The sequence below is a fragment of the Neovison vison genome, chromosome 3 (genome assembly GCF_020171115.1).
Source record: "Neovison vison isolate M4711 chromosome 3, ASM_NN_V1, whole genome shotgun sequence".
Taxonomy (NCBI): Eukaryota; Metazoa; Chordata; class Mammalia; order Carnivora; family Mustelidae; genus Neogale; species Neogale vison.
Window position 1 is genome coordinate 49783877 of NC_058093.1, and position 72089 is coordinate 49855965.

Consider the following 72089-nt stretch of genomic DNA (forward strand, 5'->3'; position numbering starts at 1 on the left):
ATTTCTAATGGTAGGATGCCAACCAACTGCTCAGAATAGACAATAGCACCTTCCATAAATCAAAGGGATGCCGCAATATTGCATGAAAAGAAGCCACTCTAGGACAAAATACGCACTGTAACTTTTATCACAATGTTGAGAAACTCTGGTTATAAAGATTATAAATCAGAGGTGCCTGGGTGGCTCAGTAGGTTAAAGCCTCTGCCTTCGTCTCGGGTCATGATCCCAGGGTTCTGGGATTGAGCCCCATATCAGGCTCTCTGCTCGGCGGGGAGCCTGCTTCCTCCTCTCTCTCTGCCTGCCTCTCTGCCTACTTATAATCTCTCTCTCTGTGTGTCAAATAAATAAATCTTTTTTTTAAGAAAGATTATAAATCAGCTGAGGTCTGCTGGAATACATGGGGGTGGGAGGGATGGGGTGGCTGGGTGATGGACATTGGGGAGAGTATGCGCTGCGGTGAGATCTGTGAATTGTGAAAGACTGAAAAATCACAGACCTGTACCCCTGAAAAAAATAATACATTGTGTTGATAATTTAAAAAAAGATTTTAAGTCACAGGTCCTAAAATACAAATGAGGAAAGATGGTTTTACAGTGGATTATGGAATGAATCCATACAGACTCCTCCATTCTTTGTTCAGTTGATATCTATTTTATTACATTCTAAGTGGAACTTTTTAAAAGTCATGGACTAACAAAAGAAAACTCCAAATGAGGCAGTGAGAGAACATTTGACATTACCACATGCTTAGCACCACACTATGAGTTACTCAATGTGCGAAAAATATTTTTTCCTACTCTCAAATTGTTTATAATCAAAATGATGTACAGAAAACATAAGTGAAGTAACAGCGAAAGGCTGTGTACAAAATCCACAAATGCTTTAGAAGGTCATGAAGAAAAAAAGCAAAAACAAAAAGGCAGGGTCACTGAAGTTAGTTTCATATAAGAAGGAAAATGTGAGCATCAACCTTGAATAATTAGTAGGATTTAGATGGTTTGAAGAGCCGACATTCTCAGTAAGAGAACACAAACAAGGGCACGCTGGTTTAACTAAATACAGCAAAGTATAGCCTGCTCACAAAAGAGTATAAATGCAAGGAAGTAGTTAAAATTGGAAAGAAGGGATGATTCCAAATATAAAAGTCTTTAAACAACATTAAAATAAATATGGGTTTGATGTGGGAAGATGTAGGAAGCCACCAAAGATGGCTAGCTGGAGCCATCTAGCCATTAATTGGAAAGCTCAATATGAATGAGCATATGGTAGGTTAATAACTGCCCCTAAGAAGTCCATATCCCAATCCCTGGAACCTGTGAATATGATATCTCACACTGCAAAGGGAACTTTGCGTGTGTGATTACGTTAAGGGAACTGAAGTGGGAAAATTACCCTGCATTATCCAGCTGTACCTAATATAATCAGAGGGGTCCTTTTAAGAGAGAGGAAAGGGGGTCTGAGCCAGATAACTCTTTATCTGCATTAACCCAGTAATAACTGTCAGAGTGATATGACCCCATTGGCCAAGTGATGCAGGCAATCCCTAGAAGCTGGAAATGGCAAGGAGTGGATTCTCCCCTAGATCTCCAGAAAGAACTAGCTCTGCCAAGACCTTGGTTTTAGCTCAAACACATTTTGGGCTTCTTCTTACCTCCAGAGCTATAATAGATCTGTGTTGTATTAAGCCACTAAATTCCTGGTAATTTGTTATACCAGCAATATAAAACTAACACAGGGTAAACACAGTGAAAGCCTGAACCTGGGAAGGCTAGTTGCAATGCTTTTCCTATGTAATGTAGAATAGACCCACTAACTGAAAATTGTCAAGGTCCTGTCCCATTAAACACATGTATAACTATTTGTGCCCACCTTCTCTCTCAAGGACTGCATTCATGATTTACCAAGAGAATGATATTTCTGTAAGAAAGCTAGTTTCTCAAGTTACTTGTTGCCAGAAAACTCAAAATCTTCATAAAAACCAACAAAAAATCCATACACATTTAGAATTCAAAATCTTGTCCACATGATTATGCTTTAGGAAGTTACAGATTATTTCAGAGAATCAAAAGTGTCTAGCACTGAAGAGAAATTATGCATGCAGTCTATAATCATGCAAAAGACTTCAAACATGTGACCTTAAAATTTAAGTACAAAATTACAAATGAGAGGATTTAATTTGTCTTTCACAGATCTCTCCCATGGTCTAAAAAGAGTCTAAATTTTAGTTATACAAATCTACAAGAGTGGAACAGATTTTCATAGCTGAGCCCAGAACTTCAAAAAGACACTACATCACACATAAAATGTGAGCATGTTTGTAAATATCTTTATATATGATGTGACATATAATATGACTTGTTTTTCTGATCACCATAAATACTGAGCATAGGAAAAAACACACCAAAAAATTCATAGAGTCAGAGAAAATTATGAGGATTGCTTTGGCTATAGCTTCTAGACTAATGGTCTTAACCTTCACTTTCAGTGGGTAATGAGAATTTAATGATACAAATAGCATGACAAATCTCTCCTCCAATTTGGCCTCAACCCCACCAAAAATGAAGCCCTAATCTATTTTTAAAAAGAATGAGACTGGGCCCCTGGGTGGCTCAGTGGGTTAAGCCTCTACCTTTGGCCTAGGTCATGATCTCAGGGTCTTGGGATTGAGCCCTCCATCAGGCACTCTGCTCGGCAGGGAGCCTGCTTCTCTCTCTCTCTCTCTCTCTCTTTCTCTGTGCTTGTCTCTCTGCCTACTTGTGATCTCTCTGTCAAATAAATAAATAAAATCTTTTTAAAAAATTTAAAAAGACCATTTAGCACCTTCTAGAAAACAGTGGAACTTTTTAGGACAGAGTCAGCTGAAGGGCAAAGTTCAGTGTTCCAGAATTCAAACAACTGATCTCACTGACCCCCACCTCCATGTTGTAATATATTGTAGTTTCATGTCAAGACTTGGACAAAAGAAGATGGTGACCAGAGGTCTATTGTTGCTGAACTATGATAGAACATTCCAGGAGGTATCATTGGACCTAGAACTGAAATCTTTCATGCCCCTTTACTTAATACACATCTACTTCCTTAACTGCTCCCAGCCAAATTGAAATGATTAAGTGAGATGTCACATGCAAAATACTTATCACAGTGCTTGGTAAGAGCAAGTGTTCAATAAATAATAGCAATATGAAATTAGGTGATGACAATAATTACCGGCATGGAGACAAAGGCTATGTCTGGGTCTTCAATAAACTAGACTTTCCCCAACACCTACCTCCAGGAGGAATGATCTAAGTATAGAGGGAAAATACCATGATAGTCATTGGTCCCTGGAGTCCAGTTGTGCTCTTTCCTAAAGCAAATGGCTGCCCTAAATACTATGATAGTTGTACCACTACTGTCCCAGGACTTGAGAGCTAATCTAGGAGATGCTTTCAACTCCATACTCAAAGGTGGCAAGAACTACAGTCCCACCATCTAATTCCTTTCCCATTCACCATGACCCAATGGGGTGATAAACACCAAGATGCATGACCCAGTTTACCCTTCAATGAAGAGCTTCCCCTTGTGATCAGCAAACAGCCTCCAAGTATTGGCTCTTTCAGAGACTCTCTCAGCTGCAGAAAGCTACTTCAGTGAATGAACAAGTTTGGGATATAAAGTTTGACCTTTCTGGCTCAACACAGGATAACTTTGATGGCAACTGGCCTTGAGATGGCCAAGGTTTTATCAGACCTGCATCAAAGTTCGTTTTTTCTTTGCCCATTCTTGCTTCTTTCCTCAGGTGTTAATCCCTAAAATCTTTGCATCTCAACCTGATTCCCAGTGCCTGATTCCAAAGAACTCAACCTGAGACAGTTAACATGCTTTGATAAGCAAAATAATAGTCCCCCAGAGATGTCCACATTCTAGTCCTCAGAACTTTTGAATATGTTACCTTACATGGCAAAAGGGACTTTGCGGATGTGATTAAGTTAAGGATTTAAGGTGGCGATTATACAGCTGAGACCAGTGTGATCGTAAGGATCCTTATAAGTGAAAGGAGACGAGAGAGTCAGTCACAGAAGGAGATGTGACAATGGAAGCTGATAGGTTAAAGCAATGTGGTTGCTGGAAGGGAGGTAAAAGCTAAGGAATATGGGAAACCTTTAGGAGCTGGATAAATTAAGGAATAAATTATCTCCAAGAGCAAAGATGTGGGAAGAGGAGGTGGTACAATCTGCAGCCCTGCTGATTCTTCATTTCAGCCCCATGAGATAGATTTCATACTTAACTCCAGAACTATAATAAATTAGTGTTGCTTTAAGTCACTAGTTTTTTGGCAATTTGTTACAACAGGAAAGGGATGAAAACCTTGGTACCTAGAAGTAAGGTGCAGCTGTAAAAAACAAACAAACTACAAATGTGCAAGTAGCTTTGCAACAGGGCAAGTAACTTTGGACAGAAGCTAGCATACTTTTGAGGAGCACAGTAGAAAAGTCTAGGTTGCCTACAGACTGTTTATGGAAATATGGATGTTAATAATTCTGCTAATGAAGTCTCAAAAAGAAGAGGGCAGCCATGTACAGAAAACCTAAGTTGTCACAAAGAGACTGTTGGTAGAAATAAGGATGTTAAAGATACTGCTAATGAGAGCTCAGGCAGAAACACTGCCAGCTTGGACTAAATGGGATGGGGAGAAGATGAAATGAAATAAATTTGTCAGCTCCCCAAAATTCTACAAGGAAGAAACAGACTGATAACACTCGCTCTCCTTCATAAAAAAGGAAGGATGACCAAGGCCATTACAAATGAGAGGATTTAATTTGTCTTTCACAGATCTCAGGGGGTGAAGCTATGAACTACAGAGGTTTGTACCCAGGTCTTAAAACATAATGTTTACCCTGCTAGGTCTTGAAGTTGCTTGAGATTTTTGACTTCCTCACTCTTTCCATTTTCTCCCCTTTTGAATTAGAATAGCTATGTCTGTCATAGAATATCTATGTCCACAGGTTCACTGATAGAAATGAATCATGTCTCAGAATTATCCAGACCCTCACCCATACCTGATGAGATGTGGGACTTTTGAGTTGATGAGATTTGGGACTTTCAGTTAATGCTATAATTGGTTGGCACTTTTTGAAATGTTGGCATGTGGATGAACGTATTTTACATCTCGACAGAAGTAAATCATGAAACAGAGGGTAGACTATGTTACATAGAATAATGGACCCCAAAGACATCCATTTCCTCATAATATAAATGTGAATGTGCTTTCTTATGTGGCAAAAATGATTTTATAGATATGACTGTGTTCAAGATCTTCAGATGGAGGGCTTATGTGGATTATTGGGTGGACCTATTATAAGGCTTACAGGCACAACAAAAATGAATAGAAGTGCCCGCCAAGGATATTTAAAAAAAAAAAAAAAAAAAAAAACCCTGAGAGCCTTGTGTTAAATAGTACTGTAAGATTAACTGATTTCTAGAATATGAGTCCCATTTTTTCACTGAACTGACTTTACACAGTAAAGGATTAAAACTTAATGGGTGCATAAGATTGATTAATAGATCATATCTAGATGGAGACCCTGTGTATATCTGAGACTGTAGTTTCTTACTCCAAGTCAAATCTTGCCACCTCACCAGCAAGCACCATATTACCTCTAGAAGGAGGTTAATTACAAAGCTGAACATCTCTACCAAAGGGGTTGAAATCCAATGTCTAAGAGCAAAGAGGAATTAGAGGCCAACTCAACATGGAATCACTGTCAAGCCCTCCCAGGAAAACAGAGCAGCAATTTGTCTTCCTCTCCTATCCAGAATACCAAAGCCATAATGGAGGATAGAAAAAGAAAAGAAAATTTTAAAAAACTGAGTAAAGTAACTTTGCTTCCTCTTACACTGCAGGAGAGAGACATGGCATTTGTTTGCATTTTCTTTTTATTCTGAGCAGAAGGTCTTGGCAATAAACATCTGGAAGCTTGTCCACTATAAATTGTTTGGTTTCTTTCCCCCTGTTTCATGAGGCCATGGTGATATTATACTCTTGGAATTCCTCCTTTCGTCTGCTTCCTTTCCACTGACAGTTCATAAAGGATGGGTCACACTGGGAATGAAAGCTAAGCAGTTGTTTCTTAAAATACCACAAGACTTTAGGCTCTATATAGCTAAGAGTGAATACCAGAGAAAGAATCTGTTCTAGGTGGTAGTAGTTTCAGTTTCCTGGAGCTGCACCCAAATGCCCATGAGGTCCTGTGAGACCTGATATAATAACTTGGGAAGTCCTAGGGGAAGGATCTAATAACCAGATGAAAAAATTGCAAATGGTCCATTTTTTTGGTGGTTTTTTTTTTGCTTTTGTTATTCTTACTATAAATGGTTGCCATTTATTTTTTCTATACAAAAAGCCCAACTCTCTGTGCACTTTCACATACATAGATACATTTTAGATATTACTGCCTCTGCTTTATACATAAGAAAACTGAGGTTTAAGAACCTTAACAAATTTGTACTTGATCCCCACTTAAAGAACACAGAGGTAAAATTTGAATTTAAATTATTCAACCGGGATGGGGTTGGGAGAAGGGGGGCACCTGGATAGCTCAGTTGGTTAAGCCTCTGACTCTTGATTTTGGCTAAGGTCATGATCTCGGCTAAGGTCATGATCTCAAGGTCCTGGGATCAAGCTTTGAGCTCAGCAGGGAGTCTGCATGAGATTCCCTATCTCTCTCTCCCCCTCACCCTCCCCCTCTGCCCCTCTCTCAGCTCACACTCACTCTCTCTCTCAAGTAAATAAATAAATCTATTTTTTTTTTAAGATTTTATCTATTTATTTGAGAGAGAGAGAATGAACATGGGAGGGGGAGTGCCAGAGGGAGAAGCAGACTTCCCACTGAGCAGGGAACCAGATGCAGGACTCGATCCTGGGACTCCAGGATCATGACCTGAGTCGAAGGCAGTCACTTAACCAACTGAGCCACCCAGGTGACCTAAATAAATCTTTAAAAATATTAAAACTAGGGGCCTCTGGGTGGCTCAGTGGGTTAAAGCCTCTGCCTTTGGCTCAGGTCATGATCCCAGGGTCCTTGGATCGAGCCCCGCATCAGGCTCTCTGCTCAGCAGGGAGCCTGCTTCCTCTTCTCTCTCTTCCTGCTTCTCTGCCTATTTGCGATCTCTGTCTGTCAAATAAATAAATAAAATCTTTTTTTAAAATTAAAATTAAAATTAAATTATCTGATAACATTTTATTATATTAATTGATGAAAATGTTTCTTCAAAATTCCTGTTAACCCTGACCCTTCTCTGCAACCAGGGTTCAAAAGGACTTTGGGCATATTCATGCCATAAGCAATCATTAGAGAAGATTACCTACTGGGCCTACCCACCAGTTCAGACAGAGACAGAACAGGCTTCAGGAAGAGATGCTGGATATTCTGATATTTCCTTAAGAAGGTGGCTTATGTCCTATACCCCTGGGGATAAAAATATATTATATGTTTATAAAATTTTTTTAATTTAAATAAAAAATTTAAAAAAAAAAAAAACAAGGTGGCCTATTTATGTCCCTCTCTTCTGAGTATATCCCAAAGCCCCCAGATTTGTAAAGGAACTTGAAAGCAGAAGGTACTTATGCTTTTGTCACCAAATACAGTGTGAAGTGGCAAGTGTCCTAGAGAAGTGCTCCAGGGCTTTCCATAACAAATGTGGCATAGGAGTAGAGCAGAAATAGCTAAATAGGCAGGGCTGAAAAAGCCAGAGTGGGATAGGAAAACGTCTGGATGTTTCCCCTACTCCGAGAGGTTTCACAATACTGAACTGAAGCCTTGCAGGTGGGTGTTGGGCATCATGGCCGTCATTTGCAGGACAAACTGACAGGAAAGAAGACCAAGGCTGTCTTTCTAGACTTTTAGATGTCTGACTACAGAGGTGACAACCATGGCCAGTTCCCACTTCACCACCACACTTCTCACTCACGGGCTTTCACTACTAGGTTTAGACCTTGCTGTGCCAATGGGGATAGTAAAACCCAGAACTGACTGAGATTATCCTGACTTAAGTTTTTGCCTTAGTGCAAAATGAGATTACTCTAAATTAAATGATATTTAATTTCAGATATCTAGTAGAATTTAAACTCAAAATATAAATTAAATTATGGGTAGGGAGCATAGGAGAGGAAAATTAATTTTCCATCTACCCTTCTGATTTCTTAGCTGAGATTCCTGTAATAAAAGACAAATTAATAAGGGAAAAACAAACAGAAGTTTATTAACATGGGATCCATGCCCATACCAGGAAAAACAAGTAATTCCTCAAGTTGACTTAGAAACCAGGAATAAATACCGTATTAATAGGGAATGGGGAGGAGGAAAGGAGAAGCTTTAGGGGAAAATAAATTATTTTTAGGAGAGATAAATGAGTCCTTAGAAGAAAAGACAGGAGGTATGATGATAGTTTATGACAAAGTCTATCTGGATATGATGACAATTTCTAGTCCCCTCTCCTGTGACAAGAGTCAGTCTTCCCTGGCTGATGAAATTCCCAGGGAGGGGATTTATAATTGAATTCCTTTTGGAGAATGCGTCTTTAGGCAGCTAGGGGAGTTCAGAGAAAGCCTCTCCCTGCATTTGGTGCTTTTCAAGTGCCTTCAGCTCAAAATAATCAATATACAATAGCAGCATATTTGGGGTGGAATGTCCTGAACTCCAACAGTCACATTTCGGAGTGGCATAATTTGTTAACCTTCAGGGGAAAAGACGGTATTTTCTTGTATACTTGACTTTGTAATCTAAGAAATACACATTAACAGTACATGACCATAAACTAAGTCAAAAGTATAAAATTGTAAGTAAATACTGTCTGTGCTTTTTTTTTTTACTTTTTATGAGGAATTTCAAACACTCACAAAATTAGAATAGTATAATGAACCCCAGTTCCAGCAATTATCAAGATTTTATCAATCTTGTGTCATCTACTAACACACACATATATACATATTTTCTTTATTGTAGAATATTTTATAACGAATTACAGGTATCATATAATTTCATGCAAAATTCTTCCATATGCATTTAAAGAGTTTTTAGCATTACCAAGATACCATTATCACATCTAATAAAATTAACAGCAGTTATAATATTTAGTGCCTGTTCAGATTTCCTTAGATGTCCCAGAAACATCTTTTTTTTTCTTTTAAAGATTTTATTTATTTATTTGACAGGCAGAGATTACAAGTAGGCTGAGAGGCAGGCAGAGAGAGAGAGAGAGAGGAGGAAGCAGGCTCCCTGCTGAGCAGAGAGCCTGATGCGGAGCTCTATCCCAGGACCCTGGGATCATGACCTGAGCCAAAGGCAGAGGCTTCAACCCACTGAGCCACCCAAGTGCCCCCAGAAACATCTTTTTAAAGCTGGTTTGAGGGGCACCTGGGTGGCTCAGTGGGTTAAGCCTCTGCCTTCGACTCAGGCCATGATCTCAGGGTCCTGGGATCGAGCCCCGCATGGGGCTCTCTGCTCAGCAGGGAGCTTGCCTTCCCCCCTCTCTCTCTGCCTGCCTCTCTGCCTACTTGTAATCTCTCTCTGTCAAATAAATAAATAAAATCTTTTAAAAAAAAAAAAATAAAATAAAGCTGGTTTGATTCAATCAGGACCCAAACGAGGTCCACAGATTGTATTTAGATAATAGGTCTCTTAAGTCCCTTTTATGTTTAACAGTTGACTCCCTAAAATCTGTGGTTTTTAAATCTCAGGTACCTAGGTAATCACGTCTGTGGGCTGAGATGAGCACTAAATTCAAAAAGTTTATAAGCTGATCTAAATGTGGGCAAGGGCTTGTGCTCCATCGAGCTCCAGGACAAAGAATTCATCAGACAGGAGTCTGGCTCCCTCTAGTGCTTATTCAAATAGTAGCTGTCTCTGAACTCAAACCAACAACAGAAAGACAATCCTGATGTAAAGTTCCATGTCATACCCTTGTATCTGTGTATTTCTTATATCATACTTCTTAACAGTAAAGGGGGAATTGTTTTCTTCCTTTTAATAATGAAAGATAACACTTATTGAATGCCAAGTAGAAAGTCAGTTCCTCATGTTATTTTCTATCATGGAATGTGTCATAGACCATCATGCAAAGTAGCATTACCATCATTTATTCCAGAATATCTCGATGCTATTTCCAAGATACCCCTACTGTTTTAATAGCTCCTTTACTTCAAACTGCTACAGATACATCACATTCATTACTGTATTTGAGAGTAACCAGGGGTTTATCTAAAAGCAATTTGATGTCTTACATTTTGTCATTGCATAGGATGATGAACAATGGAATGGAAGAGATTAAATGAAAAACATATACACAGATAGCAAAAATTCTTAAGACTAGGATATAGCAGCAGGTAGCAAGAAAAGGGGGCATAGACACTATTATGTGTAATCTACATATATTAAATTAATATATTTTAAAATAAATGTTATGACTGGTATTTTAAAAAAGAAAGCAAAGGGAAGTAAAGATATACCTAATTAAGCAAGACTTGTTTGCCTTGAATAATTTTCATATCTATGAGTATAAAGATAAGCATGCATTTCCTATGAAAATGCTTTAAAGATATTTTTGTTACTTATGTTCAAAAATTCTTATTGTTATATCACAGACCATTTTTAAAAATGCATTCCTGGGGGCGCCTGGGTGGCTCAGTGGGTTAAGCAGCTGCCTTCGGCTCAGGTCATGATCTCAGGGTCCTGGGATCGAGTCCTGCATCGGGCTCTCTGCTCAGCAGGGAGCCTGCTTCCCTCTCTCTCTCTCTGCCTGCCTCTCCAACTACTTGTGATTTCTCTCTGTCAAATAAATAAATAAAATCTTTTAAAAAAATGCATTCCTGACATGGGAAGCCATCCTGAATTAAAGTGAAAAGGAGGCCGGGTATAAACTGAACCACATCTCTTAAATACAGAGTGAATACCCCTAAAGTCCCTCATACAGAAATTCCCAGCGTGGTGGTAATTTAGTCATTCAAGACTGGTCTCTCATACATGTGAGAAATCTTGACTGGTCAAAAGAATACCAAATTTAGGAAAACACTGCCACCTTTGAATTCTTCCCTAAAAACTAAGGTTCAACAACAAAATCCAATACACTTTTGATTAAACACGAATTCAATCTCCAGCCCAGCTCAAACCTGACTTGACTATGGGCAGTGTTGATTTACTCCTCACTCCCCAGTGAAGCCTTAGGTTTTATTCCAGGAATGATATAAACAGGACCCAGAGAGAACTGTTTTCACTGTTTATATCACTCTCTATCAGGGTGACCTTGGCTACAACCGGACAGCTCAGATCTTGGGAAATGTACCAGTGTCAGGTTGTTTTATTTTTGCAATTATATGTTGGAGGGATGAGGCCCAGACAGTAGATATTCCCAGTACAAATCATGCTGAAGCCAGAAGGGGAAATGTTCTGCATATCTGGGACCAAAGGAGACCCCACAGAGGTGGGGCTGGTGGAAGGCTGCCTGAGAGAGGCAAGGGAGATTCGCACCATCACATCCCCGAATTATCTCTCCCGTGCTGCACCCCACTGTTGGGTCTCCCAATAATGGGGCCATGGTCAAAGGAGTGAGACTGATACAAAGCCAAGGTCAAGCAAAGCTTTATTTCGCACCAAGCATCAAGAATCAAACCAGCCGTCAAACCAACTGGTCCAGGATGTGCGGTACAGAGAGGACGACCCCTCCCTGCCTCACAGACTAACTTTTACAGAGCAAAGGCCATGTGGTTGGGCCAGGCCACACACAGGGGGCCAATGAGATTGTAACACACAGAGAAAGCTGCACAGTCATACTAGGTCCCACATGGGTGGCCAAGTGAATTACAATTCACCCTATCATAGCTGTTTGAACTAGCCTATCACCTTGGTCAGAATTGGCACCCAAAAGGCGGGGCCTACAGTCCTTAGTAGCTAGGGAGACAGTAAACGGGCCTTACTGATTGGATGTCTCCACCTGACCCCACTCATCCCTGCACTTCGGCTGTTATCTCCACCTAACCAGCCTACCCTAGTATTTGGGCTTTGTTACCTGGGACTGGTTTCTGGGACTTGCTTTTAAGTAAGGTCCCCTGGGGGGGTGGGGGGGGCAGGGTCAATTTAAGTTTTACTGCATAAACAACAAAACGGCTGTTCAACGGGGGTGAGGCTGCTCTGGCTGAATAGGCCCTTACACCCACCACCCCACGCGGACTAGTGGCAGAGACAAGGAAGCCAGAGAGGACCCCCCCTCCCCCTCCATCGGTGCCAGCCCCCTGAAGAATAGCAGGAGGGTCAGGGCTTTGGAAACAAGGAAGAATGGTCCTTATAGGTCTCAAAGAAGGACAATTTCTGACTCATCCTTCCTGGCATTCTGGGCATATCCGAAGGAAACGGCTGTAGAGACAGTCCTTCTTACTCAGGGTGGTTAGTTAGGTCTTATAAAGTCATTGCCAACACCGGTTCTCAGTCCCAGGAAGGGGAAATGCAGGGTTGGATTCCCACAAGCCTCTGGTCCCCATATTTTCCTCAACCCATCAATACACAACCTTGCTTTATATGGGTTTCCGCTAAAAGATGCTTTACTTCATGTCTCCTGTTGATTCATGAACATGGAATTCATGTCCCGCAGCACCATAAGTCACTCCCGAGTGAAGGTGACCACCGCGGTATTTCCTCAGGAAAGCAGGCCGCTGCCTTCTCCCACTTACGCACATCAGACAGGACTCAAGCACTGCACTCGGGGCCACTTTCAACAGCAACATCACCCCCAAAATGAAGAGAAATGTGAAAAACATGGCACTGAACACCGCAAAAAGGACACTCGTTTACAGCAAAAGCGCTGAAATAAGATGCCTCACCTTGTTCCAGAACATGCTGAGAGTCAGGCTTGTCACGCAACTCAAAGTTTTTCGACCTTTGGCTGAGGTCCGGAAATGGGGTTACAAATAAATGTTATCAAGTAGGTGAATTCACAAACGCAGAACCCAACGAATACTGACACCCGACTGTGTTTGTGAGGAGAGAGCTCTGTCCCTCGGAGGCGCTTCCCGAGGGCTGACCTACCTTGACATAAGTTCAACACGGGGCACAGTCTTCTTTCTTCACGCGCAGAAACTGCTACCAGATCTGAGAGAGTCAAAGGGCTTGAGCACCGGGCCTCCGCCCACCCGGTTGGTGAAAGGGTTTCCATCTAAAATGGAACCGAGGGGCGCCTGGGTGGCTCAGTGGTTTAAGCCTCTGCCTTCCGCTCAGGTCATGATCTCAGGGTCCTGAAATCGGCCCCGCATCAGGCTCTCTGCTCTGCAGGGAGCCTGCTTCCTCCTCTCTGCCTGCCTCTCTGCCTACTTGTGATCTCTGTCTGTCAAATAAATAAATAAAAATCTTTTAAAAATAAAAATAAATAAAATGGAACCGAGAACACGGAAGAGTCTCACGCATGCGCCCTCGGGAAAACGGAACAGACCTGAAACTGATTTCCCGCCACCGACGCTTATCCCCTGACCAATGAACAGCCACGAAAAATCTCTCCCCATCTTCAAGCCAATTCCCGGGCTGTTCGGACTCTGGCTGGACATTTCTCCTCTTTGCACTCCCTGCTCCTAAATACAGCCCACCCCAAACCCACAAGGGACTGTCCTGCAGCTTCCTTCAGCATAGTTTTCCCAAATTGCGGTTCCTCCACTATTCCCAAGTAAAGTCAATCCCCGGAAACTTGAGCTTGCCTCAGTTTACCTCTTTATTTACGGTGAGGCACTGAAATGACAACTCTAGAGGCAACTTGTTAACCAGGATGGGTTGTCAAGGCAAACTGATCAGACTTCCCAGGTTTCTTTCCTTCCGCCCTGACCTTCCTGTTGAGTGAGTATCCCTGGGGCTTTGAGAATTAGACTTAAAAAAAAAGAAAGAAAGAAAGAAAGAAAGAAAGACCTTCTCACAATGGATAAAACTAAGGATAAGAGTCATTCAAGTATTTAAATAGAATGCCATCTTAACCTTATACTCCAAGGTGATAAAACATAATAGAGTACTTAAAAGGGTTCAGAGCAATTTCCTCTGTGGCATTGTTTACACAAACAGCTAACTATAGAAGTACGCCCCACCCCACCCTGCCATGCTGCCCCAGCAAAAAAAATCAAGGATCGAATTTGAAAACTACAAGAATCTAATCTAACCTGGTTCAAGTCATCCTGGAAGCTGAAAGCTACAGTCAAGTGTGTTCTTAACATGAACGCAGAACTTGGCCCTATGGGGATTAAGAGGTAGAGTCACCTATTGTCACAAAAGTCACTGAACAAAAATGACTCTCTCTTCCCCCAGAGATGAAAAACATCAAGACAAAATTCTGATATCCCATCCCAAAATGAGGCAGTGAAACAATGAACCCTATTTTAGTTCTACCTCTGTACAAATGGGGAAACCATTTCTGCAGCCATTCTCTTTTACAAGAGCTGTTTTGTAACATGAGGCAGTATCTTCCTTACCATGCTCTTCCTATTACTAAAAAAGGCCTGAAGCAAAAGCAAAGGTAGTGGCATAAAGAATGGAGAAGAGGAAACAAATAAATACAAGGAATGTTATGGAGACAGAATCCAAAATGCGTCGTCATTTATAGAATGAGAGAAGGAAATTTTGCTACCCTTTTTACATTTTATCTTTTTATTCCTTTCATGAAATCACTTATTAACTTAAACAGATTTCTCCCATAACAACAAAGCCTTTTTTATATTCTATATCCCTCTTCCCACCATCCCCTGAGAGATCGGGTTCTTTAAGTTAGTACTCTTGTAATATCTGAATACATAAAATATTTGTTAGATTAATTTCCTCCAATATTAAATTTCATAGAAAATCAAAAGCAGGCATATTCTACTCCTATTGTTTTTCTCGGTATTGCTAGAAATATGTTAACTGCTGGATAGTCTTGACACACATACATATGCTATTACATAGTATTTTCTACTGGTTAAATGTTTTACTATCTCAAGCATTAATGGATAAACTGCTTATAAACATTGAGAATTCCCCCCATTGACTTCTTAGTGCTGACAATAACAAGATACAAGAGTAGACAGACCCAACAAATCTTCATAACTATCTAATTAAATCACAAGGGACTTTTTGTCTCACTGGTGAAACCCAGTTAGGAACTAGGCAAATGGAAAGAACCATCCCAGGCATTTTTAGGGAATATGTTTAGTGCCTTCCTGCCTGCCAGGAGCAATTACTGACCAACCTGCATGAGAATATAAAAGAAAGGGATATCTTTTTTTTTTTTTTAAGATTTTATTTATTTATTTGACAGAGATCACAAGTAGGCAGAGAGACAGAGAGAGAGAGAGAGAGAGAGAGAGAGAGAGAGAGAGAAAGGAGGAAGCAGGCTCCCTACTGAGCAAAGAGCCCGATGTGGGACTGGGTCCCAGGACCCTGGTATCATGACCTGAGCCGAAGGCAGAGGCTTTAACCCACTGAGCCACCCAGGCGCTCCAAGAGAGGGATATCTTGCTGCTTGACTTTCTCTTGCCAGAATTTCTTACATTGAAGGAAACAATACAAGGAGGAACTGAGGACACATTCTAAAGGGGTAAGAGATTAATATCAGCATTTGGATGTTGGCAAGTGGGAAGACTATAAAAAGAAAATTCCTGGACCAATGAACACACATTTATGAGATGCTTATTTCAGTATGAAATCCTGTATAAATTATGTAGGGAGCACAAAAATTGTTCATATATTTTCATAGGTATTCGTGGAATGTCTATTATGTGCCAGGCACATAGTGTTATAAACAGAATAAAGTAGAAATAGACAACATTCCTGGCCTCAAGGAGACCACATACGCAGAAAGGAAAACAAAAAACCAACAGACAAAATGTACTGTGAAATGCTGTCACAAGAGGGACCCACACAAAACCAATTGCAAAGATCAGAGGCTCCCAGGAACTTTTTTAAAAGAAAGCCATGTGTATTGGTTTCCTAGAGCTGCCATAACAAATAACCACGAAGTGGCTATTTATTTTAAGTGGCTTAAAACAACAGAAATTTCTTCTTTCACAGTTCTCAGGCCAGAAGTCTAAAACCAAGCGGGTTGGCAAGATCAAGCTCCGTCTGAAGACTCTTGGGAAGAATTCTTCTTTGCCTTTTTCAGTTCCTGTTGGTTCCCAGTCATCCCTGGCCTTATAACTCATCAGTCCACCCTCTGCCTCCATTGTCACATGAGCCTTACCCCTCTCTCCTCTGAGTCTCAGTGTCCTCTCCCTCTCTTATAAGGACACCAGTCCCTGGGTTAAGGCCTCACTCCAGTCTAGATGATGTCATCTTAATGAATTACATCTGCAAAGACCCTATTTTCAAATAAGGTTACTTCTGAATTTTGAGGGAATACTATTCAACCCACTAACCCAGGTAAGAAATGACATAGGCCTGATCTAAAGTAATGAAAAGAAGAGGAAGAAGTCCAAAACAATGCTCAGTTTTTTAATTGGAGTAATATGTTGGTACCCACCTGAGATGAGGCATTCCAAGTAGACAGAGCTTTTCTTGGGGTGTTGGTTTAAATAAGTTCTTAAGAATAATGACTACTATTTTTGAACATTTATTACCTACCATTATTTCTAAAACTCACAATAAACCTGTGAAAATAGGTATAATTTTCAGGTTACAGCTAAGCACACTGAAGCTAGAAGGGTAAAGAACTCTCCCAGAATCAGTTTGGAAGAAGTGAAAGATGAAAGAGAAGGAGTGGATGGAGAATATGGAAGAGAGTCTACTGAAGTTGATAGAATTTTTATTTACACCAGGAAATGATCCTAGAGAAATGAAATCTAGGCACTGATAGTTAAGTTTCTTAAAATTACTGTCTTTGGGAAAATCCATACTTTGCCACCAACATGGTTTATATGGAGAGATTCACATCAGAAATTAGACATTTCGGGGCACCTGGATGTCTCAGTGGGTTAAAGCCTCTGCCTTCGGCTCGGGTCATGATTCCGGGATCCTGGGATCGAGCCCCACATCGGGCTCTCTGCTCTCTCTCTCTCTCTCTCTGCCTACTTGTGATTTCTATCTGTCAAATAAATAAATAAAATCTTAATTTAAAAAAAGAAATTAGACATTTCATTCCCTCCACACTTTTATATGTGTGGCTCTTTTGTTGGGACATCAAGGAATCTTGTCCATCAAATAAAATTTGTAAAAACAAGGCTGTCAAAATTCAGCCATCCCTAAACTTGGTGTTCATCTACCAAACCAAGGGCTGTTTTGTCCTCCCTCCTCATCTCTTACCTGGACTAACAACCACCCATCAGGTCTTACCTTCTGGGAGGCTTCTTCTGACCCTTGTTAAAGAAAATTACTCAAAACACAGAAATAAGGCAAAAAATAATTATGTGACCTTTTAATGCCTTGCTGGACATGCTCCAATTAGCCTACTAGTGGGTCATCTCTTTTGGAATCTAATTTCGTTTCACTTAATATCACAATTGACTGGGGCACTAACATTTTACAACTCAGTACAGTTAGAACTCTAACTTCTAAAAAACATGATAAAGTGTGATCATTTGTTTCTGTCTAGCAGAAAAAACAACCCCCAAATCACAGTTTTATAGCCTCATTGGACGTTGATCAGCTTTGTTTCTAGTTTAGCAATCTTTACAAACAGGCTTTTCCTTATTGATTTTTAAATTCCATTTCTCCTGGTCTTTTTCATCCAGTATTGTCATTCTGATAGTTCATTCCTCATTAAGGCAAACAAAATTTTGACACATGCTCACTATCTTTTTCTATGAAAATTATGCAAATAATTTGGAAAATGGTTAACATATCCTCAATAAGAATTGACAGTCCCTTCCACCTTACACCAACTATTTCTGTAGCAAGCACTAAGGTAATGACTTATTTGCCTTCTCTGCCAGACTAAGCAGTGACTTCTAGGAAATCGGTGAACATTTCTCTTATGTCCCATCATTGTCTCTAGAACCCTGCAGAACAGTTGTCCCAGAGGATGAGCTCAACAAGAATTTCTGAATACATTTCTTACCTAAATGCCTTGGAACCCTTTCTCCCACTCTACTCCTTTGTCTGTCTTGATCTGAAGCTCCTTTTTTTAGTGGATAATGGCCCTCTTCACTACCTGCAGCCTCTCTGAAAAGTATCAACATATTATCTAATTAAATGACAGGTTTTTCTCCCAGTGGCAGACATACAGTAGGGTTTGTACCTGACAAGAGGATGGAATTCCCATCATCTACCTGAGCATCAGTAAGCCTCAAAAATAAATTTAAATGAAAGTCACTACTGCTACTTTGGAAAAAATATCGGTTTTTATTAAAGATAGAAATTGATTGCACAACTAGCATATTATAAAGAAAGTGCTGTTAAACAAACTCTAAAATGCACAGCAACATGTAAAAACATCTGAAATACATAATGTCAAGCAGAAGATGGCTCTATCCATACTTGTAAATCAATGTCTTACAGAGCATGGAATGAGCATCATTTTTCTGATCCAACTCTTTGTTTAAAGACTATCCTGTTGGTGTTAAATTTGTGATAATAATGAAAGCCTTAGTAGGTATCAAATTAAACTCTTTCAGTCATCAATTTATTGACTCTGCTTTAAATTCATCCTATGTGCCTACTCTGTGAAAAGGAATCTGGGATTCTTAAAATTTTTCTTCTGTTTAGTTTTCTCAGTAGAGGGCGCTAGAGAGACACTGCAAGAGGAAAGTCGTTCCTACCTCAAATTGTTCAATTGGCCGTCAATTAGGGATCCGTTTTTCAGCAGAGAAAGCTTCTCCCAGTACCCAGCTTCTGCAACATGGGCAGCTTCTCCAGCATTAGGCTCATGCAGCAGGAGCAGTTGCTCACGTGTTCAGCCTCCAGCACACAAGGCCTCCCCAACACTCAGGGCCTATGCAAGCATAATGGCCTGCTACACCCAGCCACTAGTGGCTTCCCCCAGCAACTCCCCAGTGCATTGTGTAACAGAATGTCTCTGGTAAAACACTTCCTCTGAACAGTTTCCTCCAGCAAGCTAGAGGATGGATTTCCAGCAAGATCCCCTGGCACAAACCTTCCAGCAAATTCTCAGTCCTGGGATGGGAGGTAGGGGACTCTTCCACGGGTATCTAAACTGCTTCTTAGATCTGCTGTTCCTGTATTTTTTAGAGTTCTCTTTATTTACTAGCCAATCCCTCATTATTCCAATCCCCTATTATAGTTAACACTTCTTTATATTAAACTCTCCCTATTCAAATTGCCGTGGGCCTTCTCCCTCTTGATTGGACCCAGACTGAGACAAACTCCCAGGAACAAAATAGAAATGAAGCATCTTTTTGAGTATTTGATATAAAGAGCAGCTTGCCATGACAAAAAGAAAGTTTACTCAAACAACAATGAAATATCATATCTTAAAAGATGGAAATATTTGGGATTTAGATGGCTAAGAAAAATGAAAGCATATAGAGAAATTTGTCTTGTGCTCTTCTTTTGACTTAACAGTCCACATCATCATGATCACATTTATTTACTTTTTGTTTAATATTTTTTATTTATTTATTTGACAAAGAGAGAGAGATCACAAGTAGGCAGAGAGGCAGGCAGAGAGGGAATGGAAGCAGGCTCCCTGCTGAGCAGAGAGCCTGATGCGGGGCTCGATCCCAGGACCCTAAGACCTTGACCTGAGCTGAAGGCAGAGGCTTAACCCACTGAGCCACCCAGGTGCCCCCACATTTATTTACTTTGAGATGAGCAAGATGTATACATTTTATCATCCTAGGATAATGTGCCCCAGGCACTTGAAACTATCCCAAAGTTAAATTCAGGGGAGTCATAGACAACCAAATAACTTAAAAGCTCTTGTTTTCCCTTCTCCAGTAATGAATTTTCAAATCCTTCTGTCATCTTTAAGGAAACACCTATGTTTTTATTCCTCAAATGCTATTACTTTAGCCATGTAATTATAAAATAAAGGGGGAATAAAGAAAAAAGACACTATACTTTGTAATTCTTCACAATTCTAAGAGAACCAGCATTTTATGTATGTACTTAGGCTAAATAAGCAACAATAAAAATGTCCCACATGGTCCAGCAGCCTCGTACCAATCAGATTTAGTCAAGTAATGATTACCTGCTTCAGAAGTACTTTCAATCAAAGTAGATTCTCCAGTGAGTTTTGCCAGCGTTCTAATTCTGTTTGGAGTAAACAAACTATTTGGAGTAAATGCTATGAAATGGCCAAAGGCATAACAATCATCCAAACATCTTCTGTGTTAGATTTAAGGCTATTTCTCTTTCTGAGAATTTGGGGGTACAGAGAAAGTGAGATTTCTCCAAACTTAAAGAGATTTTTTTTTTCAAAGTTTTAAGCCTTAAATATTATTTTTGTATTCAGATCAGCCGAGTTTAACCCCAGCCCCATTCCTTGCCTACTGGATAACTCCAGACTAGAGTTTTAACCTCTCCAAATCCTAGGTTCTTCCCCTACAACATGAGAATAGCAATGTCTACACTGAAGGATGGTTGCAAGGATTAAATGAGATAATGTGTATAAAGCTAGTCAGACACTGCTCACTACTCTGTGAGGAAAAGCAACTGCCATTGTCATTACTACTGCTGAGATCTCATTGTCTAACTTTCTAACCTTATTAATTCCGTGACCTCTTTTTTAAACAAGTTTGTGTCAGAAGATGATCCTATAATTTCTATGTGTGTCTCATAAAAATTAATCTGAACCTGAGGGAACCTTGAACTGAGTTGTTCACATGCCAGTTTAATATTTCTTTTATCTTTACTTCCCTTTCCTTTCAAAGTGAGTGTCTCCTTTCTCAGTTCAAAGTGAAGAGCAAGTGAATATTCCTCAAAAAGTGCTTTTACAACCTTTTCATTATTTGGCTGAGAACATTCTTGAGCATTTTTTATACAAATTGTGGTAATTTCCCCATCCACTCTTTCCTCACAGAAAACACGACAGGTTTTCAATGTGTTTTTGTAAAATCTGCTCTTTTTGAGGTAGAGGAAAATATCTGTGTCGAGAACAAGCGTTTCTCCTCTCCTGGTGGCCTCGGGTACTGAGGACCTGAGCGACTCTGAGGAGCTTCTTCTCTGGAGATGCCTTCTGGGGTTCTGCCTATTCGGCCTTTTCCCCTCACTGATAAAATTCCTGTTTTTTTCTAAAAGAAAACTTGCTTTTAATAGCAAAGATTCTTTGAGCTTCTGGATAGCCAGAAATGATCCTTGGACGGAGATTCTTCCATTAGGTTCCAAAGGACTGAAGCGTAAAGTTGGGATTTTCCTTTTCAGATCCATTACCAGACTTTCTAGAGGGACTTGACTCCTAAAAACAGAAAGATCGAGGATAGCTTCCACAGAGCTGAAGACCTAAAATTAAAGAGAGAGAAATTAAAACAGCGCTGTCAGTTCAAGCAGACTACATAAACACGTTCTTTTTCTGCCACTCTCTCTGTCTCCACAGCAGTTACCCCAAACCAAGCCCAACGGCCCAGCGTAGACTGGTTTCTTGCGCCATAGTGATGAAGTTCTCGAACCTAGCAGCCCATCAAAGGGATCCCACAACCCCACCAAGTTCACAATTTGGGATTCATAGGCCCTCACTGCAGAGATAGTCAAATATTTTTTAGAGACAGAATGTTACTTGAAACAAAGCCATACACTGTTGTAAGTACAGATAGCACTCTGTTCTAGCTCTTCTTTGTGGACGGGATCCCCTTAGAAAGCCCTTCTAGCAAAGTTCATCAGAAGCTGTCCAGAACCCTGAGTTTCTTAGTGAATGGTTTTAAACCAGTGAATTTTAACTCTTTCCTCCTATATCTACTCTCCTGCCTCTTTAAAATCTTTTTAATGTTCATCTTAATTGGGTTTTTGTCCCCAAATAAGTCTTTAGGTAGATAACTGACATCCTCCTTATAAGCATAAAAGCGCTTGCTTGAAAGCATCAAGAGGAATACACAGAAACATAAAATAGGCCAGACAATAAGCAAAACATTTCAAGACACACGTTTGGCATTTAACAATGACTCAGGTTAGCAAGGGTGCATTTTCTTTGGTAGGAATCACGAGATGAGAGTGCTTTGTGTCTCCTGTGTAAGGCACACAGAGAACAAACATGATCCAGGGGGCAGCTCGGTGGCTCAGTTGGTAAAATGACTGCCTTCAGCTCAGGTTATGATCCCAGAGTCCTGGGATGAAGCCCTGCGTCGAACCCGGTGAATCCCAAGTCAGGCTCTTTGCTCAGTGGAGAGTTTGCTTGTCTCTCTGCACCTTCCCCTGCTCATGCTCTCTCTCTCACAGACTCTCTCTCTTTCTGATAATTAATTAATTAAAATCAGGAGGGAAGGAAGGGAGGGCGGAGGAGGGGAAGAAGGGAGGAACGAGGGAAGGGAGGGAGGGGATCCAGGACCACCAGTATCATACCTTACCTTTTCATTGAAATGAGGGTCTGTGAACTGAGTAGATCCAGACTTTTCTACCTGACAGCGTTCCTGTTTTCTGTTGACATTCTCTACACATAAGCAGAAACATTGCCATCAGAAGTGTTTGTGGGATGACACACTAATAATTACTTAAATTAGTAATAATAAAAATCTTCAACTCTGTTATTTCACATACCTTATTTTTTTCTACACTTTTCCTTTAAATTCAACATTTAAATAGTTTTCCCTTTTACTTTAAAATTCATTTTTTGTGTACCTATGATCCTAATCATATTTTTTATTTTTTTTAAAGATTTTATTTATTTATTTGACAGAGAGAGATCACAAGTAGGCAGAGAGGCAGGCAGAGAGAGGGGAAGGGAAGCAGGCCCCCTGCTGAGCAGAGAGCCCGATGCGGGACTCGATCCCAGGACCCTGAGATCATGACCCGAGCCGAAGACAGCGGCTTAACCCACTGAGCCACCCAGGCGCCCCTAATCATATTTTTTAAAACACATAAGTGTGTATACATATGTATATATGTATACATATATATGAATAGAACACAAAAACCTAACAGGAAATTCTCCCTTTGTTAATTATGGCCACAAGGAGACCAACTTCTAGAATCCGGCTACCACACTATCCTGGTTTTCTTCAAAATTCACTGTGCCCTTTGCTAATTCTTTTTCTCTTCCCATTTTCTATATGTTAGCATGCCTTAGGCCTCAGGCTTTGTATCTCTTAGCAAACGTACACCCAGTCAAGGGTTCATCTTGACAAACCCACAGCTTTAGATACTATCTCCAGATGTATCTTGCAAATTCTACCTTTGGCCTTGACTTTCTTTGCTTTTCCAAATATCTACTTCATTATGCAAATAAATGTCTCCTTGACCAGAGTTCGACTCTTGATAACCATCCCCCTCCCAAAAGTACTCTTCCGCCAGTGTTCCACATCTAAGAACATGACATCTAACCTGTCAGCAAATCATGAATGGCCACTGGGTCTCAATCACCAGCCCTGTTAACACCCTAATCAAAACCAGCAATGACTACTAGCTCCTGTTCTCCACACCACTGCCAGAGGGATCACCCAAGAAAAGGTAGTCACACTTTGACAGTCATCTGCTCAAAACCCTCCCTCTCCCCCAGAATAAAATCCAGACACCTTGCCTTGACTTACAGGCTGCTTAATATATACTGGTCCCCAGCCACTCATCTGATCCATCTCCTTTTACTCTCTCCTTACTGGCTCTGCTCCGGCCACTCGGGCCACCTTGCTATCTTCAAAATGCCCAGCATGCTACCCTTTCAGAGGTTTTCCCAGCCCTTCCCTTGCCTTAGAATGTTCTTGACCCTTATCGGCGTATTCCCTTACCTCATGCACATGTCTGCTCAAATGTCACCTAAAGGGAATATTTCCCTACCCATTCTATCTAATAAAATAGCCCTCTCCATCCCATTCCATCCCTTTATTGTTTTATATTTTTTCATAGTATTAACATTATATGTTAATATACACAAATTAATATATAAATGTAATAAATAAATATATAAACACAAATAAATATAAAATTATAAATAATATATACATGTGCAAATTAATAAAACACCCAATGCAATATATATTCATTTATTGCTTTTTTATTATCTATCCAGCATGGATGTATGCTTCAGGAAAGAAAACATTTTGCCTATTTCACTCACTGCTATATCCAGAAGGCTTAGAATGGGGCCTGGCAAATAATAAGCACTCACAAATATTTGTGAATAAATGAATGAATGAGACTTCTCTTTCTCTCTCTGGGTTATCAATTCAACATTTGAAAAACTAGCTTCCAAAAACACCATAATCCCGTAATAGCCATAAGAAGGAGCCCCTCCTACCATCCCTACCTGAACATTGCCAATGGGAAGGAAGGAAGGAATGAATGGTGACAGATAAAGGTACCCTGATAATCCACAGTCTCTTAGGTCTCTCTCTAGATCCTATCTTCCCTCAAGCAAAACAAGGTCTTTTCTTCTGCCCCCAATACCATGTGGTATTTTACCTCCAAGATGCTGGCATGGAGGCTCATCTTTTTCTGGCAATTTATTTTGCCAGTCACTGAACTGTTGAGAAGGCTGCCCCCTCCATGAGCCTGAAGGGATGAATATGTTCTGTAGACCCAACATCCTCACCTATGTCAGGGCTGGAGGTAAAGAACAGAATGGCTCCATCTGATATCAGATCCAAGCCATTACCAGTGATAAAGCCAACACTATGTTAAAATATCCTTTTGTTGGTTTGAACAGAGAGAAGCAAATGGTATGATGATATTGCTGAAGTCGCTTGAAAATTCCCAAAGCGGTCATCTAATTTGTGAGATTATAGATTATTTTTGTGGGGATTTCTTTTCTGTATTTTACAAGTTCTCTACAACAAAATGTATCACTTTTTTCCCCAAGATCTAGATAGATTCCAAATATAGAAGGAAAGAAGTTTTCAAGAATTTGGCAGTTACTACCAACTTTATCATGAACCATTTCACATATATTCTTGTTAATGCAATATTGTACCACTTTCATATTCAGAATAGAATAATATTTTCAAAAAGCTACTTTAAACTTTACCAATCCCATGAATCATTTTAATAAAATTCAGTTTTTAATTTCATTTCAGAAGTATTTCTAAGTTTATAAAATTTGATTTGGAAGTACCTTTTTTTCCTTTGAACCTCACATTTGCAACTCCCCTGGCTTTTGTTGGATTTATCACATTTCCAACAACCCCACTTTCATTCTTAATATCTTGAAAGTGAGTCTTCATTACTGTGGTCCGTAATTGATCATTAAAAAGGTCAGCCAAATGACCAACAACTGCAGCTGTTCTTTCAGAAGTTTTGGATTCCTTGCCTTCCAAAACGGATGCCTGTAAGAGAAAGAGTAGGATAGTTTTTAAATATAAAAATAAGATTCAACTTAATACAGGCATTTCACACTCCAGTGAGGGAGAGGCTATTTTATTCAATAAAGGAGTTAGTACAGTTGATCAGATACTTGAAAAAAAGAATTAAGGATAGATCTTTGCTTCACATCATATGCCACATGTATTTGAGAATTAAATGTAAAAAGTGAACTCTTCATTTGTTTTATAAATGGAAAGCATTTGTTAATATTTGTCTGATTTTAGAAAGGCCCAAAAGTAATGGCAGTCCCAAAGTTAGAAACCAGAGATACAAAATTTTAAAAATTAAGTTTAAAAGCAAATCAAGCTAACCACCAAATATGGTAGTTTGGAGATGGCTGTATGTTTTGTTGATTGAATAGTCCCACAGTACATAAGCCAATAATAAATACATCTCTACTTTTTTTTTTTTTTGCCAGAATTAGAAAAAAGATACCCTAAAAAAAAACAAAACCAACCAAACAAAAAAAAACAGCAATCATACTGGGGCTGCAGTAGAGTAAATCCTGCCCTCCTGTACATATTTGAGCTGGAATTCAACTATTGAGAGCATATGCTATTGCAGACCCCGCCATCATACTCAGCACAGAGTACCAGCTCCCAGTAGATACCTCCCTGAGCTCACGCTCTTTGAACTTCTTATTTTACCCAGGTAAGAGGCTTCTATTTCAATGTTTTGACTTGTTCCCCAGCCCATTTAGGAAAGTGGACCCATAAGCTGCTCCCAGTGCTTACATAGGTAGTCCAACCCGATTATACCAAAGCTCAGACTTAATCTATCCTAAATTACCCCCAGGGAGGACAGGATATCTTATGGGCTTGAGTAGGGGTTAACAGGTCACAAAGATGTTTTGGCCTCTGAGCTCAGAGGACTCTGTACGCAGAACAGGACTTCACCGAGGACAAGCAAGCTACTTTTGACGTCCCAAGTCAAGAAAATAGTCTAGGTACATAATATCCTGTCCATCCAAATGGCACCTTGAAATGAAAGCAAAAGAATAAAAAAGGCTGAGGTCAAATTTTAATTAATGGACAAATTTAATTAAAAATGCAAAAGAAGAGTTCACAACAACAGCAAAGGGACAGAGGGACAGGGGATGAAAATGGCTCATGTTGAGACATATAAAACAAAGGGAGTGCCTCCTGAAAATGAAACTTATAATGATCTATTAAATATTTGTTACAGAAAATACTTTTAATAGAGGAAAACAGAGTTTCTTAAAATATTCACAACTAGATCACATAGGAAACAGTAAAAATATATGTTTTCCTCCATCCTAGTCCCAATTGGTATAATGTAATAATCCCAAAATAGTTCTTCCTAGCAGAAGAAAAGAAATGACAAGAGATTTTTTTAGGTTTTTCAGGAATTCTACTTCACTGATTTGTCTCTATACAACACTGGCTGGCCCACACCAATCTCAATAGTTACACGGCTTGTCAATGAGCTTCCTGTTTGCCTTTCATCAATGTCAAAGAAAAACTTTCCATCAATTTAAATTCAGAAAATCTTACTCCACCTCTGCCCTCAACGATACTATTTCCATATTTCTTTATTTAAGTATCTGCATTTAATTTATCTTTGAAATCAAAGGAACTCTCCCTGACAACTACCAATCTCTTCTATCCAGCATTAAGAAAAGGGGTTCTTGGAAATAACCCCGCCAAGAACTACCACAGAGATATAGGATTTTGAAACAAGAGCAGCATTTTGGCCAAGAGTTATTAGGCGATGACATTTCCAGTATCCGTGATATACTTAAGACACTTTGACCATAGTGTCAGAAAGCTAAAAGCTATAAAGAAAAACTGTGTTTTTAAGGAAGGCACTGGAGAGAAATAATTAGATTCATGCCCTGCATTCGTATATATTTCCTTTTTAAAAAATTAGTTGTTTATTTTCATTGACGTTGCCGTTGCTGCTGCCAGTAAGCAAAATCGTACTGAGACCTCACGACGGCTTTGGCATCTCCGGGACCCGAGCATCTCCGGGACCCGAGCCGTGAAAGGCCCTGCCACTGCTCGCCAGCGCTCGATGGAAAGAACACGGAAGGCTCAGTCTTGAACTTGCTAACGGTTCTTGCTAGCCAGCACAGATGGTGAAAACACGGAGCCCTTTGTCCTTGGAGGCAGAGCTAAGGCCACAGAGAATTCCCCACTAGTGCAGACAAGACATCGGGATGCCTTCCCAGCTTGAATCCTTGGCTCGACTCCTTCTCGCCGGCCCTTCTCAAAAGGACACAGCGGCCTCCATTTCTGGGTACTTCTCTCCGCTCGGGTTCCCCCATGAAGTGGGAGGCCACAGTTAAGCCCAACCAGCCTGCGAAGCGACTTCTCGACGAGACAGCTGTGCCCCGGAGCAGGAGACTCCGGGTGCGGGCGCGGCAAGGCGTGCCCCGGCCTCTAGCCTCTCCCTCACCGCCTGCTGTGAGGGTACCGCGCGCGCCGCCCCGCCGTAGGAGCAGGTGCAGAGAGGTCGGGGCCGCGCCTGCGGGCGGGTGTGCCTCCCGGCCAGGGGACGCTCCGCCCGCACCCGGCTCCCGCGCGCGCCGCCCGAGACAGCTCCGCACCCGCGCCGGCCCCGCTCCGCGCCCGTCTGGGGGACCGGGGCGACGGGCGGGAACGACCCTGCCCCGCAAAATGCAAAACAAAAGCAACTTGCCATGGCGGAGGAGAGGCGCGCCTTCGGCCGCCGTCAGGGCCCACCCGACTCGAGCACCGCGCGGGCCGCAGGGAGGGCGCGGCAGGCAGGTTTTGCTTTCAGTTTCGGCTGCGGCTAGCTCGGAGACAAAGTGAGAAGAGACGGCCCCTCCGCGGCCTCCCCCTGCTCCGCGCCGTGCGGCCTCCGAGCGCGAGCGGAAGCCGCGACCTGGGCCGCCTGCTGCCTGGGTACTTTCACAGCGTTTGAAACTCGCGCCGGAGGGGCGCCGGCAGGAATCCCGGCAGTAATTCGGGGACTCCCCGGGTGCTGTGTCTGTCCCGTGCTCAGTGGAAATCCAGACCTCCTTCTTGCGCCCTGTCGCGGGACTTCCCACCACCCCACACCTGTTCCTCCTCTTCCTCACCTGCCAGCGCAGGGCCAGTCGCTCCGCGGCCAGGGACGCAGGGCACGGGCTGAAAAGCGTAGGGCCCCTGTCAACAGACAGCTCCCCGGCTTATCCACGCGGGTCTGACTCCAGTCTGGCACCTAGGGGGACACGAGTAATCTACCTACAGGGCTTCGCAGTCAAAGAGAGCACGAAGAAGAAAGGCAAATGGCTGGCAAGCGTGAAGAAGCCTGGCTCCACTCCTAAGAAATACAGACTGAAATCATCCCGAGATCCCTTTTCTCCACGATGAGGGGGGTAGAAATTAAAAAATATAGTGATACCCAGTGTGAGCCAGAGTGTGAGGAAGCGTCCGTGTTGCTGCAAGCGTAGATGGGTGCAACCATGTCTAAGGATTTGGGCCCCTTTCAAAATTTAAAGTGTGAAATTAGTGCGAAAATGCATAGACTGAGCAGTTCCACTCTCAGAACTGAAGTTCCAGCGCCCAAGTAGAAGATACTGTACACAAATGCCAACTGTGCGTTGCTTTAATATGTGTCATTTTGGTTAAGTTTTTCACTCAGTTCGTGAATAGAGCTAATCATTATATGGCTGATGGCACATCTATATGGCCCAAGACTATGATAATTTTAAACAGTTGGAGGTTATCTATAGGTAATTCCCCAACTCAGACTTTATCTTCAGATTCCTGTATCTAAGGGCCCAGTTGTATGTGTAATAAGCGTGTGAAATTTAACGAGACCAAGCAAAACTCTCTTTCCACCCTTTCTTCCCTCTCAGTAAATAATAACACTACCCACCCAGGAGCCCAAGCTCATGACTCACTGGTCTTCTGTGATTCCTCTTTTCCTTAGCTCTGTTTAGGACATTCCATAAACACACACTCTCTCCAACCCCACCTTCACCGGCCAGATCAAGTCCGCATCCAGCCTCGTTCCCCTTCAATTCATTCTGGATACCACACACCAAACAATTCTTTTTTAAGGTAAGTCAGGTTTGTTCCCTATTTAAACACTTTGATGTCTTCCCATGGCACTTAAATACTGCACATTGGTTTTATTTATTTATTTATTTATTCATCTGTTACTTTAAATTCCCATTGCACCTTAAAAAAAATTTACATTTCTCACCAGGAAAGAAAAATGGACTTGATCTACTTTCTATGGCTAGACCCCATAAACTGTCCTCACTCCCTCTGTTCTGACCACACAAGAAGCCATCTAACTGGAGACTTTTCTTGCCCTTGGTTATTGTTTGTTTTGTTTTGTCTTTTTAATTTATTTGACAGAAAGAGAGAGCACAAGCAGGGAGAAGCACAAAAGGGAGAAGCAGGATCCCCGCTGAGCAGGGCCCCTGATGTGGGGGCTTGGCTTGATCCCAGCGGAAGACAGACACTTAACTGACCCAGCCACCCAGGCGCCCCTTGCCCTTGGTTCTTTGTCCAGGCTGGATAGCTCCTCCCTGATCTTCACTTTTCTGACCCCTTGCTGTGACTAAAGTCTAGCTCAAATGACCCCTCTTCAAAGAGACTGCTTCTAATTACCCGGTCTGAATTTGTTCCCCCCTCCCCAGTTAATTGTTATACTATCACCCTGTCATTCTGTCTTAATAGCATCACCCCTTTCTAAAAATATCTTCATATATTTATTGTTTTTCTCACTTGTCTCCCCCAACATGGTAGACATTAATACTGCTCACCAGTGTTGCTTGATCTTCTCAATTCAGGCACCTGGAGGCATTGCCCTTCCTCAGCCTTTGATTTCGTCAAGGCCATATCATTCATTCAGCCTGTGAAAGTGAGGAGAACTGACATGTCTCCTATTTGGGTGAAGTGTTCCATTGGCAGCACAAGAGTCTCCAATGCTCTCTTCTTGTCCTCGGTGCTCAAAGAAGAATGCATTGAAGGGAACATGCACTACTGAGCCAATATGCAGAACACATTTGCACTAGAGAGCTGCCTGGACCCATAACAAAATATATATGAATGAAAAATAAAGTTCTGATGTTTTAAGCTACTGAATTTTTTTCAGCAATATCACCTAGCATACTCTAAGATAGTTCACTAGAATTAAAGAACACCATGAAAATATTTGCAAATTACACATCTAATAAAAGATCTGTATCTACAATATAAAAAGAACTATTACAACACAAAAATAAAAAGACAATCCAACTTAAAAATGGACAAAAAATTGAATAATAGACTTTTTTTTCAAAGATACATGAATGGATAATATGCACATGAAAATACACTCAGCATCATTAGTCATGAAAGAAATGCAAATTAAAACCACAATGACATACCACTCCGCACTGACTAAAATGGCTGTAATCAAAAAGACAGATAATAACATGTTGTCAAGAATGTGGAGAAAGGAGAACTCTCATACATCGCTGGTGGGAAAGTAAAATGTTACAGCTACCTTTTAAAACAGTTTAGCAGTTCTCAAAAATTTAAGCATAAATTTACCACGTGACCAGGAAATTTTACTCGTTGAGAACTACCCAAGAGAAATGAAAACATCATGTCCAAACTAAGACTGCCAGTGTTCATAACAGCATTATATATAATAGCCAAGAAGTAGAAATAACCCAAATGACCATCAATTGCTTGAAGGATAAACAAAATGCACCATATATATATATATATATATATATATACACACACTATATATATATATTTACTATGTAATACTACTCAGCAATAAAAAGGGATGAACTACTAATACATGATACAAAGATGTAGCTCAAAAACATCGATGAAGTGAAAAAGTCTGACACAAAAGGTCATATGTTGTATACTTCTGTTTAACTAGAAAAGACAAACATATGAAGAGAGAAAGCAGAAAAGATGTGCTTTGGACTGGAAGTGGGAACAAAGATTAACTGTAAATGAACATGAACGCCATGATCCAAGCTAGACCCTCTCCAGGGATTAACAAGAGATCTAGGATTAGAGTCAGGAAGTCTACCCATGTGTGCCATGGAACCTTAGAATGACCCTTAGCCTTGTATGTTCCAACTATTCCAGCTTGTACGTGCTGACAGGATGCAGGAAAATGCTACCCCCAAAATATGACAGCGTGGCATACTGAATTTTCAAACTGAGGGAATAAAGAACGGACATGTGCAAGAAAGACTTTCTGACATTCCCCTGAAGCAGGTCATAAAACTCTCCGGTGTTTTATGTAACCCTCATTCTTCCCTATATCCAGAAGAAAGGAACAGCTTTACCTCCAAAGACAAAAGGACACAGAAGAATCTGAATGAACAGGCCTTGCTGTTTCCCTTTGTTTATTACACTTAGCGAACACTCTTCGTCCTAACATCTTCGACTTTTTATGACTTCACACTCATCATCAGCTTTAGCATAAAAACACTCAGGTTTAATAATTTCTTTGGGTCTTCATCTCCTTATGAAGGATCCCGTATCACAGAAAATTTATATTAAATACATGTCTATGCTATTTTCCTGTTAATTTGGTTTTATTGGTTTAATTTTCAGGTCCAGTCAGGGACTCCAGGAGGGTTAGGGAAAAATTTTTCTTCCCCTAATGTGCCAAAAAATCCTTGAGCAAACATGACTCCAAATGTGGTCAAAATAATTCTAGCAGCTTATTACTGAAAAGGCATCCAAAAAAATATTTTAATCTCTTACAGCCCCAGTTATGAGGCCTCCCATCTCACTGTACTTTGCTCTGAATCATAGCTTAAGGAAAATGAAATTGATATTTTCCTGGATGTTTTTAATTTGTGATACCAAAAAAACAAAAATGAAACCCATTACTCAATATTTCATCTGTATCTTGTTAATTATTTAATTTCATAAGACGTGGTATATATTGTGAAGACTTCCAAAAATAGCATAATAAGAAAATTATTTTTAAAGGAGTAGTACCCAGTGCTGAAAGGGAGCAATGAAATTGTCCTTACTGTACTTAAAATAAAAGTACACACTGAGGGGCGCCTGGGTGGCTCAGTCATTAAGCGTCTGGTTTCTGCTTGGGTCATGATCCCAGGGGCCTGGGATGGTGGTCCCCCACCACCCCACACTGGGCTCCTTGCTCAGCAGGGAGCTGATTCTCTCTCTGCCTGCCACTCCCCCTGCTTGTGTTCCCTCTCTTGCTGTCTCTCTGTCAAATAAATAGATATATTTAAAAAAAAAAAAAAAAAAGAGTACACACTGATGCCTACCTTTCTGGAAAGCACTTTCAGCCATATATATCAAGATCCTTGAAATAATTTATATCCTTCACCCTATCAACCTAGTTAATTATCACCGTGAGATAAGATTAGAATTGCAGAAAAACATTTGTATTCCAGGATATAAAAGGGTTTATTTACATCAAAGCACTTATAAATGTGGGAAATTGGAAGCAATCTAATGTCCTACAATGAGAAATAATAACCCTAGAAATAGGGTATAGTCACAAAATGAAATGGGATATATGGTTGGGGGAAAAGAATTGAAAAGGAGGACATAAAAATGTTACCATTATCTGGGTGTGATTATACTTTGTGTATCTTTCAAGAATGAGCATCTTTTTTTTTTTTCAATACCAACCAGATATCATTAACGCTATTCATTGTACAGTTTTGGCTTCCTGCCTTCCAAGCATACAGTAGAATTATACATCCAAGCTCCTTTATGGTTGGGTGGGGCCATATACTTATTTCTGGCTGAGTTGCAAATGAAAGGGACATTTGCGGACCAAGAATTTAATTGCTATTTCAAGACCCTTCAAAGCTCTTTTCTTCAGGCATGACATCCGGCAGTAAATTGATGGCTGCTGGGATGCTTGGGTGGTGCCGTCGGTTAAGTGTCTGACTCCACATTTCCGCTCAGGTTGTGATCTCATTGTCATGAGATGGAGTCTTCAGTCGGACTCTGTGCTGAGCAGGAAGTCTACTTGGGAGTCTCGCTCCCTCTGCCCCTCCCACTCCTGCTGTCTCTCTCTCTCTGAAATAAATAAATAAGTCTTTTTTTTTTTCTAACCCTTCTCATTTCTTTTTTTTTTTTTAAGATTTTATTTATTTATCTGACAGACAGAGATTACAAGTAGGCAGAGCAGCAGATAGAGAGAGAGAGGAGGAAGCAGGTTCCCTGCTGAGCAGAGAGCCCAATGTGGGGCTCGATCCCGGGACCCTGGGATCATAACCTGAGCCGAAGGCAGAGGCTTTAACCCACTGAACCACCCAGGCGCCCCAAAAAATGTCTTAAAAAAAAAAAAAAAGTTTGTGGTTGCTGTTATGTCCCTGTGAATGTCTACCCTGAGCATTCTTTTTGTTGACCCATCATGGACCAAGGAGTAAAATTTTGTTCTGGTCTCTGAAATTAAGACATAATTTGCTACATAGGTATCATATAATTTATCCTGATTGATATACAGTTGGTTTTCTGGAGCATTGCTATACTCAAAAGAAAAAAAAAAAGACAATCCACAACACAATCAAAATACATGGCTTTGGTTGAGGGGCAGGTAATTAGAAAATAATTATCAGAGATTAGAAGGTTGGTAATTCATATTATGTAGTGGAAAAACATTTGGTAAAGCTGTCACATGTGATAGCTTGGAAGGCAGATTATGTACCTAATTAGGTTGTAGGGTTTTTTTTTTTTTTTTTTTTTTTTTTAAAGATTTTATTTATTTATTTGAGAGAGAGAGACAGTGAGAGAGAGCACGAGCGAGGAGAAGGTCAGAGAGCGAAGCAGACTCCCCATGGAGCTGGGAGCCTGATGCGGGACTCGATCCCGGGACTCCAGGATCACGCCCTGAGCCGAAGGCAGTCGTCCAACCAACTGAGCCACCCAGGCAATGGTGTGAAAAAGCAAAATTAGTAGCATATGTCTGTTACTATTGAGTGCATTTGACAACGTAATATAAAAAAGAAATGAGCTTAGAAAAGAATTGGCCAGAATGAAAGGGAATAGAGAAATCTGGAAATATGGGAACATGTAGGATAGAAGAAACAATACTTCTGTTCTCAAATGATAAAGACTTTGAGTAACAAAGGCTGATTAGAACTCCACTTTATTGCAAAGATCAAATAAAAAATCAAGCTTTGGATCTCTGAACAGATTAAAGTCCCTCAGAACAACAACAACAACAACAACAACAACAACAACAAAAACAATTGCAGGCTGCTGAATTCAATAAACCCTTTCGGCCAGACAAACTGGCTCAGGCAACAGAAACTATAAGTGGTCTGATAGACCAAAGTACCTACAATTAAATAAAGAGACAGAGAGAAGAATAGGACCAAGAAAGCAGAGAATTATAGCAACTCTATGAAGTGAGTCTAGTATGATAACATAACACAATAAAAAAGTAATAATAATCTAAAAAATAATAATAAAACGTGAGTCTAGAAAAAACTGTCAGTGTGGCTATTAGTACATATAAGCTGACCAAAATAAAATAGATTAGAAACCTGGGGTGCCTGGGTGGCTCAGTGGGTTAAGTCTCTGCCTTCAGCTCAGGTCATGATCTCAGGGTCCTGGAGCATCAAGCCCCACATCAGCCTCTCTGCTCAGCAGGGAACCTACTTCCCCCTCTCTCTCTCTTGCTTTGTCGAATAAATAAAATCTTTTTAAAATTAAAAAAAAAAAATAGATTAGAAACCTATTACATTTTGGGCTTTTTTTTTTTTTTTTAAGGTTTTATTTATTTATTTGACACAGAGAGAGCCCAAGCAGGGGGACTGACAGGCAGAGGGAGAAGCAGGTTCAGACAGAGAGAGAAAGGGGGAAGCAGGCTCCCTGGTGAGCAGAGAGCTCAATGCGGGGCTCAATGTGGGGCTCGATCCCAGGACCCTGAGACCATGACCTGAGCTGAAGGAAGAGGCTTTAACCCACTGAGCCACCCAAGTGTCCCTCTTTTGGTAAATTTTCAAAGACAAACTTTACTTCTATAAAATCTCTAAAACTCTAGAAATAAGCAGGAAAGCCAATGCTTGATTTCTGAAATCTAGCCAGATCACACAAGGGTGGAATGGTGAAAGGAGCCTAAGGGAAAAGTCCAATTTTCTACAGGAAGAAATATTTATTAAAAACCATTGTGAAGGGGCACCTGGGTGGCTCAGTGGGTTAAGCCTCTGTCTTCAGCTCAGATCACGATCCCAGAGTCCTGGGATCGAGCCCACGTCGGGCTCTCTGCTCAGCAGGGAACCTACTTCCCCCTCTCTCTCTGCCTGCCTCGCTGCCTACTTGTGATCTCTGTCAAATAAATAAGTTTTTTTTTTAAATCTAAAAAAAAAACAAACAAAAAAACCATTGTGAATATTTGGAATTGAATTAAATTATCTGTTCTACTGCCTGAAGAAGCCCCCCAAAGACAACAAAAGTGACTATTTCAAACCTCATCCTAAATATTAGGAAAAAATACTTTCTGACTGGCAGCCTGTCACAGACTAAAAATGACACCTTTTGTGCCAATGAGACTGTATCAATCAAAAGTAAATAAGTTCTTTCAATTTTTCTTACTAGTTCTTAATATTCTGAAATAATTTTACCATTTCCAAAAAACAATTGACACATGAGAGATATTTTTTCCCCTAAAACAGTGACTATGAAGAGTGCACGCTGCCCAATTTCCAGGTACCATGTCTCATTCTAAAGAGACACGTGAAAGCAATGAGTACTTCTAATGGTAGCATAACGACTTTAAAACCTAAAAATAAAATATCAAAAGCAAACCAAGCTTTTTTCTTTTTTTTTTTAACGTTCCCTTTATTTTAGAGGGCAGGCAGCAGCATTGGGTACATTTAGGTTTAGAATCTTTTCTAAAGCATTTAATTTCTGCCAGCACTTTAATATGAATTTCCTTCTGCTCTTGGCTCTTTATGGAACACACCGTATTAGGATAAAAGCTGTTCCAATGTTCTTTACCAAAGACAACTTCACCTTCTCTGAACAGGAACCTCGTAACATACAGTTTAATTTCTACAACTTATAAACAGTGGGATGTTAATGAACTGGGAGGCTCTCAAACTAAAATGTAAGTCCCTAGAGCACAGGGCCTCTGCTTTCGTCTTCAGATTGAAATCTAGGCTGATGAGTGATGAACCTCTAGCTTTGCATTTACTTCTCCCTTTATTCCAAGTGTGTCATTCTATTAAACTTACTTTCTCCATCTTAAGTGTAAATGAACGAAAATTATGGTCTTTACAAGTTCTATTTGGAGATGTTTTGTAAAGAATCAGGGGACACTTGGCACTCTGGGCAAAGAAAATTTTAAGTAGAAAGACCACACTCGGGGCGCCTGGGTGGCTCAGCGCATTTAGCCACTGCCTTTGGCTCAGGTCGTGATCTCAGGATCCTGGGATCAAGCCCCGCATCGGGCTCTTTGCTCCGCAGGGAGCCTGCTTCTCTCTGTCTCTCTGCCTGCCTCTCTCCCTACTTGTGATCTTTCTCTGTCAAATAAATAAAATCTTGAAAAAAAAAAAAAGGAAGAAAGACCACACTCAGCTCTGAAAAATACATCTGGGCCTGTGGGGGAAGATGCTATATAAGGGGAAAGTAGGAAATCATTGTTCTTGAAGTCCCTTGAAAGTCCAAGTCTATGGAAATCACAAACAGCTGAATGTAACGTTTCTTTCAGGAAATGTTAAGAGTCAAGTCTGCATATTGGTGGATTTGGGGCCAAGAGACAATTGGCCCACATGCCCATTACAAAATGAGCCAACACAGCGGGGGGACAATTGCATCACTTATGGTTGATTTCAACGGACATGGCACCAATCCACATAATTTATGAACAAACAAAACTTTTTAATATAGTCCACTTATTGCATTGGTAAGCATGCAACAGGGTTTGAAACAAAGAATTCAGAAACATGGATATATTGTATCTAAGAATAAAGGGCCACTAAAGAATGAAAAGACTTCATTCTTTAAAGGGAAAGGGATATCCATTTTTGTCACATACTGGCAGTGATTTGGGCTCACAGTCTCTAATATTCAGATCATTCCATTCCTCTCTTCCTCAAAGTATGCGATGCAAGGTTGACCTAGAGAACATTTGACCACTTCCACCTCTCCACCTCCGTTTATCTCCCGTTGGAAATGAATGTTAACTAAATCCTCTAAAAGTTCTATATCCGTCATCTGAAGTTCTTCCAGCCCAGTCAGAAGCACTGTCCTCTCCGATATTCCCGAAAACACCTGAAAAGGAAAATTAAAAAGATAAAGAGAAAATTTTTTGAGAGCTTCGAATTGCATAACTTTAGATTTATAGAGCTCTGCTGCATATTTTGGACCTTATCTTAGGAGAGACCAGGAGCCTCAGTAAGCTGTTTCATGCAAGAGAATATCCAAGTCAGATCTGAATTTCAAAAAGATAACACTGATGGCACTATGATTAATAGAGGAAAGACGTCCATCTGTCCATCTCTATGGACAGAAAGGCCATGAAAGAGGTAGTCAGAGATGCCAGTGACCAAACGAATGCGGGAGATAAAGAAAATGAAGAATTCATCATGAGTTGTAGCTTTCAGGACGATGAACCAGGTAGATGGGGGTGTCATTTAATACCTAAGTAGGAACAGAAAAAAGGAATAGGTTGGGGGTAAAGACAATGAGTTCAGAGAAAATGAGTAGGAAGAATTATTTTTATATTTTTTAAAGATTTTATTTATTTATTTGACAGACAGCGAGAGAGGGAACATGAGCAGGGGGAGAAGGGAGAGGGAGAGGGAGAAGCTGGCTTCCTGGAAGAATTATTTTTAAGGATAGTGGACACATGAGAGAAATACAGCTATGTCTCCACAAACAAAAATATTATACCATTATCTGAGTAATTCCAAGTTTTAAAAAGTATGTAAGAAATTAAATGAGGTACAGTTTTGCATTAAAATGTCTTTTTTTAAAGACAAACTTATTTTGCACCAAACGGATATCTTGAAACTATTTTGACATTGCTCACTGAAGATGAAACAGTAATAGACTCACACCTTTTCCCTTATTTTTTGTGAGGTAGGGTTTAGTCATAAATCCCCAAAATGAAAGAAAAGAGATGACTTTACCTGAAAATTTTTCAAGTGTGTTTCTGTGTATGGAGAAACAGTAACTCTATAGCAGTTTTGATTTATATAAAGCGGATAGTCTTTCTTTTTCAAAATCTTGTCAGCAACTAGAAGTAAATTTTTAAAAAATTATTTTCTTCTTTATATCATAGACATTTTTAATCAAAGTTAAAACTTTCTTCAAACAGGACATTACAGTAAATAGTGAACTGAGTGGTTATGTTTTTGAAAATTCTGCAATCTACTTCACAGTATATAATTTTGAAAAATACAAGACCAGATAAGAATGGGGCTTAATAGATCCTTCCGTCTTGAACTATCCACTGCAGTCAATGCAGAGAGATGTATGACCTCAGACAGATCTATCTTGAACTACATAAAATGCAATAACCATCTGCAAAAAGTAACCTGCCCATCCTAACAAGACAGCGAGTTTCCCAGTTTCTCAAGAGGTATAACTGAAGTTATGATTAGAATTCTATACATATAGGTACACCTGGGTGGCTCAGTTAGTTAAGTGTCTGTCTTTGGCTCAGGTCATGATCACAGGGTCCTGGGATCGAGACTCATATCAGGCAATGGGCTCCTTGCTCAGCAGAGACCTTGCTTCTACCTCTAACCATTCCCCTAACCACTACTTCTAACCATTCCCCCTGCTCCTGTGCTCACTCTGTCTCGCTGACAAATAAATAAATAAAATCTTAAAAAAAAAAAAGAATACTATACATACACATTTTTATAATATAGACTTATATAATAAATTACTGTATTACTATAATATATATTTCATACATAAAATCACTTAGTTATCCTATAATTCAGATCCCTCCTCTCCCTGGTTAACATCCTTATGTCAGTTTACTGAATAATAATACATGATATTATTCATATAATACATGATATTATTCAGTAAACTGACATAAGGATGTTAACCAGGGAGAGGAGGGATCTGAATGTCATCTAGAAATGAAGGCAAATAACAGAAATTCATCAGGTTCCTCTAACACAAAGAATAATCAGATTTCTTTTTAGCAGCATTTTTCTCCTAGAGAGGAAAAAGATAATAATGTCTCCGATTGCATAAAGTTGAACAGAAACAGTTCTTAGGAATATCCTATCACTTTTTTTCTTCTCTCACCAGTCCAACTGGAAGAAGCAATATGGTGCAGTGATTAAGAGGGCAGGTCCCTATCGGTGAGGATGTGGAGAAACTGAAACCCTGGGACATTGCTGGTGGGAGTATAAAATGGTACAGCCGCTGTGCAAAATGGTACGGCCATTCCTCAAAACACTAAACACAGAATCACCACATGATCCAGCAATTCCAGAAAAATCTAGAAAGACATTCAACTAACCATACCTAATCACATAGTAGAAGAAAGGGAATTTTAATGAAATGTCTCCACTTCTGCTAAATTAATGTTCTTTTTTATTTCAATTTTCTTTGAAAAGAATGTATTACTCCGTTATGAAAAAACAATCAGTCAATGCTTTTCAGTTGTATAACTGGATTTCTATTATATGTGCAAACCCAGGGGAAACCCTACAAACTGAATTAACTAGAGCAGGATTTTTTTTTTAATTTTTTAAAAAGATTTTATTTATTTATTTGACAGACAGGAATCATAAGTAAGCAGAGAGGCAGGCAGAGAGGTGGGGAAAAGCAGGATCCCCGCCGAGCAGAGAGTCCGATGCAGGGCCCGATCCCAGGACCCTGAGATCATGACCTCAGTCAAAGGCAGAGGCTTAACCCATTGAGCCACCCAGGCGCCCCAAGCAAGATATTTTTACATGGAGAATCACTTGAACATATTAACAAAAGCAGCTGTAGAATTCTACATTTTTAATCATAAGAATGTAAGCACTTCTCTGATGATTTGGTAAAGATCCATTTCTATCTATAAAGGGAACAGATATCTAACTGTTCTTTACAATCACCCTTTGTCTTCCCCGGAATCTATTCCCTCCACCTAAGAGACCCTCATCTGTCAAAACAGATGGGATAGAAGTGACAGTCTCATACATACGTATTTTTAGATTTCTCTGCCACATACCCACTGTAACTTGGGGTAAGTCATTTGCCCTCCCAAGGACTCAGTTTCCACCTCAATAGAATGAGTATAATGTCTATCTCCAGAATCGTGCAGCAGATCAGAGGAGATACACTTCTGAACACCTGGCTCCTTGGCTGGCCTGTGATGAGGATGCAGGAAGACTGATGTACTCATTATACGTAATATTTCTCAAGAGCATTCCCAGAAATAATTTTCAGTACTCTATCATTTTATAAGGTTAAAAAAAATCCTCTCTCATTATGCTATCTATTAAGTTCCAAATAAAAGAAGTAGAAAAGGAACACTTTTAGGAATGGCAGTTCATAAGGGTGCCTGGGTGGCTCAGTGGGTTAAGCCTCTGCCATTGGCTCAGGTCATGATCTCAGGGTCCTGGGATCAAGTTCCGGATTGGGCTCTCTGCTTGGTGGGGAGCCTGCTTCCCTCTCTCTTTCTGCCTGCTGCTCTACCTACTTGTGATCTCAGTCTGTCAAATAAAGAAATAAAACCCTAAAAAAAAAAAAAAGAAGCGTATCTATCCCTCTTCCCCTGCTCCTCTCCAGCTCACTCACTATCACTCTTGAAAATAAATAAATAGATCTTAAAAAAAAAAAAATAGAAAAGAAAAGAAAGGGGGAGCCTGGGTGGCTCAGTGGGTTAAGCATCTGCCTTCGGCTCAGGTCATGATCTCGGGGTCCTGGGATGGAGCCCCGAGTTAGGCTCCCTGCTCATGGGAAGCCCGCTTCTCCCTCTCCCTCTCCCCCTGCTTGTGCACACTTGTTCTCTCTGTGTCAAATAAATAAAAAAAAATCTAAAGAAAAAAAAAAAAAGAAGAAAAGAAAAGAAACAGCAGAACATAATTTAACGGTAAAGCACTAACTAGGCGAATACCTCCAGGTTCCACGAACGTGACCACAGCACTGCGGGACGGCTTATCATACTCCACGCAGAGCACTTCACCACCTCCGTTTCTGGACTTAGAAAAGCTGAGTTCTAGCTTGTCTCTCATCTGATCTTCGGGCAATCCGTCAGGAATTTCAGTAACATAGATCTTCACCTTAGAGTACGCTTCATGAACCTGGGAAATCATTCCACACTCAGCAACAGGGGTGAGAGAAGTGTTCACACCTGATAGAAATCTAGAAGGCGATCATCACCATGTTACCTGGAATCTGACTCCTGAATTTAATGGAACTGGCTTGGCCAAAACCTCCACATCTACATCTTCTATCTTCAAATGATGCTTCCCCATCCTGATGATGTTCTGGGCAACTGAAAAAATATTTGGGAGTATGAACTGCCAATACTTGAATAAACGTTTTCATTTTCAGTTTAAGAACAAATTAGCCTAAAAATTTTAACTTTCCTTTCATTTTAAAGGATCTAATTTTTAAAACTTTCCTAGGACTCCCAAGTGTTATTGGTCTTGCCGCCAAAGTGGCAAATAAATATACTAATGTTGGAATGTCAAAATACATCAATAATTACAAAGTAGTCAAAAGGTAAAAACTTCTAGTTATAAGAGGAAAAAGTACCAAGGATGTAACATACAACATACTGTGTGGTATACAGGAAAACTATTAAGAGAGTAGATCCTAAGTGTTCTCAGTACAAGCAAAAAAAAAAAGTTTTTTCCTTTTTTGTTGAATTTATGGGAATTCTGTCTATTGCACCTATATGAGAAGACGGATGTTGGCTGTACCTGCTGGGTCACTGTTTCACAATATACATTAATCAAACCATCATGTCATACACCTTAAACTTAGTGATATGCATCAATTATTTCTCAGGAAAACTGGACAAAAAGCTATAATGAGAAAGTGTCATCAAGTTCTACACTCATTTCCTAAGAGACAAGCCTGGTGAGCCTTCAGAAATTCATATATTATTTCAGCACAGCACACACCCTCTAGAATCCCCCTGTTGACAGAATGAGAGAATTCCCTTAGTACATTAATTAAAGCACAGCCAGAAACTTCTTCTATGTTGAGTAAGTAGGAAAAAGTTGTGTGGGTCAGTGGCATTCTGACAATCTTATTTATCATTTGTCAACTTCTAAAGTGTGAGTCTTTTCTATGTTTTTGCTATACTTAATGAGGAATTCTACTTTTGTTAAAATGCTCTTGAAATCACTTTACTAAAATGATAGCCTCTACCAATCACAAAACTATCAAATCTAATTTATTTGTGCAAATGGGAGAGGCTCAGTAATGTAATTATGCCAAAAATCATTAGAACTCCAGATAGCAACTATTTTCAGTTTAAAATGCATGTGGGTGTGCATTTATTTTTAGTTGTGTGACATGAGAGTTTATAACACTTCAGTTGTTAATACAGAGCTGCTTACTCTAATTTGTCATGAAGATAAGAGATGCCCACTCCCGGTCTTATAAATCTCACATGTGTTTATGACAATCAGACGGCACACACATCACAGCTGAAGGAAGAGAGAAATGGGCTAAAAGGCAGGGCGTTGTCATGTGGGAATTCGCACTCATTGTACCATGATATGACTCGATAACTTGAATTACAATTTTTTTTTTTGTTAATGACAACAGGCAACAATAACAGAAAATGTCAATGAAGTAATACCTAGATGATGCCCTTTCCCTCCCACACCCCCCACCCAAACCTCCAACATCTGGTTATCTGACGCAGCTGAGAGGACCACTTGCGTTTCAACTTTTATAACTCTATCAAAGGCCAACTCCTGTTTAATTGTGTAAAAGCCCAAAGTTGTCCCAGGAGAGCAAGACCTCAGAGCCGTGCCCAGAATGGAAGCAGCGATGCAGCTGTTTCTGAAGACAACCCTGGTTCCAACCTTCCTGGGTAATTCCTGCACAGAATCCCTGCCTCCCAAATCCTCGCTTCTGTCTTTTGGTTATATCCCCATTATCATTGCCAACGGACAACACAGCGCCCTTGTCCTCCTCCTCTGCCCTCGGCTCAAAGGTAGATCCAGGGTGGACCCATGGTGAACCAACTGTATGTTCACACGCTGACCTGCTAGAATGCCTTTCTTTTTAATATTTATTTGCAGGCTATCGTGAGATACCAGGTGTAAGGAGATACAAGTTATAATCCTAGATTATCAGAATCTGAGCACTGGAAAGGCTTAAGACCATCTGACCGCACCCCATAACTGGACAAATAGAAGACCAAAGGCCTGGAAGAGTGGCCTGCTCCAGGCACTGTTGGTCTAGTACAAAGCACATGGATACTCATGGGTTTGACTCCCAGTTTTGCAATTTTTATCTATATCTTATCTTCTTTAGGTTTCAGTTTCTTTATCTGGAAAATTCCTAATGAGTAGCAACGACAGCTCTCATTTACTAGGTGTTTATTATGCGTCAGACACTGTGCTAAATATTATGTCAGCGTTTCTCATTTAATACTCAACCCCCCATGAGGTAGGTACTACCACAAAGGCTGTCATAAAATCTGAGATTCAGAAAGAACCCAACCCAAATTACACTCTAGAAATGGACTAAGTTGGCACTGAAGGCCAGACTGTCCTATTGTGCCCCCAGCTCTGAACAGGGTCCTACACCATGACAGATTCAGCTAACATCAGGTCCCTTTTCCAAATCTCTGACTCTTGGGCTTTTTCCATTTACCAGTAATGTGCTCTTAGGTAAGTCACTTAAATACCCAAGAATTTGTTTTCTTAGTTACAAGATGTAAATAATAATTTTCCTATTGTTTTGCTTTCACAGAGTCACGAGAGTATAAAATGAGATGTCTGTGAGAACCCTCTGAGACCTGAGTAGAGCTCTGCCAGCTTAAAACATTATTACTAGCATCACTTGGAGGTAGCAGGTGTAGAAAGATGCTGGTATTGGACATAACAATACCTGGGCTTGAGTCCCAGAAGTGTCATGTTCTGAACAAGTGATCACATTCAAGGCACTTAATGTCTCAGTTTTCTCATCATAAAATGGGATAATCCTATCTGCCCCAAGATGTCACAATGAGATGAGATGAAATGATAGACATAAAAATTGTAAAACAATAGATCAAATATCTAAGAAAGCTCTTTGAAAGTCTCCGTGCTTTCCAAAAAGTAACATGGTCAAATTTTTTAGCGTTACTCATACCTTCTTCTTTTTCAAAGGTGATAAGGGCTTGTCCTTTCTGCAGCTCATAAAGAACTTGTGAGCTCACTTGAAATGAACAGGAGATATTTAAAAACTGGCTGTCATTCTCAGGATTCTCTAAAGATGCAAATTTCACCTTTGTTTCAGGAATATCCTCTTTAATCTAATAAACAGAAATGTTTGATTAAAATCAAGGCAAGAAATAACTTAAGCCCTTCTTGTGAAAATGTGATTTGTACATCCAATAATTCATTCTCCACTGATTTCAGAATCCCACAAAATACAGCGTGATCTCATTTAATAACCTTAGTAATGACTTCTTCCTAGGTAAGTACTCAGTAATGTCATCAGATGCTGATCCTTTAATATTATTCCCCAGATTAAATTATAAATACCTAATCTCTCACTTTTTCTAATCAATGTTTAAACTAGCCAATATTGTATAGTGTTCGATTCTAAAGTCTACATCATTCCTGTAGATAAGCACCTTTTAAACAACTGTACCAGTAACAGGCTATCTTACCAGGGAATCATTAGACAGTACGTTTACTCTCACTACAAAGCAGTATAAACCAGAGTTGAGTATATACCAGGTTTATTTTGATAGTAAACCCAGATAATTTTATACAAAAACAAAGACTCCTGAATTATAGGATTTAACATTTATCAAATTTAAGTTCCCCCTTACCCAACACCTGTCCATCAACTTTTTAACCATTATCAAACTTAGATTTATAAAAATGTGAAGGGAGACTATCAGCAAAATTCGTAATCTGAAAGATAAATTTACATGGTTGTAGTTACCTGTTTAAAATCATTGGGAATAAAGGCATATACAATTATACATAAATGCACAAATGAATCTGTTGTTTGCATTTCTATTTCCCATATTTTATATGCTGAAAGAGCATGTCTGTGTTATCACAAAGGGGTTAGAAATATTCAGTGTTATTTGACCTAATCTCACATTTGTTCTATATCTTCACAGATAACCTACATAGAATTTCAGATCAGCATAAATCCAATTTCAAAATAATTGCCAGTGTCTGAGAAAAGACAGAGGTTTCCCCAACACTGTGGAAGTACTCAATATAATGCTGAAAAGTGGAGAGCTTTCTGGAATTAGAGTGCCTGATTCTGGTCTTGGGCACACTTGGCCAGGAGCCACTCACTTGTGCTCCCTAGACCACAGTTTCAGTCCTCTGTAAATTGGATCAGCTGAGCTGGCTCGGTTCCCAAGGCCCTTTGAGTTGTAGGATTAAGTGATTCCTCTCCAGTCTGAGAAGTAACCAGAACTGTAACAGTGTTCGCTAAGTCCCATACACATGGCGAACCCCACTTTCTGATATTCAGTATCTTAGCCCCCATTTCAGAAACAGAAAGTGACAATGTTCTAAGCATTAAAACTAAGGACAGGATTTTTTTTTTTTTAACAGCGTGAGTTTTTGGGTGGCTGGGTGGCTCAGTCGGTTAAGCGCCTGGCTTCAGCTCAGTTCATCATCCCTGGGTCCTGGGATCGAAATCTGCATCAGGCTCCCTGCTCCTGGGGAAGTCTGCTTCTCCCTCTGCCTCTTTCTGTCCCTCTCTCTATCTCTCATGAATAAAGAAATAAAATATTTTTTAAAAAATACAAGTCATTATGAAGAAAAAAAAAGGGTGAATGACTAATTCAAGTACAGGAAAATTTAGGAGAGAATTTAAACGGTGAAGATATACAACCATTTTTTTTTAAACTGTGAAATTCATTTAAATTACTTGCATGAGAAGAACAATAAAGAAACTCAGTGAGAAGACAAGAATTTGATCCAAAAGTGACTGATCATGACCATCATCTTTTGTTTGTTTTTGAGCGAACATACACATACACAGAAAAACAAAAATATATACATAAATTTTAAAAGTGTATTATCAGGGGTGCCTAGGTGGCTCAGTGGGTTAGGGCCTCTGCCTTCGGCTCAGGTCATGATCCCAGGGTCCTGGGATCAAGCCCCACATCTGGCTCTCTGCTCAGCAGGGAGCCTGCTTCCTCCTTTCTCCCTGCCTGCTTCTCTGCTTACTTATGATCTCTATCTGTCAAATGAATAAATAAAACCTTTTTAAAAAAGTACATTATCAGAAATGCACAGCCAGATGAAATTTTACAAAGTGATCACACACATATGTGACCAGAACCCTGATCAATAATCAGAATATGACCAACACCCCAGAAGCCTCCTTGGGCTCCCTGGTACCTCCGAAGGTAACCAGGATACTAACTGCTAACATCCTCCTTTTGTGCTTTATTTAAATGCAAGTATATGGTGTGCCCTCTTTTATCTTTTCTGGCTCAACATTGTATGTATGAAATTCGCCCATGTGGCTGCGCGTAGTTGTGGTCCATTCATTCCCATTGCTATGCAGGATTCCACGGCGTGCATACACCTCAAATTAATAATTCATTCTACTATGGAGGGACAGTTGAGTTGTTTTCAGTTTGGGGCTATTACAAACAATGGTGCCATCAATGACCACAATGTTTTAAAAGTGAATTTTGTATAACTAAATTGATTTTTCTGAAAAATGGTGTCAGTTAAAAATGTGATACATAAAATCATTAAAGAGGTATCTGGAAGGCAGCTATGCTCACCACTATACCACCAATGCTTATCATTAGAGAGGTACCTGAGATGGCACAAAAACAAGCACACAGATCAATGGAGGAGAATAAGAGAACTCAGAAATGGACCCTCAACTCTATGGTCAACTAATTTTCAACAAAGCAGGAAGGAAGGTCCAAAGGAAAAAAGACAGTGTCTTCAACAAATGGTGTTGGGAAAACTGGGAAGTCACATACAGAAGAATGAAAGTGGACCATTTTATTATACCACACACAAAAATAGACTCAAAATAGATGAAAGACCTAAAACAAACAAAAAAAAGAGGTACCTGGAAGTTTCCGGTGGTCTCTTGTAACTCAGTTTCAAGCCTTTGGATCTCCTCCTTTAACTGAGTATTTTCCTTCACAATTTCATCAATTAATCTCTAAAACAAACAACATCAAAAAATTCAACAGCCACTGACCTTCTTTTTCTAAATGAATTAAATAAGCTAACTTTCTATCACCCTGATAAAAGCCAAAAAAACACACTATCACTGCAGATTTTCCTACTTCTGACAAGTATTATTATCTCCTTCATACAAGCAGGGAAACTACCTTTCACACTAGACCAAAGTCATAGACATTTGTCTAGTAGAGCAAGGATTGAGAGCCAGACCTGAATCTTATCAGCTCCTTTCCTGGCTATATGACAACAATATGCCTTTCAAGTTGCACTAGAGGGGCATCTGCGTGGCACAGTCAGGGAAGCATCCGACTTGGTTTCCACCCAGGTCATTGTCTCAGGTTCATGAGACCGAGCGCTCTGCGTTGGATTCTGTGCTCAGTGTGGAGACTGCTTATGACTCTCTCTCCCTCTCCCTCTGCCCCTCCTCGCTACAAGCTCAGGCTTGTTCATGCGCTTTCTCTAAAGTAAATAAATAAATCTTTAAAACATGAAGAAGTAAATTGCACTGTGATTGTGGACATATGTTACTTGCAATTAAAAAATGTTTTTGCTGGATTCCTGCAGTACAACTGCCTTTACATGTCAGACATATGGCCCTGGGTAAGTGGCTTAAGCCACCTGAGCCTCCATCTTCTCTTGGGTCTGATCAGATAATTGCTAACTAAGCTCTTAACATCTGGGTGCAAATCAAAGAAAGGATGGAGGGAAAGAAAAAACAGCTAGTGTTGTAAGAAAAAGAACAGAAGTATGATTGTTTTCACAAGGTTTGAATAATGGAGAAAAAAATTTTGTGAAAACTCTAAAATCTTCCCAAATTTAAAGTAATGTTGGGCAAAAATATATAAAACATCCCTCACTGCAAAACTAATAGATAAAAATTAATTTTAACAGTAATATTTACCTCTCTTTGTTCATCTTTCATAAATTCTTTATCTGACAAAGGCTCCTTAAGAACTTGTTTTTTGTTATCCTCATCGGCTGCCATGATTACCTAATTATTTCAAAAAGTAAATATTTTAAAAAATAGTATATATACACAAATTCAAGAAGAAAGAAATAACTTTTACTATTTTACAGAAGAAGAAACATCTCTTCTTTGCTGTATCTTTTTTCCTATCATCAAAGTCTTTACTATCATATGGCTTATATTTGAACAAAGTCTACATTTCAAATAACTTTCACACCTATAAATATATAAAAGCATTCTAAAAATCATTTGCTTTTCAAAACAATAATAGAAAATGGCAGGTATTAATATTCCTTTGAAGTTCACATCTTAATCATATATGGTACCCCATTTTAAAAGATTACTATTTTGGTCTTTTCAAAGATTTTGATTTAAACATCCAATTCTGGGGCACCTGGGTGGCTCAGTCGTTAAACTTCTGCCTTCAACTCGGGTCATGTTCCCAGAGTCCTGGGATGGAGGGCCCCATCGGGCTCCCTGCTCAGTGGCAAGCCTGCTTCTCCCTCTCCCACTCCCGCTGCTTGTGTTCCCTCTCTCACTGTGTCTCTCTCTGTCAAATAAAAAAATAAAATCTTAAAAAAAAAAGTTTAAACATCCAATTCTTCCTATTGTATTTTCCAAATATAAATGGACTAAAAAGCACCCTTGCCAAACCCCTCCACATGTACAGTAGTTCTTTCTAAAAAAAAATTTTTTAAGATTTTATTTCTTTGACAGAGAGAGAGAGGCAGCGAGAGGGAACACAAGGTAGGGGGAAGCAGGAGAGGGAGAAGCAGGCTCCTGCTGAGCAGGGAGCCTGATGTGGGGTTCGATCCCAGAACCCTGGGATCCTGACCTGAGCCAAAGGCAGGTACTTAACCAACTGAGCCACCCAAGTACCCCTTTTTAATTTTTTTCTAAGTAGGCTCCACACCTAGCTTGGAGCCCAATGCCGGGCTCAAGGCCACGACTATGAGATCAAGACACAGGCTGAAATCAAGAGTCTTATGTTTAACTGACTGAGGCACCCAAGAGTCCCTACATGTAGGGAGAACAGAAGTTCTTATCTGGAGTTTTCACAGATCCTCCCTAGTCCATACACCAGAACAGGAAAAAAATTACATCTTTACTTCTAATACTCTCTGGTTGAAATTTAGCATTCCCTTCAAATACGAATATAGGCAACAAGCCACATTGCATTTGCAGCACCTGTGACAAACGTCGCCAAGACGGCACAAATATTTTCATAAAATGTCATAACTATTGCAGATATTCTGAAATATAGTTTGTGTAAAATTTTCCTTCAAAATTATGGCAGTTATTAAACTCACTACTAGGTCTAGGTCTTATAATATAATGTAATATATTGATATATATTGCTATATTAAAAATTTGCTTAATATTCTGATAATCATATTTCAATATATTAATTTCCTTTGTAATTGTCTATATTTTACTTTATACATTTAAAAACTTTTTTTTAAAGATTTTATTTATTTATTTGACAGAGAGAGATCACAAGTAGGCAGAGAGGCAGGCAGAGAGAGAGGAAGGGAAGCAGGCTCCCTGCTGAGCAGAGAGCCAATGTGGGACTCGATCCCAGGACCCTGAGATCATGACCTGAGCCGGAGGCAGTGGCTTAACCCACTGAGCCACCCAGGCGCCCTAAAAACTTTTTTTTTAAGGTCCATGAGCTTGGGGCACCTGGGTGGCTCAGTGGGTTAAGCCTCTGCCTTCAGCTCAGGTCGTGATCTCAGGGTCCTAGAATCGAGCCCCACATCGGGCTCTCTGCTCAGCGGGGAGCCTGCTTCCCCCTCGTTCTCTGCCTGCCTCTCTGCCTGCTTGTGATCTCTCTCTCTCTCTCAGTCAAATAAATTAATAAAATATTAAAAAAAAAAAAAGTCCATGAGCTTTATCAAAATGGGAAGGAATCCAAGACACAAAAAAGTAAAGAACATTTGCCCGCATATGAATTTGCTGAGATGGAGAGGTCCTAGATCAAAAATGAATCAAGGAATATCATAACTGTTTTTATTGCGTTCAAGGCACATTAATAACCAGTTTGCGATATATTCCTCTAAAATTTCAAGTAGCTAAATTCTCACTATTCCTATAAGAAAAAAAAAAGGGAAAAATATTTATTCCTCCTTTAAAAAAAAAGAAAACAGAAGACTGGCAAAAAATTAGTGTGAATACAAGCAATGTTCAAAAACAGAGGGGATCAGAGAGCACCTAGATCTTGGTTTCTAATCTATTCCCCAGTAAAGAGAACCAAGGTTCCCTGGAACAACGGCTGATTCTACCTCTGGGTCAGAAAATACACAAGATAAGCCTAGAGCTTCCAGCAGCCAAAGGTACATAAAGAAGATTTTCAAGTAAGTAAATATACAGAGGATAAAAAGAGTCAAGTTCTTCATTTCCAGAGAAGTTAATTATAAATATAGAAAGACAGAAAACTAGGGGCACCTGGGTGGCTTAGAGGGTTAAATCCTCTGCCTTCTGCTTAGAGTCCTGGTATCAAGCCCCCCGCACTGGGCTCTCTGCTCAGCAGGGAGCCTGCTTCCCTTCCTCTCTCTCTGCCTGCCTCTCTGCCTACTTATGATCTCTGTCTGTCAAATAAATAAATAAAATAAAATAAAAAAAGAAGGAAAGAAAGAAAACTAGAGTGAATGCTGTGGATGGGAAATGGAACTATTAGCGTAAACTCATGATTTCCAATGAGACAGAATGAGAGAAAGATACAGAGATGGAGATATGTGTGTGTGCTCACACGTATACACACTGTACGTTATTTATCTATGTATATATTCCCTAGCTCCGTCTGCTCAGAGGGCCTGGAAGCAATGAGTACACTAAGCACCAAGAATTAGGTTTCTTTTTTTCTTTTTTTTTTTAAGATTTTATTTATTTATTTGACAGAGAGAGACAGAGAGAGAGAGGGAACAGAAGCAGGGAGAGCGGGAGAGGGAGAAGCAGGCTTCCTGCTTAGCAGGGAGCCTGATACGGGCCTCAATCCCAGGACCCTGAGATCATGACCTGAGCCAAAGGCAGCCGCTTAATGACTGAGCCACCCAGACACTCAAGAATTTAGTTTCTAATACCAGTTTCCCTTACAAGGCACCAAGGATTTTCAGAGAAATGTTTGTTTATAGGACTGGGACAGGGAATCCAGCCTGAGGAAGTTCTCACTAGCCAAGTCTAAGAATAAAATAAGCATAAAAAAATAGTGACAGTAATGATTAAATCCACTGAGTAAAAGAAAAACTACGAGTCCATACCGACATGCATACACACATACACAAACTGAAATTTTGGTGAGAAAAGGTCCATCTAGTTAGTTTCAAAATATTTCCCCAAAAGATACTTATTAATTTCAAAGGGAGGCGGGAGGGGGCAGGTGTCTGTGTGACTCAGTGGGTTAAGCCGCTGCCTTAAGCTCAGGTCATGATCCCAGGGTGCTGGGATAGGGCCCCGCATCCTGCTCTCTCCCTCCCTCTCCCTCTGCTGGCCACTCCTCCTGCTTGTGTCCTCTCTCTGTCAAATAAATAAAATCTATTTTTTTTTTTTTAAGATTTTGTTTATTTACTTGACGGATAGAGAGCACAAGTAGGCAGAGAGGCAGGCAGAGACAGGGGCGAAGCAGGCTCCCCGCTGAGCAGAGAGCCCGATGCAGGGCTCCATCTCAGGACCCTGAGATCGTGACCTGAGCTGAAGGCAGAGGCTTAACCCACTGAACCACCTAGGTGCCCCCCAAATAAATAGAATCTTAAAAAAAAAAAAAAAAAAAGAAAGAAAGAAAAGAAAATTTCAAAGGGGGAAAGTAGCTTTATATTGAAGAAGCCAGGCAGACGGCACCATAATAAAATAATCAAAGTAAATAATGAAATATGTCAAAATCATCTGCCGTGTGATAGAGTGCACTTAGAACACAGCATGACTTCTATGATATTCCTGCCAAAGATACATAATCTGAACCTCAGCAAGAGGAAACATTAGACAAACTGGATTGTTCTCTTCAAAAGTGTTAAGTTCACGAAAGCCAGGAAAAGGCTGAGAAACTCTTTTGGGCAGGAGACTACAGGTTCGTCACAACTAAATGCAATGTATGACTTTGAATTGGGTCCTTTTGCTATACAGGATATTATCTGCACAACTGTCAGAATGTGAACTGGATCCAAGGATTAGATGGCAGTAAAGTATCAATATTAATTTCCTGATTTGGGTTACTGAATTTTAGTTACATAAAGAATACCTTTTTGGGGGGCACCTGGTTGGCTCAGTGAGCTAAAGCCTCTACCTTCAGCTCAGGTCATGATCCCAGGGTCCTAGGATCAAGCCCTGCATGGGGCTTTCTGCTCATCAGGGAGCCTTCTTCCCCACCCCCTCTCTCTGCCTGCCTCTCTGACTACTTGTGATCTGTCAAATAAATAATAAAATCTTTTTTAAAAATGCCTTTTTTGTAGGAAATATATATTCAAGAAATTCCAGGGTAATGGGTCTTGAAGTTAGAATCTTATTCTCAAATAATTCCAGAAAAAGAGAAACTGTTTGTATTGTACTTGCAATTTTTCTGTAAGTTTGAGATGATTTCAAAATGTATCCGTACCTCCCTATTGCACCAACCACCTACCTAGTCCTTACAATGACACCCAATAGTCATCCAAGGTCTTACACAATCTAACCAAAACTTTCTAGTTTTATTTAGATAATTTCCAGACTAACACCCTAACCACACTAAACACTCACAGGGTCCTTCTTCTCCCTCTTGTCCCTTAATATGTCATATCCTTCCTTTCCTCCCAACCTCGAGGAAATTCTACTGTTCTTCAGGTCTACCCCAAGTTTCCCCCAAGTTTTTAAAGCCTTTTCTGATTCCCCTCCAGGACATTACTTCTCCCTCTTTTAGCTCTTTTAGAGAGCTTCAATTATTTTTGTACCCATGTCACTTTCCATGACTAGATGGTCATGACCTTGAGACCAAGGACCATGCCCACTCCTCCTTGCATCTATTCAGAGCATAATATAAGCAAACACACTGAAAACTCTCATTATTTACAGAATTGTGTGGTATCTTGCTCTGTTCAGGACATACCAAGCATATGAAGTTTTGTTATTACGTTTCCAGAAAGCAGAAATGGTAACATTTTTTATTGCTTTTAAAAAAATCAATATTCTTGGGGGCCTGGGTGGCTCAGCCTTAAGCATTTGCCTTTGGCTCGGGTCATGATCCCAGAGTTCTGGGATCTAGCCCTGCATCTGGCTTCCTGCTCAGCGGGAAGCCTGCTTCTCCCTCTCTCACTTCCCACTCCCTAGGCTGTGTTCTCTCTCTCTCTCTCTCTCTCTCTGCGCCTCTCTGTCAAATAAATAAAATCTTAAAAAAAAAGATCAATATTCTTAAGCGCTTATAATGAAGATTCTCAATATATTTAACTCATACAAATAGTCTACTACTACAAAATATTCCTAGAACTTTTTCTGGTATATTTAGGGTCTGGATACTTTCCTTCTTTGCATGAGTGGACTGTATGCTAATAGGCTTCCTTTTATGCCATTATATGGTGGGCAAAACAATGGCTCTCTCAAAGATATCTACGCCTAATCCCCAGAATCTATGAATATGTCAAATTACCATTAAGGTTGTAGATTGAATTAAAATTGAATTAAAGCTGACTTCAATATGAAAATCATTCTGAATTATCTGTAGAGCCAATATAAGTATGAGGGCCCTTAAAAGTAAAAGAGGAAAGCAGAAGAGCAAAGTCAGAGTGAGGTGTGACAACAGAATAACGGTCAAGAGAGAAGCAGCGTTGCTGCCTTTTTATACAGAGAAAGGGCATTACTAAGTTCTGGAAGGTGGGCAACATATAGAAGAAGGGGGAAAAACCCATAAAATAGATTCCTCCCAGTAGCCTCCAGAAAGGAAGGCAACCCTGCAGACATCTTAATTTTAGGCCAGTGGGCTCCAGGTTGGATTTGTAACCTACAGACTGTTAAAATAATAAATCTGTGGTTATTGTTTGGTTTATTATTATTGTTGTTGTTGTTATTTTAGATTTTATTTATTTATTTATCAGAGAGAGAGCACTACCAGGGGGAGTGTCCGGCACACTGAGAAGCAGGCTCCCCACAGAGCAAGGAGCTGGATGTTTGACCTGCTCCCAGGACCCCAGCACCACGACCCCAGCCAAAGGCAGACGCCCAACCGACTGAGCCACCCCGGTGTCCCTAAACTTGTGGGTTTTAAGCCCCTAAATCGGTGGTCATTGTTACCACCATTACCCATCATCTCCTATCTTCCTGTACTCATATCCCTTTGATATGAACGGAATTTTTCCACATGCTTGCCTGGCAGCAAAAAGAAAGGAAATGAGGGGATGGAACAACGGAGGGGGTGATTAATAAAATGGTTATACACAAATATAGTTTAAAAAAAAAAGTATGCATGTTCTATAGACAGAAAAACATCGCATTCTCCTTTAGTTATCTCTTTCGAGAAAATCCCTGAGTATTCTGAAAAGTGAGGCACAACTGCCAAACCCTGCACGGGCCTGGGAGAGTAAACCTCCTTAAGGAATCAAGTTTCCCTAATCGCTCTAGAGAGACACTACTGAAACCGTGGGGAAACAGACCACTTTACATTTCAATCTCCGAAATTAACCAAACCGCTCGAAGACCACGAGGTCAGAGGCAGCGGGTGGGGCGGGTGGGGTGGGGACCGGAGAGGGGGAAAAAGGGGGGTGGGGATGGGGGAAGGGAGAGGGGGAGGGGGAAAAGGGAGGGGAAACGGGGTGGGCGGGGAAGAGGGGGGACTGACGCACCTGCCTCGCCCCCGCCTCCACCCCCGTCCCGAAGGCCCAGTCCCAGAGCGAGCCGTGAGCTCCCCGCGGGGCCCTGCCGGCGTTGCGGTGGGCAGGGCCCCGCGGACCATGCCTCCCCCCGACGCGGGCCTCTCTAGGAGCAGGGATGGCAGCCAGGGAACCGGGCAGGGCGCCCACTCACCCGCCTCGCCGGTGGAGCACAGCGCCAGGAGCCCAGCGCGCCCGCCCTTCCGGGAAAGCCGGCTGGGCGGTGCGCGGAGCAAGCGCCTGCAGGAGTGGCCGGGAGCCCCGCGGGCTAGGCGGGCCGCCAGGGTCCCCGAGGCTGGCGCGGCGGGATTCCCCAGTGTGCCCGTCACTCAGAGGAACAGCTGGGTTCCTAAGACAAAAGAGAAGAAAGAGGGCAAAGGGAAGGGAAGAAAAAGAAAGCTCCGCTCCGGTGGGGATTTTCTTTAAAACTCAGCACTCTTTGGAATACCAAATACGGTGTCTGCAGGGAATAATTACTAACGAGTTACGAGTATTTTCAGTTTCGATTTTTAAAGCACGGCTCTTTTGATAGAGAAGAGAAACTGTTAGGTGGCGAAGCCGGAAGGGGTTTGGGCAACATAAGTGAAGGGGATTGAACAGGTACAAACTTGCAGTAACAAAACAAATTAGTAACAGATACAGTGCACAGCATAGGGAATACAGTAAATATCGTAGTAACTCTGTATGGTGACAGATGGTAACGAGGCTTGTCATGGGGGCCATCACTATGATGTACACCTGAAATGAATAAGCTATAGTAAGTCAACTATACTTAAATTAAAAAATAAGAGTGGTTTTTTGTTTTGAAAGAGTTTATCCAAAACATTTTCCTGAAGTTGGCATAAACACTAATTTCAGGGCGTGTTTTTTAAAAATCACTCTTTTTATGTGTATATTACTGGACATACAGTTGACAAAGTGGATAGAAACCAAATAAGGTCAAAGTGGAAGTCCCTCTTCAAGATAGTAACTACAAATATTTACAGCCAGCACAAGGTCAATTTTTGTCTTTTGCAACATTTTCTGGGCTGTGAAGTTGGGAAAGCTGTCGTGTTCACTTGGTTTCTATGACCCATGTCTCTTGAAAGTTTTCTTATAATCTGATCTGTTGTGAAGTTGTAAATAAATGCTTCACTAAGTGTCATCTTTTCCTTTGAAAATAAAAACATCTGGCTTATTTCAAGAACTTCAGTGTTTCTTAATCCTACACGAAGAACCACCTGACAGCTGCACTTGCTCATAAACAGAGGTCTGGGAGGGGATGTGTCAAAATGATACATTCTAGGATATAGTGCTATAGAGTTATATAAAATAATATAGTGATCTAAAAAAACAGATTTAGAAAAGTCAAATTCATTTATATCAAGAATACTGACGGGAGGGGCGCCTGGGTGGCTCAGTGGGTTAAGCGGCAGCCTTCAGCTCAGGTCATGATCCCAGGGTCCTGGAATGGAGCCCCACCTGCCCTCCCGCTCTCTGCTCAGCAGGGAGCTTGCTTCTCCCTCTCCCTCTGTGCTTTCTCTCTCTCTCTCTCAAATAAATAAATAAAATCTGGAGGAAAAAAAAATACTGTTGGGAATAAAGTTGCTTTTCTAAGTGGAAAAAAAAAAAAAGTAGTGCATGACAAGGACTTTTATTCTCATCTGCCCAGTTAGAAAGTATTAAAAAAAACCTCCCATCTGTTGCAACTTAAGAATGAGTTCTGTTCCTCCTTAGAATTTTAGAGAGCATGAACTCTAGAGGTTATCTAGTTCAACATTATTTCTTCTTTATCTTATTTTTGTTTTTCATAAGCAGATGATAAGCACTAGGACCAGACCGGAGGAGGACTGATCTAATATTGACTCAGATCCTGTTAAAGTGCAAAAGATAACAGATAGTAGGGAAGCCTTTTTTTGGGCCACCTACATGCTGAAGCTGGGTCATGTGTGACAGTCTTCAGATCCAGAACTCTGCAAAGTGATGGGGGTTCTAACAATGAGTAGTCAGCTGCTGGACATATTATTATTAACAATCATAATTGTTCATCTACAGAGGACTCCTGGACATTTTATAACCTTCTTGTATTTTGCGAACAGTATGAAATATAGGAATTACCTGTATATGTAGATGAGTACACAAAGACTAAGGTGATGAAAATCAAGCAACTAATCTATGATGACACTGATACCATATTTTACTCTCAACCATGAAATCCAGTATCTCCACACTGTGTTCTATGGTGCCTGGAGAAGAAAGAATTCCATGGCCAATTATGATGGAGAAATGTTGCATACTGGATGATTCACAATGCACATCAGCACAGTAAGAGTTTTGAAAGATACTACAGGAAAAAATTAGAGCACACATTAAACAGTTTAACTTTAGTCAACCTTGAATTTATCAAACTAATTTGACCATCAAATTCTTTTTCTCGTGGAGCAGCTATTAACATCTCAGAGTTTCTAATAGGGCAATTTGAGTGATGCTTCACTAATGATGGGGTTCAGGACATGCTACTCCAAAATATGGCGTATTGAATATTTTAAACTGGAGGAGTTTGAGAAAACAGTAGAAGCAAGATCATTCTGACCTTTCCCCCCACCACCACCCTTCTCCTCTGAAACAGGTCATGGAACTCTTCTGTAAGAGGTGCCTTCCCTTATCCTGGAGGAAGGGAACATTCTTATCTCTGCGACAAAGTGGCACTGAGAAGAATCCTAACAATCGGAACTTGCTAAGTTTCCCCCTGTTCACTATGATTGCCTCAGGCTCTCTGATCTAACATTATTTCTACAGGACTGTTCAGTCTTCATTAAACCTGTTTCCTTGGGTCTTCATTTCTTTTTGAATGTTCCCATGTCACATAAAACTTATACTAAAGACAGATCTGTAGGCTTTTCTCCTGCTAATCTCTTTGTCGGTTTAAATTTCAGACCCAGCCAGGGACCCTAAGAACATACAGGGAAACTTTTTCCTTCCCTACACTAAATTATACCATCTCCTAATATAAATGAATGTCTCTAAAGTAGTCAGTGAATATTATATCACACATGAGATGCCCTGGACATCGCATGTAAATCTGCATTGTGTGATAGGAGATGTTTATTATGTTACGTATTTACCTCCCCCACCAGATGGCAAGGAACTCCTCCCAGGCTCTTCTATAAATTCACACAAGCACACAAGTGCTCGCACGCGTGCGCACACACACACACACGCGCCCCACTTATTTAGTACAGTGTAATGTGTGCTGTTAAGAGGTAATAGACAGGAACTAGTGAAACACCACGGAGGGAGTGGTGTCCCCAGCCCTTCTCCATCTCAGGAAGTCAGTTTCTTCTATAGAAGAAGTGGAGATTGAGTTAACTCTTAAAGTTATAGGAGACCGACTGAAACCAAGGGTCTGGTGAAAACCAGAGGCATGAAACAATTTAGGGAGGCACCAAGACTTTGTGGGCATGCAAATGAGGAAACTACCTGAAATCCATTATATTATGTCCTGCCTTTTAGAAAAGATCTCGGACCTTAAGCTTATAATGCTGTTGCCAAAATTCTGGTGACCTGGTTTGCAGTTTCTTTGGGGGGAAGTTAGAATACTAACAACACTCCCAGCATTGTGCAAGATCCTGAAGGATTCAAGAGGTTTGCAACTGAAATATATAAAAGTAAATGAATGCTGGGGCACCTGGGTGGCTCAGTGGGTTAAGCCGCTGCCTTCGGCTCAGGTCATGATCTCAGGGTCTTGGGATTGAGTCCCGAATCAGGCTCTCTGCTCAGCAGGGAGCCTGCTTCCCTCTCTCTCTCTCGCTCTGCCTGCCTCTCTGTCTACTTGTGATCTCTGTCTGTCAAATAAACAAATTAAAAAAAAAAAAAAGTAAATGAATGCTGCTAAGGAAGCTCATTATAAATGTTCTCACCACCAAAAAGAGATGGTCATTATGTGATGGGACGAAGGTGTTAAGGGAACACTGTGGTAGTAATTATTTTGCAATATATGAGGGTATCAAATCAACAAGATGTACACCTAAAACTTACACAGTTTTATATGCCAATTTTATCTCAATAAAGCTGGAAAAGATAAAAGAGAAAGCAGCTGATTTTTTAAAAAGTAAAGCAAAATAAGCGTGCCATTCCTTACTCTTCTATCAAGCAAGCAATACTACACAGCTGGAGCATGATTTTGATATCGGATGGGGATTTAAGTGCCAATTTTAAGTTACTGAGGATTCCCCCCACCTCGGTTTCCTCATCTATAAAATGGAACTGTTGTGAATGAGATACATGGTACATGTCAAGGGCTAACCACAGTGCTTGACCCACGCACGGTCAGCTCGGTAAATAGTGTCTGTTACCATTTTATACATTGAAGAGATTTTCTTTTCCATTTTTTTTTCCTTACACATTTCTTCTCCTTTGTCTTCCCACCTATAGAACTACTTTTAAGGGGCACATGGGTGGCTCAGTGGGTTAAGCCTCTGCCTTTGGCTCAGGTCATGATCTCAGGGTCCTGTGAGCCCTGCATGGGGCCCTCTGCTCAGCAGGGAGCCTGCTTCCCCCTCTCCTGCTGCCTGCCTTTCTGTCTACTTGTGATCTCTCTCTCTCTCTCTCTCTGTCAAATAAATAAATAAAATCTTGGAAAAAAAAAAAGAACTACTTCTAAGACAAAGATCTTTTTTTTTTTTTGCCATCACCTATAGTTACTAGTCCAATAACTATACCTAGTACATGCTATATAGCTACTTATTTCTAACTAGTGGTTAGATGCAAGAAGAGAAGTCAAATATTTGGATCCAATGTTATAACCCCTTTGTCTGAGTTTTCATATTAGTATGTATGAATAAGTTTACATAAGTAAATAAAATAGTGTGAGATAGATCAAACATTTAAAAAAAAAAAAAAAGTTAAGCAGTGCCTGGGTGGCTCAGTCTATTAAACATCTGTCTGCCTTCACCTCAGGTCATGATGCCAGGGCCCTGGGATGGAGCCCAAATTCAGCTCCCTGCTCAGCAGGGAGCCTGCTTCTCTCTTTCTGGCCCCCCCTGCTTGTTTGTGTTCTCTCTCTCTCTCTCTCTCTCTCTGTGTCAAATAAATAAATAAAATCTTAAAACAAAACAAAACAAAAGCTAATCCGGGGCGCCTGGGTGGCTCAGTGGGTTAAAGTCTCTGCCTTTGGCTTGGGTCATGGTCTCGGGGTCCCAGGATCGAGCCCCGCATCGGGCTTCTCTGCTTGGCGGGGAGCCTGCTTCCCCCTCTCTCTCTGCCTGCCTCTCTGTCTACTTGTGATCTCTGTCTGTCAAATAAAAAATAAAAAATCTTTAAAAAAAAAAAGCGCTAATCCAAGGGAAATAATAATAATAATAAAATAGGGGCGCCTAGGTGGCTTAATGGGTTAAAGCCTCTCCTTCAGCTCAGTCATGATCCCCGGGTCCTGGGATTGAGCCTCACATAGGGCTCTCTGCTCAGCAGGGAGCCTGCTTCCCCCTCTCTCTCTGTCTGTCTCTCTGCCCACTTGTAATCTCTGTCTGTCAAATAAATAAATAAAATTTTTAAAAATAATAATAATAATAAAGAAAAAAGGACATTAACTTCTTGAATCTTCCCTGGGTCACTCATTTATCATGTAAACATAATTGATCAGTTAGAAAATTTTGTTTTAAGTATTTGGAAAATGAAGCTACTGTCTTTGACCACACTGGAAAGGGGAACAATTAAGTGTTTTACTCATGAACTAGAGGCTGAAAAATAAGCAACAACTCTTAATATCCAAGCCTGGAGGACAGCAAACAGTAAACCTCAATCATATATTAAGGAAATTAAAGAAATCTAAGACTATTGCTGGTGTTTTCTTCCTTTGCTTGTCTAGTTGCAAACTGAGTACTGCTTCTGACAGAGCTCTCCTAGGCTGAGCTGATGAAAGGATTAACCAAACTGTTAAGCTTGAACTTAAAAATCACAAGAGAGGAAAAAACTTAAAGAATCTTGAGATTCTCAGGGTGTTTAAAAAGAATATAGCCTCGGAATGTTGGGAAAATCAAAATACTAAATTCTGACTGCGTTAACACCAAAATTCCCAAATGAGAAAGAATCAGGCAAAGCTTCCAAATAAATTAGTGTAGCTTATCAGGGAGGTCAGCTGTTAAGAGAACATGAATAAACATAAACACAACAGCTTAAAAACAGCTTTAAAGATGTTAGAAGAAATTTATTTTGCTTACTATTTTTGTTTTTTGATTTGGGAATTTCTAGTTTGTTTTTGTCTGAGGCGCTATTTGGGGAGTTATAGAAATTGCCAGGAAGCAAGATTTGGGGTGGTGCTTGGTAAGTTGTTTCTGATTATTTCTTTGGTTTAAATAGTAACCCACAATAGGTGTCAAATCATGGCAACCAGGAAAGTCACTGATGGAATCAGCATATAAATAACATAACAGGCAAAGGAATTCAAATCTTGTTTTTTTTTTTTTTTAAAGATTTTATTTATTTATTTGACAGACAGAGATGACAACTAGGCAGAGAGGCAGGCAGAGAGAGAAAGGAGGAAGCAGGCTCCCTGCTGAGCAGAGAGCCCGATGCCAGGCTCGATCCCAGGACCCTGGGATCATGACCTGAGCCAAAGGCAGAGGCATTAACCCACTGAGCCACCCAGGTGCCCCGTTCAACATCTTGTTTTAAGTTAAGTTAGTTTTCTTGGTATTAGTGAACCTAGTTAGATATAAGAATATAATTTCCACTAAGATGCATCTCAGTATAGTGTACGATATTTGTAGATTTTCCTTGCAGCGTGTACCAAAGTTATAAGAAAAAGAAAATGTGGTTGTGGGCAAAAGGACATCCAGTAGACTAGTACTTCGCAAACTTTATTGTCCATATGGATCTGAGGATCTTGCAAACATGCAGAACCTGGTTCCACAGGTTTAGGGTAAAGGTTCTGTATTTCAGACATTGGTAGGCGATACTGGTGATTCTGGTTCTTGGACGGTACTGAGAGTAATGAGGCTCTAGACTAATCAGCTCACTGAAAGAAGACAGAGTGACCAGAAATGGTCATTCCAGTGGAAGGGTACTGTCTACTGTGGAGTTGTCCTTGTCCGGGCTTAGCCAGTGAACATAGGGCCCTTTTCCTGTTTGCCAGTCTGGTGGGTGGATCCACGGATGGAAGGCAAGGCATTTCCAGGGGCTCATGGTAGAAAGAGCAACAGCTGTTCCTGTCTTCCATGCTACCTCCTTGAGAGAACAAGGGCTCCTTATTAGCAATGAGGCTGCCACCACAACTATTCTAAAATGGAAAGGAAGGAATAAACCATGCGGGTGAACAGGTCAAGATGATGCAAAAAATGGGAAGCGGAAGTAAGGAGAAGTCAGCAGGGTGGGGAGGTTAAGAGTAAGACTAGTGTATCTGAGAAACTTGAAAGAAACATTGTTTCCCCTTCATTAATTATTCATTTCAATTTATTCTAAATATATTGTCCAAGATAGAATGATCTCACACACAGCATTCATTTTAATAACATAATATCTAGTGGGTCATTTGGTGATGTTGGAACATAAAACCAGAGGTAATTCATCCCTTCAGCCCTTAAACTCCTCCAGAAAAAATCACAAATAAAAACAGGCTTTATCCCTAATAAAAATAAAACAAAAAATTGTCCTTTGGATCTTATTGCTTGGTTGGTCCGTTATTGCTTATGAATTGGAATGGAAATATTAATGCCTTTTGGGAGGTTGACCTCAGCTGTTTTCCAACCCTTTGAAGAATAAGAAGTCTAGTTTGGGTGCCAAGACTCAAAGCAAAGTTTTCTCAGGTGGGTGAACAATGGCTGGAACATTGCTTGTCACTACCTTAAAACCACCAGGAGAACCAGGCTAAGTCTCTGCTCTGACCCTTCCTAGCTCTGTGAACTTGGGTGTATGTAATGGGTCTGACCTATAATAGTTGCTCAAAAAAATGTGAGTTCTGACCATATCCCCCTTTAACTTTCTGAAACTCAGTTTCTCAGTTTCCTCAGATGCAAAATGAAGATAATAATGTTTACCTGATAATTATATAGGGTGTTTTGTGAGGATTAATGAACTAATATTCATAAAAATGCTTTTTGAACAGTAAATGCAAAGTAAAATAATATTATCAATATTAGCTACTGGTCTTAAGCTCCAGTTAGAAGAATTGATTTTCAGGGGTGATTGTGGGGTAGAAGAAAATACCTAAACAAGTTAAATAAAATTTAAGATCTCATGGGGTCACGGAGGCAATTATATATAACCACCCAGGATGTATACTGTACAAGGCCTGCTGGTGTTCCCCAGGATTGGTCAGTGTGTGCTGGGGAGGGATTCAAGACTTGCTTTGTTGCTGGTCTAGAATTGGACAGAACAAGTAAGAACAAGTCAATCAAATAAGAAGCCTAAGATCCATTCATGCTCTCTCGGTCTCAACTATTTTTGTCATATTATCTTATGAAATTTACATAGGAAAGACATAATTGCTGATTGGCATTTTTGTGATGTAGTCTCCTCCGTCCTTCTACCCTGAAGGTACCCCAAGCAACAATGCAATCTTTTCTGCTCCTCACAGAGCTCCCTTCTGCGGCCACCACCTTGATCTGCTCTCCACCAAGGGACAATGTGATAAGATGGCCCAGCTCTCTTAAAACCCCACTTCGAATGCTCTTTATTCTTGTGCCATAGTCAGTGTCTCCTTTCCTCCACACATTCTTGCATTAAAATTCACAGTGGATTGTTTCAGTTCCCCAAGAATTTTCATGATGGCTAATTTACATTCGGAATTTACCCTGCTAATGATTCCCTTTGTCCTTCCATCCTGAACACCCCTGCCAGATTATTCTCCTAAAAGTGTTATTTTCATCACGCCATTCCACACCTTAGCCTTGCGGATGACATCTAACATACCCAGCCCAAGCTCCAGAATGCAAGACCTACCCTCCTTCCAAGGTCCCCACCCCAAACTGTTTGCACAACAAGCTGGCTATAGCTTTCTTTTTAACTTTAGTATTTATTACTCCCATTCTCCATATCCAACAAATTACTCAGCTATTCAGCTCCAGAATGCTCTTATCAACAAACTGGACTCCTTTCCCCTCCCATCATTTCCCCTTCCTGAGATGTTTTCCCGCTCCTGCTTATTATTTCAGTCACACAGAGTCATACAAGTGAACTTCCAACAAACACATATGCAGTGGTGATACCCAAAATATTAACAACTGATCAGTATGGACACTGAGTCATCAGAAAGGCTCTAGCCAAAGAGCTGGAACAGTGTCCTAGAGAATTCTTTCTGAGCCAGGCATAAGTCCTATAGTTGCTGAATCCTAAGAAGGTGAGAGGAGAGGATAAAGTGTTAGAAATTCCTGATAGAGGGACAGGTATGGCCAGGACAGTGGAGACACTGGGATGGGCATGGAGGAGGATGGCAATCCATTGGCACAAAAACATATTTCGTTATTTAACATCTGAACACCCAGAGTATACTGGCTGAGCACCAGAGTCAGGCTTTGCTCATTCATCTCCAGGCTCAACTTAAAGCTCCTGTCCAATAAACCAAGAGACAGTGATGCCTCCCCACTAAATTATTTTAGCATGTTCTGCCCATTCCACTTCCTAAGCACATTCACAGGCCTCCATCGTTAATTGTTTCTTTTTTTTTTTTTTAAAGATTTTTATTTATTTATTTGACAGAGAGAGATTACAAGTAGGCAGAGAGGCAGGCAGAGAGAGAGGAGGAAGCAGGCTCCCTGCTGAGCAGAGAGCCCGATGCAGGACTCGATTTCAGGACCCTGAGATATGACCTGAGCCGAAGGCAGCGGCTTAACCCACTGAGCCACCCAGGCGCCCCATCGTTAATTGTTTCTTAGGGACTATTGTGCAATTTGTCCCAAGAAGTTGGAAACTAAGAGTTGTATTATATCTTTGTCTTTCCCTAAATGTCAAATACAGTGCCTCTCGTAAACAATCACTTATCCTATATTTATTAATGAAAACTGGTTGACTGAATAATTGAGAATAATCGAGAACAAGAGAACTGAGTTATATACTTCATAACTCAGACATTTCAAACCACTTGGAGGATGAGGGAGTGACAGACATCTTTGAGACTCAGGTAAGAGCTAGGGACTCTCTTCCCAGAAACGTCTATAGCCACACAAAATCATGCGTTCAAATTCAGTTATCTGACTTAACTCCTCAGCCATTCATAGATTCCTGGAGTCATGGAACCTAGTTTAAGATGCATGGTTTAAATTAAATTTTAAATAAAACTAGAGCACTAACTGAAGGAATTAACTCTGTGTGTGTGTGTGTGTGTGCGCGCATCTTACAGGTACACCTATTCATTTCATGATGGAAATAGCACTTGTACACACAACTGTAGAGCAATGTTCCATGTTCCCACTTAAGAGAGCCTGCTTAAAAGTATAGCCAGACTGACAGTTCATCTGATCAGCACTCCAAGTAAAGCTGTTCATGATGACCATGAGCAGGCCCAGGACTCGAAGTTTTCAAAGCTCTACTTCTTTTGTCATACTCTTGATTTTATCAATTATGAAGACCATCAACCCCATTTTTAGTCAGATCTCCAGGTAACCTTGAGTATAGCAGGGCTTCATGGCGGATCCAAACATTTTTAATAAGCATCTTGGCACAGGATAACTGGCTTAGACCACACCAAAGCCCCACAGCCAACTACTAAAGACTTGACTTAGGTGTTATCAAGTCTCTTCCTGTGAGGAAGAGACTTCAGGAGAGCTCATCTCTTTTCCACTCTGGTCTCATGGTATCTAAGGGTTTATTTCCTTACCTCTACCTGGAAGGCAGAAGAACAGCAGGACCCACATGCTTGCTGTAGGGGGCCAGTCTTCTCCAGAAATGTTACATTACTGCCTGAGGGTTTCAGCTAACATGCACTTATTACTGATTACACTTGTAGAGGTCAAGTAACAAGTGCTGTAACAATCTATCTTTGACTGGTTGAACTAATTAACAAGTACCACATGCCAAAGTGTGAAGAGTGTGATTCATGTCTAACTGGAAGGGAAAGGGGACATATGAAAACGCAAGATCAATTGTGCCATAGACAGGACTTCATTCATCAGGGAAAGCAACCTTGGTACATAAATTAAAGTGTAGACATGAGGCATAAAATAGTGAGATCATCGTCACTGAAACCCTGTGTGGAATCGACTCCCACTGAGTTACGCACCATGACTCAAAGAGATGGACTTTCATCAACTCCCCAAGGCAGTTAAACTAGCTTCCTTGTAATAACCTTCTCTCTGGAATTTAAAAAAAAAAAAAGAACTTATTTACAAGGGAAGCTCCTGGCTATGGCAGAAACATGAAATTCTAGAGAAATTATACTTTCTCATATTTCATACTTTTGTGTTTCATTTCTTGGGAAAAAGTATAAAATCTTTTATTGTCTGAAACAGCTTGGCGTGCACTACTACTACAGAATGTTACATATGGATAGCAAGGAGAACCCTGGAAGAAAATAATAAGGAGGGGAGCCTGGGTAGTTCAGTAGATTAAAGCCTCTGCCTTCAGCTCAGGTCATGATCCCAGGGTTCTGGGATCGAGCCCCACGTCGGGCTCTTTGCTTAGTGGGGAACCTGCTTCCTCCTCTCTCTCTGTCTGCCTCTCCGCCTACTTGTGATCTCTGTCTGTCAAATAAATAAATAAATAAATGAAATCTTTAAAAAAAATAATAAGGAAATAATAGTTCCATAAATGGTGATTAAAATTAGAGCCAACTTGTGCTTTTATGGCCACAAACCAAAGTAATACTACTGGGAAACACTAAAAAAGTCACTATTTCCCAAAACATCATTGGAGAAATGACATCAATTCTCTGGACTCATGTAGGAGAGGGTGGATGGCATGACTCACCAGCAGCCCAATTTTTCAACTGCTTTGACAACTGTGATAACATGTGGAAGTGTCTGAAGGGAGAAAATTAATTCTCACTGCGTCATTCTGTGTGGTGCAGTGCCCTGCCCAACATATGGATAGATCCTTACCAAAAATTGATGGTAACCTGAGACTCAGGGGAATTCATGGTGTGCGGGGAAAGAACATCAGAAGAAGCAGTCTCCCTGGTCCTCTTCTGCAGCTAATTGATGACATGCTTGCAAAACCAAGCTATCAGAAGCAGGGCTCAGGGGGCGGAGGAGTTGGTGACTAAAGAATTACTTGACCATCTTCTGCTGTTTCTTGATTTATGGCAATACTTTTGTGTGACTGAAATGCACAACTTTTCTTCAATATCTACTCGGCTATGTGGCCCAGAGCCTCAGTAGTATTAAGCCTACAGTTTCAGGACGTATGCCCACTGTCTCCACTAAGTGGGCATCTGGCCATTATGGGAAGAGTGACCACCAGATTGACTGAAGTGATACCTTCCATAGAGGCGTGGCCTGAGAATATTCATGGAACAAGGTAATATGAACCAGTTTATGGGCCTGACCTCACTCTTTTCCTATTTACAGCACAGCTCTGGCCCTAAGATGCCTTACTTCCTGGGACAACAGAAGCTATATCTGAGAATTTAAAAAGAAGAAGAAGAAGAAGAAGAAGAAGAAGAAGAAGAAGAAGAAGGAGAAGGAGAAGGAGAAGGAGAAGGAGAAGGAGAAGAAGAAGAAGAAAGAAGAAGAAGAAAAATTCTAGGTATGAAAAAAAATTTGGAAGTGTTGGGAAACTTTCAGGTTGAATGGTGGTAACTTTTCCAGGCTCCAAAAGCAAGATGATGGAATCCTGAGGATTACAGGATTATCATTTAAAATTTTAGTGAGATGAATGAATAAGCAAAAATGGAATATTATTTAGCTCTAAAAAGGAAGTAAATACTGACATAGGCTATAACATGGATAAGCCTTGAGAACATGCTAAATGAAATAAGCTGGTCAAGGAGTGCTTTCCTGGCTCAGTAAATAGAACATACAACTCTTGATCTTGGGGTTATAAGTTTGAGCCCCACATTAGGTGTAGGTATTATTTCAAGTCTTTAAAAAAAAAAGAAAGGAGCTCATTGGAAATGAATAAATATTGTATGATTCCACTTATGTGAGGTAACTAGTGTCATCAAATTCTTAGAGACAGAAAATAAAATCATGTTTGTCAGGGGTGGGAGGTGGGGAGAATGAAGAGTTATTGTTTGTTGGGTACAGAGTTTCACCTTGAGAAAATGACATGAGTTCTCAGGCTGGATGGTGATGATGGTTATACAACAGTAAGAATGTACTTAATACCACTAAACTGTAAAGTAAGTGTAAACTATACACTTAGAAATGGTTAATAGTAAATTCTACTTATGTATATTTTACCGCAATTAAAAATTTTAGTCAAGGGGTACCTGGGTGGCTCAGTGGGTTAAAGCCTCTGCCTCCAGCTCAGGTCATGATCCAAGGGTCCTGGGATCGAGCCCCACATCAGGCTCTCTGCTCAGTGGGGAGCCTGCTTCCCACCCCTGCCTCTCTGCTTCTCCCTCTGCCTACTTGTGATTTCTGTCTGTCAAATAAATAAATAAAATCTTAAAAAAATAAAATGTATTTTTAAAAATTTAGTTGTATTTTCATGTGAATCTTTGTATAACATTGTAGAATGATGTAGGTAAAATCAGTGATTGCTTTTACAAAGAGTTACTGTTTTCAGATTGATGGGAAAAGAGAAGACAGATTTGTGTATCTCACATTGAACTTCTTATTTGGGAAGCGAGTTCCAGTCATTTCATGGTGAGAGAACTTGTTCATTTTGTGTAAAAGTAAAGAAAAGAGGAAGAGGAAAGAGAGAAGAGGAAGAAGGAAGACGAAAAGGAAGAAAATTTCTGGCCTGGCACTCTTTTATGCAAATACATTCCTACAAGTTTCTCCCAACACACACCCACATATCGGTCTTGGATCCAAGATAAAGATGTAACTGGGTTGAGTCTGACTTTCCAATCTCATTTCCCACAATTCTGTTACATTAGTCCTGTCAGTCCCTTCCACCTACAAATTCCTGCCACCTGCTGTCAGCCACAGAATCTCAGAGCTGAAGAATTCAGAGGTCATCTAGTTCAGCTGCTGGCCAGATGCTTGAGTCCTCTCTACGTAGTTGCTCCATACATGGGGCTGATATCTTATTTAGCTGATTTTTTTCACTCAGGTGTTTCAGTTGGGTCCACAGAGTAGTTTTACAAGGAAAATAATAAATAAATAAATAAATAAATAAATAAGCTACTCTCAGGAAAAAGGGAAAAAAGGAAATAAGCAGACTATCATTCAAAATAAAAATTAAAGTTCTTCTCATTTATTAATTATATTTTGAAGTGGTATCTAAATCCAATTGCAGAATATTAAGTCTAGCGTGATTGTATTTTTGTCCGTGTGTGTGTGTGTGTGTGTGGACAAGAAAAAAAGCTTCTACATAAATACATAAAGTTCCTTTGCAAGTAAAGTCATCTCTTTATTTTCTACCTTTGTTTATTTGTATTTTCTCATTTTTATTCAGTTAAGGTTTATGATTTCTTCAACAAATGAAGAAAGTATTTATAAAGTATGCTTATTTACATATGCAAACAGACTTGAGGTAGAGATGAATTATCAAATGATACAAAATTTGCAACAGAACAAAAAACATGAATTAATATTGAAATATACTTCCAAGAATTGGGCTCAATCAAACAAATGGAGTGAAGAAATTGACCATGAGCTCATGCTTCCAAGGAAAGAAAGATTTATTTATAGGATCAAAGCCAAACCACAAGACGCAAATTTGATATTGAAGATACAGAGCACAAAGGGCTGGGTACCATCCAAGACTATGGCTGCTTTTGTCTCTGCTTAAGCTATTCATTCAATACATGTTGAACCTTAGGGTTTACTGTATGTCAAGTACAGTGCTAAAGTTTGAGTAGGAATTCAAAGATGACTGAGACATGATCCTTGCCCCTAAGGCACTCACGCTTTTCCTGCTTGGCTAGAAAAGTGCTCTGGTCAACAACTTGATACTTCTGTTAGAGAGTGTTTTCAAAACTACTTTCATTAGTCATGTCCCATGGTGTCTCCACATCTTAGTTACTGTTGCTCCTAAAATAAAGCCCAGAAGTTCTTTTTGTGTTGGTATCTTCAACTTCTGGTATTGCTGACATGGGTAGATTCTGTGGAGCTTCTGCTGGTCAGTTTTAGTATCTGCCGTGGACATAGCAAGTATTAGTAAACAGGGCACTCCCTTCCTCAAGGAACTACTCAACGTTTCCATGGACAACCTCTGTCCAAGCACACAGCATTCTCCACCTTCATGTTCTACTCCACAGCTAGCAACAAGACCTTTGAATCTGTTTCTACACACTTTTCTTTCTTGACAAAAGCTTAACTGATAACGAAGCTGAATAAAGGACTTGGGACTCTTTCAGTTAACCTTGAAAGTTCCTATCTCTTCCTTCTGCTTATCAAACTCAAGAGCAAACCTCCAAAATATTGCTTCTTCTCCACCGCTACCAGCACTGTCCATACCACCATCCATCTCCTCTCCCTGGACAACTGTGGTTGTCCTTCCTTACGTGACTCCCTGTTGTCCCTCTTAACCCACCACAAGTTATTCTCTGAATACACTCCAAAGGGATCTTTAAAAAACCAGTTTGATCATGATACCTCCTGTTTAAAAACTGATAGCTTCCCCCTGCACAAAGCCTAAAGGCCGTACTCCTGAAATGCCTTACAGAACCACACAGTACTGGCCATGGCCTGCTTTTCCTTCTTGTTAGCTCCATCTTCTTGGTCTCGTTTCTGGTCCTGAAGAACAGACCAAGTCCATTCTCACCCCATAACTTTTATCCCAGTCCTCTCATCTGTGTGGACATTTGGCCGTTGATCTTTACTAAGCTGGTTCCTTCACATCCTTCAGATAAACGCTCAAATATCACCTCCTCAGAGAGATCTTCCCAGAGCAGTCTGTTCTCCATAGTTAAGAGTCACCTTCACAGCATTTCTGAGTCCACAGTGGTGACTGTTGGCTAGAAAGCACTGTTTCTCCTCCACGAAATCCCACACTCTTCAATAGGTTAAACTAGGTGCCTTCACAGTAGGATGATCAAGGCCAACCCTGGTTCCAGAGGGTGGAGAAATAGACTCATTTCTTGTTGAAGTGAGTGCAAGGTCACATGACATAGGGACAGAAGCACGGGGGCATGATTCACTGAAGCCCATTATTATACTGATCTCTTGCATCCTTTCAGCCCTATTAAAAGAGACCGTTGCAACACCTGTCATGACTGAGAAGTTGGTCACATTATTATACCGATCTCTTGCATCCTTTCAGCCCTATTAAAAGAGACCGTTGCAACACCTGTCATGACTGAGAAGTTGGTCACAGCAGCCAACCCCCGAACAGCACTGCTTTTGCTCAGCTTTGTGGCAGTAAAATGGGTCCTCTGTGTCCTGCCTCTTTTACCAAGTAGCTCATTTGTGTGCCCGTCTCATGGGATGCATCTGACTGGCATCATACAGATGACATATCTGCACCCAGCAGCAAGGAAGTTGGAAATCATGTTTTTGAATTTTCCACTGAAATGGAAAGATTTCTACTGTGGGTAACTATCAAAATATGAGGAAGGGATTCAAAAAAATCCTGATTAGTCACAAATGACAGTGGCTACCTACCATATCCTTCAATAAAATCTAAAAACCTTTTATAACCTTAAG

General features: G+C 40.4%; 2 protein-coding genes across 3 annotated transcripts; both read right to left on the bottom strand.

The window, feature by feature from the left end:
* Positions 1-19671: 19671 nt before the first annotated feature.
* Positions 19672-28095, bottom strand: RBM43 (RNA binding motif protein 43). The gene is made up of 4 exons (XM_044242053.1): positions 28032-28095; positions 25123-25333; positions 22427-22509; positions 19672-21368 (listed from the first exon to the last, which is right to left on the bottom strand). The coding sequence occupies exons 1-4, from the start codon at positions 28032-28034 to the stop codon at positions 20619-20621; spliced, it is 1047 nt and encodes a 348-aa protein (XP_044097988.1). The 5' UTR covers positions 28035-28095; the 3' UTR covers positions 19672-20618.
* A 9070-nt stretch (positions 28096-37165) lies between these two features.
* Positions 37166-55641, bottom strand: NMI (N-myc and STAT interactor). Of its 2 annotated transcripts, XM_044242055.1 has the most exons (8): positions 55577-55641; positions 48533-48622; positions 47513-47608; positions 44588-44750; positions 41656-41762; positions 41382-41568; positions 38440-38546; positions 37166-37579 (listed from the first exon to the last, which is right to left on the bottom strand). In XM_044242055.1, exons 2-8 carry the CDS (start codon positions 48614-48616, stop codon positions 37376-37378), a joined length of 948 nt encoding a protein of 315 aa, XP_044097990.1. In that variant the 5' UTR covers positions 48617-48622; positions 55577-55641; the 3' UTR covers positions 37166-37375. The 2 variants fall into 2 exon arrangements, with proteins under 2 accessions (XP_044097990.1, XP_044097991.1); XM_044242056.1 differs by lacking the exon at positions 38440-38546 and having other exon boundaries at positions 37401-37579.
* Positions 55642-72089: the final 16448 nt, after the last annotated feature.

Bases quoted from the DNA above. Each gene is read 5' to 3' on its own strand.
- RBM43 (XM_044242053.1), bottom strand. The intron at 22,510-25,122 runs GTACTTCCAAAT...GCTTATGTGTAG, and splicing joins GAGGTTCAAAGGAAAAAAAG to AGAATGTCAACAGAAAACAG. The intron at 21,369-22,426 runs GTAAGGTATGAT...CTTTAATTTTAG, and splicing joins ACCCTCATTTCAATGAAAAG to GTCTTCAGCTCTGTGGAAGC.
- NMI (XM_044242055.1), bottom strand. From the start codon at position 48,616: ATGGCAGCCGATGAGGATAACAAAAAACAAGTTCTTAAGGAGCCTTTG. The intron at 41,569-41,655 runs GTAACATGGTGA...ATGATTTCCCAG, and splicing joins ATTCAGGAGTCAGATTCCAG to GTTCATGAAGCGTACTCTAA. The intron at 38,547-41,381 runs GTATTCGCCTAG...ATTTACTTCTAG, and splicing joins CACGTTCGTGGAACCTGGAG to TTGCTGACAAGATTTTGAAA.